At 41.5% G+C, this 72089-nt stretch overlaps 1 long non-coding RNA gene across 4 annotated transcripts; it reads left to right on the top strand.

The window, feature by feature from the left end:
* The first annotated feature begins 35100 nt into the window (after positions 1-35100).
* LOC132378385 (uncharacterized) lies at positions 35101-58292 on the top strand. Of its 4 annotated transcripts, XR_009507020.1 has the most exons (5): positions 35101-35157; positions 36060-36215; positions 43933-45870; positions 46439-46512; positions 57081-58292. It is a non-coding gene; the product is annotated as an uncharacterized LOC132378385 (long non-coding RNA). The 4 variants fall into 4 exon arrangements; XR_009507018.1 differs by lacking the exon at positions 35101-35157 and having other exon boundaries at positions 35679-36215; positions 45728-45870; XR_009507019.1 differs by lacking the exon at positions 35101-35157 and having other exon boundaries at positions 35679-36215.
* Positions 58293-72089: the final 13797 nt, after the last annotated feature.

The following is a 72089-nucleotide window of genomic DNA, read 5'->3' as shown; positions in this document are numbered from 1 at the left end:
CAATTCCAATTCAACAGTTTCTTCCCCTCCATCATCAGATTTCTAACATGAACACGACCTCATCATTCCCTTTATTTTTTGCACCATTTTGTAGCATATAGTCATGTTACATCTTTCACCGTACTGCTGATGAAAAACAATAAATTTTGAGCCAGTGATAATAAATCTAATCTGTGACTGATCTGACTGGTATTACAACGAGATCTAGGTGTTCTTGTACATCAGTCAATTAAAGCAAACATGCAGGTACAGCAGGCAGTGAAGAAAGCTAATGGCATGCTGGCTTTTATAACAAGAGGAATTGAGTATAGGAGTAAAGAGGTCCTTCTGCAGCTGTACAGGGCCCTGGGGAGACCACACCTGGAGTACTGTGTGCAGTTTTGGTCTCCAAATTTGAGGAAGGACATTCTTGCTATTGAGGGAGTGCAGCGTAGGTTCACAAGGTTAATTCCCGGAATGGCGGGACTGTCATATGTTGAAAGATTGGAGCGACTGTGCTTGTATACACTGGAATTTAGAAGGATGAGAGGGGATCTGATTGAAACATATAAGATTATTAAGGGATTGGACACACTGGAGGCAGGAAGCATGTTCCCGCTGATGGGTGAGTCCAGAACTAGAGGCCACAGTTTAAGAATAAGGGGTAGGCCATTTAGAACAGAGATGCGGAAAAACTTTTTCACCCAGAGAGTGGTGGATATGTGGAATGCTCTGCCCCAGAAGGCAGTGGAGGCCAAGTCTCTGGATGCATTCAAGAGAGAGTTAGATAGAGCTCTTATAGATAGCGGGGTCAAGGGATATGGGGAGAGGGCAGGAACGGGGTACAGATTGTGTATGAACAGCCATGATCACAGTGAATGACGGTGCTGGCTAGGAGGGCCGAGTGGCCTACTCCTGCACCTACTGTCTATTGTCTATTATCTTATTTTGGTCACTGCCGTGGAAAGAGGTTGCCAGATCTTGAAATGACGCTTCTTACAATGTACGTATATTTACCTCTAAAAATAAAACACAGAAAGAACTAATTAGTACTTGAACCACAATGCCACAATTCTTTAATCCTTCAGAGATCAAAAGGGAGGAGAAACCCGCTGCTATTTTATACGTGTGGATGAAAACAGCAGAGGGACAAATATTGTGGCAGCCCGTCATTACTTTATAAACTTAAAATTTGTCACCTTGGAAGCTTCAAAAGACATTGAAAGCCTTGAAAACAAAGATGACAAGTGATATGAACAGAGTTCTCCAGCTGTCTACTCAAGGTGCAGAAAGATGCATAACTATTCAAGTGACCAATTTTCAACAGTGTTGCTTTGTTAGATACAGAAAATCTTACACAACTATGTTTGCATTCCTTTTCTACTCCTTGACAACATTACATAGGTTTAACTATAGATTTCAATCACAAGCAGAGGGAGATTTAAAGTGATTTTATAAAGTGACATCAGTAAATCTTGATTAAACTGGGCACCTCATAGGATGTACCATTTATATGAGCAAACTAAGGCTATTGAGGTGATGATAATGCAAATCAGGGCAGAGAAGAGTTGGCAGATTGGCTGTGAGGTTCATTAACTGCAGTGACAAGACAATGTCAGCAGACTTCTGTCTAATAAGCAGGCTGGTGCTGAGAATATTCAGTCCGCTGTGGGACCGACGTAGGGTGAAGTGAGCTGCCACAACACTTCAAAAATATTGGCCCAGATTGTTTTTTTTCTGAAAATTGCTGGCAGCTTGCTTTGAACATCTGATATTCCGCAACACATGCACTGATAAATTTCGGATTCTCATGTACAGGCAAGTCCCAAACCTGCTGCTCAGGTTCTGCCAGCCATTTTCTGGCTTTGTTCTTCCACTAGGCTGCTGTGGAATCCAATGCTCAGCCCCCGACAGCATTTACACTGGGAAATCTGTGAAATAAAAAGGCCACCTAGTGCTGGGGCAAGATCGGTGGGGCCACTGACTTCAATGGGGATTAGAGGGTTGCAGAGCAGAAAAAGAAAAGGAAGTTATATTAGTTTAAAAGGTTGTTTTTTATTATGTTACTTTAATTATTTGAAGGAGTTTTAAATAGCTCCTAGACCATGAGGCCATAAGATATAGGAGACGATTAAGGTCATTTGTTTCATCAAGTCTGCTCCACCATTTCATCATGGCTAGTCCATTTTCCTCTCAGCCCCAAGGTCCTGCCTTCTCCCCATATTCCTCCATGCCCTGATTAATCATGAATCTATCAATCTCTGCCTTAAATATACTTAATGAGTTGGCCTCCTCAGCCGCCTGCAGCACTGAAATCCACAGCTTCACCACTCTCCGCCTAAAAAAATTCCTCTTCATTTCCATTCTAAAAGGAGGCCTCTCTATTCTGTGTCTTCTGGTCTTAGACCACCCCACCACAGGAAACATCCTCTCCACATCCATTCTTTCAAGGCCTTACAACACAATAGGTTTCAATGATATTCCCCTCTCAGTCTTCTGAATTCCAGTGAGAACAAGCCCAGACCCATCAAATGCCCCCCATACGATAAGCCATTCAATCCCAGAGTCAACTTCGTGAACCTCTTTGATCCTCTCCATTGTTGGTCCATAGTTTCTTCGATAAGGGGCCCAAAACTGCTCACAGTACTCCAAGTGAGGCCTCACCAATGACTTAAAAAGCTTCAACATTGCATCTTTGTTTTTATGTTCTAGTCTATATCGAAATGAAAGCTAACATCACATTTGCCTATCTCACCACTGACTTAACCTGCAAATTAACTTTTAGGGAATCCTACACAAGGATTTCCAAGTCCCTTTGCACCTCATAATTTTGAATCTTTTCACCATTTAGAAAATAGTCAACCCTTTTATTTCTTTTACCAAAGTGCATGACCATACACTTCCAGACACTCTATTCCATCTGCCATTTCTTTGCAATTCTCCTAATCTGTCTAAGATCTTCTGTAGCCTCTCTGCTTCCTCAACATTACTTGCACCTCCGCCTATCTTCGTATAATCTGCAAACATGGCTACAAAGCCATCAGTTCTGTCATCCAAATAATTAACGTAACATAAAAAGAAGTGTTCTCAACACAGACCCTTATGGATCACCACTAGTCACTGGCAGCCAACCAGAAATGTTCCCACTCTTTTTACTCTGCCAATCAGCCAATCTATCCGTGCTAGTATACCATGGGCAACCTCATGTGTGGAACCTTGTCAAAGGCTTTCTTAATGTCCAAGTACACAACTTTAACCAATTCTCCTTTGTCTATCCTACTTGCTATTCCTTTAAAGAATTCCAACAGTTTGTCAGGCAAGATTTTCCATTAAGGAAACCATGCTGACTTGGGCCTATTTTATCATGTGCCTCCGAGTACCCTGAAAGTGCATCTTGAACTATCGACTCCAACCTCCTTCCAACCATTGAGGTCAGTCTAATTGGCCTATAATTTCCTTTCATCAGCCTTTTTCTCCCCTGCTTGAAGTGTGGAGTAACATTTGCAATTTCCCAGTACCCTGGAACCATGCCAGAATTGAAAGATCATTACTAATGCTCCCACTATCTCTTCAGCCATCTTTTTCAGAACCTTGGGGTCACTATCTGGTCCAGGTGATTTATCTATCTTCAGACCTTTTAGTTTCCCAAGCACTTTCTCCCTAGTTATGGCAACTTCACTCCCTCCTGCGCCTGACACCCTCGAACTTCCAGCACAGTGCTAGTTTCTTCCACAGTGAAGTCTGATGTAAAATACTTAATCAGTTTGTCTGTCATTTCCTCGTCTCCATCACTACCTCTCCAGCAGCATTTTCCAGTGATCCAATATCTACTCTTGCCTCTCTTTTACGCTTTATACATCTGAAGAAACTTTTGATCTCCTCTTTAATAGTATTGGCCAGCTTACCTCATATTCTGTCTTTTCCTTCTTTATAATCTTTTTAGTTTCCTTCTGTTGGTTTTTAAATCTTCCCAATCCTCTAACTTCCCACTATTTTTTGCTTTATTATCTGCCCTCACCTTGGCTTTTATGTTGGCTTTGAAATCCTTTATTCGTCTTCTTGGACTCCCAGAATGTCCACATCTCACACACAGAACAAAACACTTACCCTGCAGCCAATCTGACTGCACTAACAGACAAGAAATGAAGAATAAAGAAGTTGTCACTACAATTTTAAAAACTATTCTCATTTTAAGCCATTTGATCTTTGATAGATTCCAAAACTTTGACAGATGGGAAATCTGTGGCAGGAATTTGAGGCTGTGGAAGGTTCCAGAGGAATTAATGGATGAGGCCCATGGCATTATATTGACTGTGATTCAATGCACTGTGTAATGATTTAATCCATATGAGCAAGATTAGTTTTTTTAATCAATGCATTTGCGGAATTATGTGAAGTTTTAAAGGAGAACTAAACAGCATCAGTAAAGTGATAAACCAGGAATTCTTATCACTCACCATTGGCCGTAGTCATATTTAGTCAGCGTTATTTTCCATTCAGATTATTCCTGGCTTTATTTTTTTATTTCTCAGTCAAATCTTGGTGCCCTTGTCAAACTATAAAAGCGTTTTGATAGTCCTCTTCAGGATATGACCTAACACATTTTTAGATTTGTTTGATAAAAAAAGACAGAAGCATTTTCTTAAGAAACAGAAGACTGGTTATTTGTTAATCCAGCAGCCCACAGGCTATGTTGCAATCAAACTCAGCACCAATCAAACTGGCAGCAAGCTCCAATCTGTGTGTGGTTTTCTAGATTTAGCTGGATTGATAGTGAAGCTGTTTCTGGTGAGAAGCTATATAAACACAGTCGCCTATTTTAAAAGCTTGATGAAAGCCGAGGAGCCCAAGTACAACATTGTGGGAGGAAATTATCAGTCTACTGTACAGCCAGACGAAAACTCATTTCCTTTAGCGCATGGACATCATTTGCTTGAACCTGCAGAGATAAGTTGATAAATCTAATCAGCATTTTTACAAACTAAATGAAGATAAAACTGAAATACTTTTGATTGGTCCCAAAGCCAAGAGTTAAACTTGTTGACAAGCTGGGGAACTTTTCTCCCCTTGTAAAAAGAGAAGTGACAAGCCTAGGTGCAGTGCTATGCTTGAATCCAATGTCAATTTTTTAAGTCCCAAAGGAAGAAAGTGTCCAAGCAGCATTTCCACACTTAAGGAATATTGCAAAGTTAAGTTGTTTCTGTCACATAATGATGCTGAAAAAACAAATTCACAACATTATCTCAAATATAAAGCAGAGGCGGAGCAAAGTTAAGATGGGACTAAACAGCAACTCCTTTATTTGCATCTTCAGAATCAGCTCTATTTCTATCTTTAATATCTTCATTTTTCCCTTTCAAGATTCTGTGGAAGACCCTGACCTGGAGTTATGCACTGACTTTGTTTCTTTGTGGAAATGGGACCCGTTCACAGGGTTTCTGGACTGGCCGTTGTTCAGCATGCCAAGGGTTCAGCCTGAGGGTCCGGCTTGAATTTGGAAGTCTAAGATCTCGGGGCTCCCGAAACGGGCGGATCGAGGGTTGGTGTCACGGCCGGAGGTCCGTGTATCATTGGGGGAGTTGGAAAGTCTGCTGCTGTGGGCCCGAAGACTCGAGATCCTTGCGATCTTCAGGCACAGAACTTGAATAAAACAATATAACGGACTTTTAACATGGTAAACCAGTGAGCCGTTTGTTATGCCTCCCCGCTCGCTGGGAAAATGGAGACACCACTTTCTCCACAAGTAGGGAGAGATAGAACCTGCAGTACGTCGAATGCTGGGTGAAACGTGAAGCCTTTGGAGTAACTGCAAGTCTGTGTCTTTGCTATTGCTTTGCTCATGCTGAGTGCTCGGTGCTGGTGCCGATGCTTGCTTTTTTTTTGCCGGTGGGGGGAGTGGGGGTTTGTTTCTCACTGCCACTTACACGCGGGAGGGAGGGAGCTGAAGGGTGGAATTTAGGGTTCTTATGTTTAACTGTCATTCATTCTTTGTGGCACTTCGCTGTTTCCATGGATGTTTGTGAAGAAAAGGCTTTACAGGATGTATATTGTATACATTTCTCTGACATTAAGTTGGACCTTTGGACCTTTGAACCTTTTGACCTTTTGAACAGACTAGATTACTTAAATGCACTTTTTACTGGCCTTTCAAAGCAAGTTATTAACAAACTTAAACTAATTCAGAACATCGCTGCTAGACTTTTAACTAAAACCAGGATGAGGGGGCATGTCACCCCCAGCCTAGCTACTCTGCGTTGGCTTCCTGTATCTTTTAGAATTGATTTTAAAGTTCACTTACTTGTTTTAAAAGTGCTTAATTGGGACCGGAGTAAATCACAATCTTTTGCAATTATAATCCCACTCGAGCTCTCGGGTCTTCTTCCATCAGTCTCTTAAATTTAAACAAACTCCTTCGAAAGATAATTGGCAGGTCAGCTTTTTATGAACTATACTTCTAAGCTGTGGAACTCAATACCTTAGGGATTTCAGGGATGCAGTCTCAATTGACGTTTTTAAACAGCAGCTCAGAATTGATTTATTTAACCTTGCTTTTAACTAATAACTTTTTGTCTTTTATTTTTATTTTATTTTCATGCTTGCATTTTATTCCATGGTAAAGCATTTTGAACTACATCGTCCGTATGAAAAGTGCTTTATAAATAAGCTATTATTATTATTAAGTGTCTCCTTTGCAATTTTATTCATATTGAGATCTAGGACAGCTGGCAAAGACAAAGTTTATTGCCCATCACTTATTAACTTACTTCCATTAGATGTTGAGTGCAATGGAGAAAAAGGTGGAGAAGCAGGCATTACAGGTTACCAAGATGCAAGAGGATCACTTAATGGCAACCTTCTGCTCCTCTCAGAATACATGTACAGAAACCTTTAACTTGATGAGGGAATAATTTCTTTGAAGGCCCTCACCTCCCCATGCTGCTTCCTCAGTTAGTATGATCATAGCTGATCTCCTACCTCAATGCCACTTGATTCCCGTAATATACAGAAGTCTATGATCACAGTCTTAAGTATTGGAGTTGGATTTCGAATTGGTTTATTACTGCCATGTGTACCAAGATACATGTGAAATGTTAAACTCATCTTACATACTGCTCATGCAGATCAGATCATTACTGAGTGCATTGAAAAGAAAAGACCGTATAATAGACATAGTGAGAACATTTGCAGGAAGCATCCTGCAATGAGTTGCCATGCTCCAGCGCCATCTTTCATTATTCTTCTATTCTTCCTTGCTTCCCTAAATTGCTCAATATGCGTTACCAATATAGTTGTATCTTAGAAATGAAAATGTCATTATTTTTGAAACACGAGCTACCGCCATCAAATATACAGTAAAAATGGACCAGGACTGATCAATGGACTATTGACTGGAACTTCAATGAAAGTGAGGTGGAAAGAATTACTTTGCAATTTAAAGCATAGGAACGGCCAGATGATAGGTCCATCTCCTCTGTCTCCCAAATAATTTTTCCTGTCCTGTGCTAGTATTTGATTCCGGGCCATAGAGTCAACGATTGAGCTTCTATTGCCTTCTGTTTTAAAGATTCACCACCAACTAGGTGAAGAAATTTCTTTTCATATTAATCCTGAACAGCTGACCCTTCATCAGGAGATTGTAAGTTTTATTTTTAGACAGTCCAGTTTGAGGAAGAGTCCCTCTGCATCTACACTGTCAAACTCTAAAATCATAGTCTATATTACAACATAATAATAACTATAATCAAATTAAAATAATATATAGTTCCAAAGAGGTCACTTCTCATCTTCTGCACAGAAAAGAACATAGACTTAACCAGCTTAATCTCACTTTACAGGGCAGCCTCCCTTATCTTCCTAATCCAGGAGAAAAATCAGATCAAATTTCATGCACTTCACAGAGTCAAACTAAAAAGTCAAATTGGGAATACTCCTACAGAACAGTAGGAAAAGATATAAGCTTCAGTATATTACGGAAACTGATAGATTGGGAGTAAATTCTCCCGCTAATTAGGAAATTTCAAACTAGGAGATATAAGTTAAAAATTATCCTGATGTATACTTCTGAAGAAACACTTCAAAACATGATTCCTATCAAATATTCAAAGAGTGATAACAATTTGGAGCTTGTTTCCACAAACAGAAATCTGTTGTTAATTTTAAAGCAAAAAATGATGAGAGTTTTTATTTAACTAAAAAAATTGATTGCAAAATAGGAAATACACCTAGTTATATGGAATTTGCAGAGTGTAAAAGCATTGAAGAGCAGAAAAGAGGCCAGGAGATAAATAGTCTACTCACTCTAGAATAACGTTTCCACATTCTCAAAGTGCAGTAACATGACTGCATTAACACTGATTAAGGGGCAGTTTTTCAGGGTAAGGAAATGCATCAGAACCATTACACATTTTGATATTAATGGATTGGCATACCGTACAGGTCGAAAAGTCTCAATTACATTTGGACCATGTGTATGACTGCAATAGAGTGTAAGTGGATATTTACCTGCTGGTTAAAGGACATCTGGGAGATAAATTTCAATGTAGAATGTGCATATGTATTTTGATAACAAGATTGTTAAAAGGCATGGTTTTAAATAAACTGAAAATGTTAGGTTGGCTTAACAAAACAGTAAATCAATTATGCAAGGTCTTGAGTTTTCGAGATAGAAACAGAAGAATAAATTATCCAGAAAATTATACCATATCCCATAAAAGAGATTAGTTCATCCCATTATAGAGTATTGAGCCCAGTTCTGATGAGTCTGAGGATGAGAAATTATGGTTGCAAGAATAGATAAGAAGAGTTGGGCTTAATTTGTTTAGAGCAGAAATTGTGCATGGAGAAGTTTTAAACAATTATGGCATGGGCTGAATAAGCAAAAAGAAAATCTATTTTCAGTGGATGAGTGTTTGATAATTGTAGGAGATTGGCATGGAGACTGGTGGGGTATGGTAGGTAGATGCTTTTGAATTGGGAATGGTCAATGCCTTGAAATTTTGTGGCGTGAATGTTAATTGCCATTGATTAACTCATGCCTGAATGTTGACTAGCTCCTACTGTAGGCAGGCATGGACAACTTCATTTCCAGAGGAGTTATGAATGGAAGTAAATATTATGTAAACGCCAGCAAGCGTTTCCGATTCTGACCATATAATGAAATGATTATTGATGAAAGCAGCTGAAGATAAAAGGGGTTGAGGATACTTCAATGAGGAATTCTTGCAGCCAACAATGAATTTATGCCTCACCATTCAAAGAAGAGCCTATATTTTAGCTTAATGGTGTTTTGTTCCATAATCAAAACATTAAACTAATTCAAAGGGAAACACAGAAGTCCAAAATATAATGACATATGAAATTCACTTATTTATACATATAGACTGTAATGAATTTTAAATGAACAGGAATGCTTAGTCAAACAATATATACATATTTTTTACAAGATTACTTAAATATTACTGAAATACTAAATACACAACAATCCTCCCTGATTAGCTATAAACTCCAACTCAATGTAGAATGTATCTCAACTATATATACAGTATAGTATATAATACAACTACTATATATAGCCATCCACAGCACAGTAATTTTTTAAATTGCCCCATTCAGGCCTAAAGATTTAACTACTGTGGAGGCTTTCTTAATCTTGTGGGATAATGGCTTTCCTACTGTGGGGAAGGGGTCACTGTGCTTGGCAGGAGAGAGTTGTGGCTTTAAAATAATCTCAGGCTTTGTGTCCTCTTCTGTGCAGGTTGTAGGAGATGAATTTGAGTCTGCAGGAAGTGGTTCCGTCAGTGGTACCACAGCTGCACATTTCAACTATTTTGGGTGGCCATGTAGACCTGAGCATGTGGGGTCTTCCTTTCAGATCATCTCTACCATGATAAGGAAACGTTCAATTTGTCTTAGGGAGAATACGTCAAGAGGATTGTCTTTTTTCATAAATTTTCACACTACTTCCTTTTCCAAGGATAAGCAGGACAATCCGTCAGCATTTTTTTATGATTAGTAATCCTCTTGAATTGAATCTTGTAATTGTGCCCTCCAACAAAGACAGCCCATCGCTGCTACTGTTAGTGGGTTGAAAATGGACACTAGTGGTTGATGATCAGTAACAAGGGTAAACTCTATCCCACTGATGTACTGGATAAAATATTTTAACACACCACCCCATAATTTTTCTCTGCAGTGGTAAGGGAGTGTAAGCAAAGGCTATGGGGCATTCACTTCCATTCATTCATTACATGTGATATGACTGCACCTGCACCATAAGGCGAGGTGTCACAGATGAGCTTCTCTGGAAGATTTGGATCATAATGTGTCTGACTCACCATTTTATTTACTTTTTTGAAAGCCACTTTACACTGTTTTGTCCATTGTCATTTCTTCCCAATCTGCAGTAATGAGTTCAAGGTGTGGAGCACAGTAGCTAGATTTGGCAGAAAATTGTCATCGTAGTTGACAAATCTTAAAAAGGACTGCAGCTGTAACACATCCTTAGGCCTTAGGTTATATACCACTGCTTGAATTTTCTGAGCACACCCGTGTAGTTCTTGTGTGCCAATAGTGTGACCGCAGTCAGTGATGCCTGGTTTAAAATATTCACACATGTCGTGTCAGGCTCTGAGCCCATAATCTTCTAATCCTTTTAAGACTGCCTTGAGGTTTTGGAGGTGTTCTTTATCATCCTTACCAATAACAATGATGTAATCTAGGTAAACCTGAGTGCCTGGGTAGCCTTACGGCACCAGGTCCATATCTTTCTGCTAGATCGTAGATACAGATATTACCCCAAAAATTAGCCTCCCATAGCAATACAGCCCATTGTGAGTGTTTATGGTGAGAAACATTTTGGACTCTTCTTCCATCTCCATCTGTAGGTAGGCCTCAGCTAAGTTCACCTTGATGAAATGTTTTCCTCCAGAAAGGTTTGCAGATATATCCTCTATCCTGGGCAGAGTGCATTGATCTATTTCTAGTGCTGGATTGATGGTAACCTCAAAATCACCACAGATCCTGAGAGACTCATTCTTCTTGGGTACTGGGACCATTGCCATTGTCCATGGACTCCACTCAACCTTAGAAGGAATTCCCTCAGCCTTGATGTGATGCACCATCAATAACTCATTCTGAGACGTAAAGGCGAGATATCGGCTTTTATTGACTGGAAGAAGGAACAAGCAGTGGTTGACCACCATACTACATCCTGGAGACTGAAAGGCCGGGCTCAGGCCTCAAGCGCCTTTATACCGGGGTCTGTGGGAGGAGCCGCAGGAGCAGCCTGCTACCCTCAATCAGGAAGGCAGGCCAGTAGCATTCTTTTCTCGTACCCTTCAAGGCTCTGAAATTCGGCAATCCGCGGTGGAGAAAGAAGCCCAGGCCATAGTGGAAGCTATTAGGCACTGGAGGCAAAATCTCACCGGCAAAAGGTTCACCTTGCTGACCAACCAGCGCTCAGTCGTGTTCGTGTTCAGCAACCAACAGCGGGGCAAAATCAAAAATGATAACATTTTGCGGTGGAGAATAGAACTCTCCACCTACAACTTTGACATCTTGTACCGGCCTGGCAGACTCACTGATCCCCCTGATGCCCTATCCCGGGGAGCGTGTGCTAGCGCACAGCTTGACCAGCTATACGCCCTTCATGCACATCTTTGCCATCTGGGGGTCACCTGATTTTACCATTTCGTGAAAGCCCGGAACCTGCCGTACCCCTGGAGGACATCAGGACAATGACCAGTGATTGCCAAATCTGCGCTGAGTGCAAATCGCACTTCTACCGTCCTGAAACGGCGCAACTTGTCAAGTCCACCCACCCTTCTGAGCGACTGAGTGTTGACTTTAAGGGCCCCCTTCCCTCCACCGACTGCAATGTCTATTTTCTCAATATTATCGACGAATACTCGCGGTTCCTCTTTGCCATTCCCTGCCCTGACACCACTTCCACGTCCGTCATAAAAGCCCTGCGCCAGCTCTTCACTCTGTTCGGGTATCCCTGCTATATCCACAGTGATAGAGGGTCCTCCTTTATGAGCGACGAGCTGCACCAGTACCTGCTGGCTAGGGGCATTGCTACTAGTAGGACCACAAGCTATAATCCCCGGGGAAATGGACAGGTGAAGAAGGAGAATGCCACAGCGTGGAAGGCCACACTTTTAGCCCTTAAGTCAAAAAGGTTGCTGGTCTCTCGATGGTAGGAGGTCCTTCCTGAGACACTCTACTCTATCCGCTCCCTGTTATGGTATGTCCACCAATGCCACCCCTCACGAGCGTCTATTCTCTTTTCCCAGGAAGTCTGTCACTGGGACCACCCTACCAGTATGGCTGACGTCCCCAGGACCAGTGCTGCTCCAGAAACATGTGAGGAATAATAAATACTCCCTGCTGGTCGAGAGGGTTCACCTTCTACATGCAAACCCCCAGTATGCCTATGTGGTCTTACCTGATGGGTGGGAGGACACAGTCTCCGTCCGCGACCTGGCGCCCGCAGGAGCAGCAGACCACTACCCCGAACACTCCCTGGTAACTATGAACCCTGTACCCGAGGTGCAATCACCACCACCGGCATCTGTGCAATCACAGCCGGTGCTACGTAGATCGCTGTGACAGATTCGACCACCTGATAGACTTAACCTGTCAGAAACTTCGCCACATGGGGACTCTTTTTAAAACAAAGTGGGGGGTGAATGTGGTGAACTACATATACCTGTCTGGACACACCTCCTGCTGAATGCTCCTGTGGCTCCTCCCACAGGCCCCTGTATAAAGGCGATTGAGGCCTGAGCCCGGCCTCTCAGTCTCCAGGATGTAGTATGGTGGTCACTCACTGCTTGTTCCTTCTTCCAGTCAATAAAATTGATGCACCATCAATAACTCACTCTGAGACGTAAAGGCGAGATATCAGCTTTTATTGACTGGAAGAAGGAACAAGCAGAGGCCGGGCTCAGAACTCAATTGCCTTTATACTGGGGTCTGTGGGAGGAGCCGCAGGAGCAGTCAGCAGGGGGCATGTCCAGACAGGTTCACCAAACCATGTGATCTAGCTCAGTGGCTACTTTATCACAGATGGTATAAGGAATCATATGAGGCTTTGCAAAACTTGGGTGTGGCATTTTCATTTAGTACTATATTACCCTTGATATGTTCATGATTTCCAATGCCATCCTTGAACACTCCTGGGGCATCGTCCAGTGCCTTTCTTAATTTGCTTTCATATTGTGTGAAAGTGGCATGTAAATGGTTGCAAATGGTTGGAACTCCAATTGAGTTGTAGTTGTCTCAGCCAATCATGCCCCAAAATGTTGTCCCTTTTTGTTTTTACCACATACAAGCTCAATGTGGCTTGTGGTTCTTGTATTTCACTGTTACGAATGGCATTCCCACAGGAGTTATCTTTTCTGCAGGATAGGTTCTTAGTTAGATATCTGCAGACTTCTGTTGCTCTGCCTACTCAAGTTAAATGGTTACGTGATGTTATGCCATGCTTAAATTTAGAGAAAATCTGTTGTTCAATTTCTGATTCTAATCAAGACTTTCAAACATCGTGGGGACCTTTTCTGAACTATTTTCAAAACATTTGATCTGGCGTTAAATTACAGATGTTGGCTATTAACATAAATCACGATGAGATAAAGTTTTTTTTGTGTCTGTCTTTGTTTACCAAACAACTTCGATCTTGGTAGTGGGTTTAGATTCTTTTTATAATAGAACTATTATAATAAAACTATTACAATTCAATTTAATTCATTTGTTTGATTATGAATATGGGGTACTGTGATTGCAATAGCATCATTTAAATATAGTGCATTTTATACTATTCTTTTTTTTCGATTCATAATATGTATCCTCATGAACTCAATATTTTCCTATGTGAAATTTAATAAAAGTGTTGGATGGAAATGTTGCTCAATCACATTTTGTCGAATGACTTAAATAACTGAGCTAGTGTCCAATTCAATTTTAATTGATTTACCATTCACTTCTGGTGGAAGCCAAATTCCTTGTCTATTGTTTTGCTTTTACATTGTAAATCTTCAGAGTACACAGTCCTGTGTCACACTCAGTAATGCCATATTTTTCATCAACGGCATGCAGATTAGTGCTCTTTTTGGAACTGTAACTTGACTTTTTATTTCTTTCTCTTCTCTATGCCATCTATTTATTTTTGACTGCCCGACATGTTTTTTGTATGTGACCTGCTCTGTTGCATTTTCACCTTTTCGCCTTGCAGAAACTTCTGCATGTTTCAAGTTTTAATCTACACTGGTTTGCTGGATGTGAGCCACTGCCACAAAAGTAACACGATTTGCTCAAACAGGCCTGTTCCTGTTTAGTCATTGCAATTTTTTTCATGCTCACCTTATTCTTGACTGCAACTCAATTACATCTCCATTTGTGGTTTCCTTTGAAACAGTGATTTTAACTGCTCTTCTAAATTCAGTTAGCAGCAGAGTTGAGGGCTTTCTTGGAAGATTACACAAACTAAATGATCCCTCAGTGCATTGTTAAGCCCATTACCAAACTGATAATGCTCAGACAATCTCTTCAATTCAGCCACATATATCAAATCCTAAAGCATTCTGCAATCAACAATGGGTTTTGTTTGAAATTTTCTTGCTTTACTTTCACAACATCAGCAAAGCACATTTCAGATGATTTGGTTGGAACAGTTAAATGTTGAAGCACAGGCTATGCCTTTAATCCCTATGCACTCCGCAAAATTGGTATTTGTTTCTCATTGGCTATTTCTTTTGCTTCAAAATGCTTTTCAATTAGCTCGGTTTGCATGAGCCCGTTATATTTTGTGGAATCAAATACACCAACCTTTCTGAAGTAGCCATACATTTTTGCTCTTTTCTTTATGATTATTATGATCACTCTTTACGGACTTGTGAATTCTTCCATTTTCTGACTGTTTAAAAAACTTGATTATGTCCTCCCTTCCAAAGAATATGTCATATATTGCTTTTTAAAAAAAAATCAACCATCTTGCATGTGCTGGGCTGTGTTTTTTACTTGCCATTCCCCATTGTAATTTTCTTAGTTCAAACATTTTGCTGTGCTTCAACAGGTCGATGGTCATCTTGAGTTTGTTGTAAAAATATCCTGTCACCACTGTTATGTTTTGTAACTTTAGAACATTGAACTAGTTCAAAGAAATACATATGAGTCTGCGAATGCGGGTCTAACTTTGTGTTTATTTAGGCAAGGCACACATGTATCATGCGGTAGCGGGTAGTACGATGATGTATGCAATTCATGTATTTGTACATATCCTGTATTAGCAAATTTGCTGATGACACAAAGCTGGGTGGCAGTGTAAAATGTCAGGAGGATGTTATGAGAATGCAGGGTGACTTGGCCAGGTTGGGTGAGTGGGCAAGTGTATGGCAGATGCAGTTTAATGTGGATAAATGTGAGGTTATCCACTTTGGTGGCAAGAACAAGAAGGCAGATTACTATCTAAATGGAGTCAAGTTAGGAAAAGGGGAAGTACAACGAGATCTAGGTGTTCTTGTACATCAGTCAATGAAAGCAAGCATGCAGGTACAGCAGGCAGTGAAGAAAGCTAATGGCATGCTGGCTTTTATAACTAGAGGAATCGAGTATAGGAGTAAAGAGGTCCTTCTGCAGCTGTACAGGGCCCTGGTGAGACCCCACCTGGAGTATTGTGTGCAGTTTTGGTCTCCAAATTTGAGGAAGGACATTCTTACTATTGAGGGAGTGCAGCGTAGGTTCACAAGGTTAATTCCTGGAATGGTGGGACTGTCATATGTTGAAAGATTGGAGTGACTGGGCTTGTATACACTGGAATTTAGAAGGATGAGAGGGGATCTGATTGAAACATATAAGATTATTAAGGGATTGGACACACTGGAGGCAGGAAGCATGTTCCCGCTGATGGGTGAGTCCAATATTAGAGGCCACAGTTTAAGAATAAGGGGTAGGCCATTTAGAACAGAGATGTGGAAAAACTTTTTCACCCAGAGAGTGGTGGATATGTTGAATGCTCTGCCCCAGAAGGCAGTGGAGGCCAAGTCTCTGGATGCATTCAAGAGACCGTTAGATAGAGCTCTTATAGATAGCGGGGTCAAGGGATATGGGGAGAGGGCAGGAACAGGGTACTGATTGTGTATGATCAGCCATGGTCACAGTGAATGGCGGTGCTGACTAGAAGGGCCGAATGGCCTACTCCTGCCCCTACTGTCTATTGTCTATTGTCACCCATAATTATTTTTTTTAAACAAACAAGAATGCTTAATTAAGCTACATAAATATGTATACAAGTTTCCTCAAAATTACTGAAATATTAAATATACTATGAAAAGGTACTCAAATGCTTCAGTAAGCCCGTTGTCCATCATTGGGCACATTTACAAGACAGCTGCCACAAGTATCAGTGATCAAAGATCCTCACCATCCAGGCCATGATCTCTTTTCACTGCTGCTGTTGAGGTACAATAGCCTCAGCCTCAGGTTCAGATACAGTTATTACCCTTCAACAATAAGGTTCCTGAACTAGTGTGGATAACTTCACTCTCCACAACAGTGAACTGATTCCACTACCAATGGACTCACTTTCAAGGATTCTAGGACTCATATTCTCAATATTATTAATTATTATTATTATTATTATTTTTTTCTTTTTTTGTATTTGCGCAGTCTGTCTGTTACACATTGGTTGTTTTGTCCATCTTTGTGTGTTGTATTTTATTGATTCCATTGTATTTTCATTGTTCTACTGCCAATGCCTGTAAGAAAGTGAATCTCAGGGAGATAAATATGACATTGTAGCGGTGTGCTACACACAGCGCTGGAATAAAGACACGCAGACGGTGAGTTGCAGTTGCGTAAAAGATTTATTCAAACTTCACGGTCTCGCTTTTAATCCTTCCCCTTTCCGCCCGCCCCCGGGCAGGAATGCTGTAGGGGGCGCATATTCATAGTCCCTTCCTGCGCACGGGCTTTCCCCCTTGCTGGTGAAGAAGGCCTGGTGCTCTTTTTGGGGCCGGCCTCTTAGCCTATTCGTGACATTTTGTGAACCGGTTTGAGTGCGCTGGAAAGTGGGTCACCACAACATACACATTCTTTGCTAATAAATTTATTTTCAACCTTGAACTTTAGTATTCAGTCCAGCATAAATCTGTGATGATTGACAAAGGGAAAGAATACAAATGCAAGTTATCAGTAAAATCTCAGAAGTTTGTTCAGCACTGACTCTGGTTAACCTTGGTTTGCTATGAATTATTCTACAAGACATTAACAAGTTACTGTTTTCCCAAAGGATTACTGCACTGGACTGATCTACCAGCTTCAAGGAAATTCACATTATTAGCACATCATGGCACATTTCACCTTGATCAATCAAGCAAAGCAGTGGTATACAGTTAGATTTATACCATTCTTAGATGCCCAAGGTGTATGGTCTAGCACTATACAGCAAACATTTAGTTAATAACTATTCAGCATTATTGAGCAATATTTGTGACAGTTTAATTTGTAATTTGATATAAATGACAGATATTAAAACACCCAATAAAATAATCACAAAGTGAACATATTTCTTAAGTTTAAAGTGCAAAGTAAATTTATTGTCAAGATACCACATACTACCTGAGATTCATGTGCTTGCAACCACTCAGAGGAAAAATAAATACAATAGAATTTTATGACAAACTGTACAGAAACTGACAAAGATTGACAAAAACCAATATGTAAAAGAAGACAAACTTTACAAATAAAAATAACACTGAGAACATGAGTTGTAAAGAGTCCTTGTAAGTGAGGCTGTGGGTTGTAGAATCAGTTCAGAGAAATGGGGAATGAAGTTATCCACGCTGGGTTATGAACCTGATGGTTGTAGGGTAGGAGCTGTTCCTGAACCTGATGCTGTGGGATCTGAGACTTCTGTATCTCCTGCCTGATTGTGGTAGTGAGAAGTGGCCTGGCCTGGTGAGTGGGGGGGTCTTTGATAATGGATGCCACATTCTTGAGGCTGCACGCAGTTGAAGTGTTCTCAATTGTGAAGAAGGCTTTGCCTGTGATGGACTGGGCCTATTTATTCCTGAGCACCTGTATTTCCATACCAGGCAGCAAGGTAACTAGTTAGGATGCTTTAAACTGTGCATTTAGGGAAGTTTGTTGAAGTTCATAATTGATCACTCTTGTCACCATTTTACCTATACTGACCCTTGGACAACATCATCCAAACCCATGACCTCTACCAGCAGGGGAACACCACCAGCTGAAGGTTGCTCTCCAAGCCACAGACAATCCTGACTTGTAATCATGTTGCTGTACCTTCACCACCATTGTATCAGAAACCTGGGTCTCTCCCCCTGTATTGTAGGTGTATCCATAACTCAAATACCTCAGGTATTTACTCAGAGAGTGGTAGCTGTGTGGAACGAGCTTCCAGTAGAAGTGGTAGAGGCAGGTTTGGTATTGTCATTTAAAGTAAAATTGGATAGGTATATGGACAGGAAAGAAATGGAGGGTTATGGGCTGAGTGCGGGTCAGTGGGACTAGGTGAGAGTAAGCGTTCAGCACGGACCAGAAGGGCCAAGATGGCCTGTTTCCATGCTGTAATTGTTATATGGTTATATGGTTCAAGAAGACAGCACTATCTCCTTCTCAAGGGCAATGGGGATGGACAACCAAATGATGATTCAGCCAATGAATCCCATATCCCTTGAATGAATAAATCGCTATACCCAATATTCCTTTACTATCCAGAAGTTTATTGATTGTTACTTCTCTGCAGCACCTGAGTGGGAATGTCAAAGATATACTACTATGTAGGTGAACTTTCTCCTCAACTCGGCTTAACACTTATTGTGAAACTCCTTTTACTGACAGATCTCCATCGCTATATGATCTCTAAAACTAAATGATGGCCCAGTTTTAATAGAAAACGTAACGGGCCGGACATGATTGATAGTAGATGATCAGCCATGATCTCAAAATGGTGGTGCAGGCTCAAAGGGCCAAATGGTCTACTTCTGCACCTATTGTCTATTGTCTATTGATTATTCTTTGGTTTTGCTGGAGCTAAAACTCTGGGGTGCACATCTGCTGAAAACCCTTGCAATCCCGGGAATGAGACTGGGACTGGTCCATAGCCGGAAATTTCACATCAGGTGCAGTGGGGAAAAGAGGTTAATATAAAACCAAGCAGACAACTCTGAAAATGTATCATGGAGCTATTTTACTGGTGGGTTGACTGAACAGACTTTGAGCACATAATCCAAGAAAGGCAGTTATTGAAGGCATTACCGCTTCAATGTTAATTTGCTCTGAGATTTTATGCATTCTTTGGGAATCACACAGAGGATAAAATTGCTAGCATTTCTGGATTCTGATTAACTGCAGGTGCATTAGCCAACATCTTTCCCTCAGGTAATGCCCTAAAAATGTACTGCATCATGTTTTTGCTAAATCTTGCTGATTGCCGTATTTCCCAGCATATAATAACACAGCCTACCTTTCAGTGCTAAATAGTTCCTCCCACACCCTTCCCCCAATATAAGACATAGATTAACTGTGAAGAAAGGCATCCCAATTTTGATAACAATCTCCATCATCTTATTCTAAGAAATGGGTGAAAAATTATTTAATTTTCCCCCTTGTTTTTTTATTTTTCTGCTGCAATGATCAGATTTCAAAAGTTATCAATTCTAATTCACTCCACGATCTTTCAGAATCAGAATACAGTTTAATGCAACTGGCATACTAAGGAAGCTTGAATCAAAAATCAGAGTACTAGTAAAGACAACTGATAAAAGCAATGTGGTGTATAGCATCACCTGTGGAGACTGCAACAAGAACTAGGTCTGCCAGGCACAATATAAACTCTGAACTCATTTATGGGAACACAAACTGGTGATATGGAGACATCATTCATTGTCGCTAATCTCAGTACATGAAGACGGAGAAGGGCACCACTTAAACTGGGGCACTGCGGAGGTTGTGGTGCAAGGAAATAGAAAGCAGACATGAGAATTTCTAGAAGTCTGGCTCTCTTCTTATAACTCTGTAAACAAACATATCGAAATACTGTAGGCGTCATCTACGAACCCCAAAGAAATGTGACGCAATAAAATTCAAAGGTCGACTGAAAGGGTAGCCAATCAGGACCGAGGCAAGCAAACGGAGGCCTATATACATGTGAGCATTCCCAGAGAGAAACACTAACAGCTACATACTGAAGATGTCTCCTTGACTGGTGATGAAACATCTACAAGCTAATTGCCAAACTTGGCAAAGGCCAGATGCCTTAACCTGAGCTACCAATATTCACCACTGTCCTAAACCATTGCCATATATTGCAACATCTGTTGTTTTGGGACACCAGTACAGTGTAATACATAAAAATACTATATATTACAGTAAGGGTTTCGACCCGAAACATCGTTATTACCTCCTCCCATAGATGCTATCTGGCCTGCTGAGTTCTGCCAGCATTTCGTGTTTTTTTATTTGAGGTAGTGTTTATAGATTCTTTGTTCATTCAGAAATCTGATAGTGGAGGGGAAGAAGCTGTCCCTAAAGCAATGAGTGTGTGTCTTCTGGCTTCTGTATCTCCTCTCTGATGGTATTATTGAGAAGAGGTCATGCCCTGGTTAGTGAGAGATCTTAATGATGGAATCTGCCTTTCTGAGGCATCATCTTTTGAAGATGTTATCGATGGTGGGGAGCCTATTGCTCATGAAGCTGAGTTTGCAACCCTTTGCAGCTTTTTCAGATTCTGTGCAGAGGCACCTCCATATGAGGTGGAGATGCAGCCAGTTAAAATGATCTCCACGGTACTACTGTAGAAACTTGCTATCTCTTTTGAAATTGCTGCCAGTTTTGTTTCATTCATTGCATATTTATGATGCCATCATTATGCAAATATTTTGGATCCCATTAGTGTTCAATTTCATTATCCATTCAGTGCCATAAGTCGAGCCATTTGCAACAAAGATTCAAAACTTGTACATCTGTAATTGCATTTTCTTCTGTCCCATATGAGCCTTTCCTCAGGCTCAGTCTTCACTGCAACCATGTTATTTAACTTCATTGATACTTACAGAGTTACCGAATCAGCTGATTTAAACTCAACTTGAGTTGAGGGTGGATTATACTGTGCTATGGAGGCGATTCAGGAGTTTTCAAAATCTCATGACTCACAATTCACAGACTGAAGTCAGCTCAGCACACTGTCGGCAGAGTGCGACAGGAGGCAGAGAACAGTTAGAGCCAAATTTCAGGCCTGAGGAACTATCCTGGAGATGAAGTCAATGACGACGACCTCTTTCTTTCAAAAAGGTCAGTAGGAAAGAAAAAATAAGACCTGGTACAAAACACTTGTCCATTGCACTGCCCTTCAATATGCTTCTGAGACCTGAACTACTTAGACAAGGGATTTCAAAGCAATCAAAATGACTACCAATTGCCCAAAATCATTGGAACGATATGTCAACCAATATGATTCTCTTTTCCCAGGCCTCTGTCCCCAACACTGAGGCCCTAGTTATATTCACTTAGCTACTATTGGGCAGACCACAACGTTCACTTGCCTGACTGATACATAAAGCAACCATTTAATTCCAAGCACATTTGCAGGAAGATATTACCAGACAGACAGAGGAATAGATTCAAGGATGTGCTTACAATTGGCATGGAGGAATATAACAATTAACCCCTGACTCCTTAAATTCATTCACCAATGTCTGGTGGAGGTAGAAATGAATTGTTTGGAGGGTTATTGAGAACCTCACATTTATGTATTAGGAACACACAGAAGCTCTGCATAAGCATAGACGTTCAGCACCACCTCGTGAACTACCCAACGCTGCCTCATCTGTGGTTTCCACATTGATTTCATCAGGCACTTCAGAACTCAAAAAGACTGAGTGGAATTGAATCATCCTTGATTTCAAAGGGTTGCCTCAGGGAAAAATATATATATAAATAATTAATTAATAATTAATTTGAATTATTAGTTTATTGAATATTTTTACAGATGGTATGATCTAGTATTTATATTGGTAAATGCTGGCTTTGCTATTTTATAGATAAATCAATGCCATTTAATTTTAGGAACTATGTGTATTATTAGTATGACTTTTGATACACCGATTGGCTTGGCATTGCATATCATTGATAAAAGTACTTATGTTAGTTGTTCAGTCCTTGTTACTACCTTAGCAACAGGATCAAAGCTACAGACACTACAAAGTAGTTTGAAACTCATTAATATATATGTAACATAGCTCCCTCTGAAAACTCGTAAACAACTCAATTCAAGAAAAAACACAGGAATAATGAATGATGGCCTATCAAAGTCAACTTAACCAATGAAAGAAGAGTGTTTTGATTTTCTCTTCCAATGAAGTACAGATATCTTAATAGCTCCTTTGATATGCATTAATGGTCCCTGCAAATAGAAAAGGTTTTCTGAAATTAGACATTATTATTTTGGTTATGCTGCTATTTAACCTAGGTCTGTAAATATCCACTTTTGAAGTCAGCATCCGTAAGAATGTGTTAACTTATCAATATTAAGGTAAATAGGTGCTCAGGGCCTGATGGGATGGATCATAGGCTATTGAGTCAAATAAGGGAAGTGTTTGGTGAGGCCTTGACATGACATCTTCTTACCTTCTTTACTTTGGGTGAGGTGACAGAAAACCAATGAACAGCTAAAGTTAAAAACACAAAATGCTGGCAAAACTCAGCAGGCCAGACAGCATCTATGGGAGGAGGTAGTGACGACGTTTCGGGCCGAAACCCTTCATCAGGAGTGAAAGTAACATGGGATGGTCAAGGGGGGATAAGAAGTGGGGGGAGGGATAAAATAGAGAGCTGGGAAGTGATAGGTTGGAGGGAAATGGGCTAGGGAGAAGGTGGAGAATTATGGGAAATAAAAGAGAAAGAAAGGTAGGGCTGGAGGGAGATAATAGTGAGGGGGGAAAAAAGAGAGAGAAAGAGAACCATACTAAAATAATAGATAGGGATGAGGTAAGGGGGGGCAGGGGTATCAACAGAAGTCTGTGAGCTGGATGTTCATGCAGGCAGGTAGGAGGCTACCTAGGCGGCTCCATTGACCTGCGTGTGGCCGCATCTTGACGGTAGAGGAGGCCATGGACAGACATATCGGAGTGGGAGTGGTCTGAGGAATTGAAGTGTGTGGCCACAGGGAGATCCCGCCACTGCTGGAGGACTGAGCGCCGGTGTTCAGCAAAACGGTCTCCCAGTCTGCAGCAGGTCTCCCCAATATATAAATAGCCACATCGGGAGGACCGGATACAGTATCTCACCACAGTTGACTTGCAGGTGAAATGGTGCCTCACCTGAAAGGACTGTCTGGGGCCTGGGATGGTGGTGAGGGAAGAAGTGTGGGGGCAGGTGTAGCACTTCTTCCATTTGCAGGGATGAGTGGCTGGAGGGAGGGCGGTGGGGAGGGATGGGGGGGATGAATGGACAAGGGAGTCGCGTAGGGAGCAATCCCTGTGGAAAGCCGAGAGTGGGGGGGAGGGGAAGATGTGCTTGGTGGTGGGATCACGTAGGAGGTGGTGGAAGTTACGGAGGATTATGTATTGGATCTGTAGGCTGGTAGGGTGATAGGTGAGGACCAGGGGGACTCTACCCCTGGTGGGCTGGCGGGGGGATGGGGTGAGGGCAGAGGTGAGTGAAATACGGGAGACACGATGGAGGGCAGAGTTGATAGTGGACGAAGGGAAGTCCCTTTCTTTAAAAAAGGAAGACATCTCCTTTGTCCTAGGATGAAAGGCCTCATCCTGAGAGCAGATGCAGTGGAGGCGGATGAATTAAAAGAAGGGGATAGCATTTTTGCAGGAGACAGGGTGGGAGGAGGAATAGTCTAGGTAGCTGTGGGAGTTAGTAGGTTTGTAGTAGACATCGGTGGATAGGCTGTCTCCAGAGATAGAAACAGAAAAATCTAGAAAGAGGAGGGAGGTGTCGGAAATAGACCAGGTGAATCTGAGGGTGGGTGAAAGTTGGAGGGGAAGTTAATGAAGTCGACGAGCTCAGCATGTATGCAGGAAGCAGCGCCAATGCAGTCATCGATATAATGCAAGAAAAGAGGAGGACAGATACCAGTGTAGGCTTGGAACATAGATTGCTCCACATGGCCAACAAAAAGGCAGGCATAGCTAGGACCCATGCGGGTGCCCATGGCTACACTTTTAGTTTGGAGGAAGTGGGAGTAGCCAAAGGAGAAATTGTTAAGGGTGAGGACTAAAGGAACAGCTAAAGTTGTTCCTTTATTATGCCTAGAGAAAGCAGTGGATACAGCACAGTCCATCCCAGGAAAAGCCCTTCCCACCAATGAGCACATTTACAAAGAGCACTACCACAAGGAAGGAGTAGCCATCAGCCCTCCACTATCCAGGCAATGCTCTCTGCTCACTGCTACTATGAGGAAGGAGGTCCCACGCTATCAGCTTCAGGAACAGTTAGTATTCTTCAATCTTGAGGCTCCTGAACCACTGTGGACAATTTCACTCATCGCAACACTGAACTGATCACTGAACATAACCAATGGACTCACTTCAAGAACTCTGCAATTCACGTTCTCAGTATTATTTATTTACTATTTTTTGTATTTGCATAGTTTCACTTTTTTTGCACATTGGTTGTTTGTCAGTCTTTGTGTATAGTCTTTCTTTGTTCTACTGCAAATGCCTACAAGAAAACACATCACAGGGTAGTATTTGTTGACATATACGGTACATATTTTCAAATTAAATTTATTTTGAACTTTGAATTTTGTTTAAGAAGGGACAAACCATGAAATTGTCAGCCAGTGAGCCCTATGTCAGTGGAGAAGATTGATTATGAAGGGATTTACTCGCATTTAGAAAGTAACGAAAGTGACAGTCAGCCAGGTTTTGTTGAGAAAGTCTGGTCTCACAAATTTAATGGGATTTTCTGAGGATGTGAAGAAGATGATTGATGAGGATAGGGCAGTAGATGATTTCTACAAGGACTTAAGTATTTGATAAGGCTCTTTGAGGCCAGACCAGACCAGAAGATTAAGTTACATGAGATCCACCGTGACTTGGTAAATTGGACTGAAAATTAATTTGGTCATAAAAGACAAAGGGAACTAGTAGAGGTGTAGACTGAGACCGCCAACATTTTGCAAATATCACTGCTGGGTTATCTGATGTTTGCAATATTTGCTAATGATCTGAATGAAAGAGTCAGTGGTATGATGAGTATGTTTGCAGATGACATAAAAATTTGTGCAGTAGCAGATAGCAAGAAGGTTGTCAAAGGATAGGGTAAGATATAAGTCAGCTGAAAGTCTGGGTGGAGAAATAGCTGATGGAGTTTAACCTCAATGAGTACAAGATCATGCATTTTGGGAAGTCAATTGCAAGAGGAAAGTAAATAGCAGGATCCTTTGGAGCAGTGATAAACAGAGGGAACTTGGGAATCATGCCTGTATCACCCTGATAGTACCAATGCAATTGGATAGGGTGATTGCCTTTATCATCTGGGGCATTCATTATCAAAGTATGAAGATCATACTGCTGCTGTTAATGAAACTTATCAGAAATTGAGGAATTGCTGTATGCAGTTGTCCATATGAGAAATACTGTGTGCAGTTCTGCTCCTTACAGTTAAGGAACAATGAGGTGGCTTTGGAGAGAGTGCAGAAGAGATTCACCAGGATATTGCATCAGTTGGAATGTATTAGCTATAATGAGCATTGCAACAAAGTTTAATTGTTTTCTGTGGAGTGTTGGAAGATGAGGTGCAGACCATAAAATTATGACAGGTACAGAGAGGGCAGTTGATCAGATTCCTATTCCAGGGTTAGAATGTCAAAGACCCTGTACAAAATTACTAAAGCACACATGCTTAAGATTAGGGAAGTCAAGTGTAAAGGAGATTTATGAGTCAAATTGTTGATCTATACATAGAGTGGTAGGAGCCTAGAGCATATTGATAGAGGAGGTAGTAAAATCAGATATGATAGCAACATGTGACCAGGCAGAGAATCGAGCGATGTGAACCATATGTAGGCAGATAAGATTAATTTAGATTTGCCTCATGGTTAGTGTAAATATAGAGGGTCAAAAAGCATGTTTCTATGCTGTATTTCCTATTGATACTACTCCTAACTTTTTAAAAGATAATCGCAAGATGGGTCCATCCCTTGCGATGCAAAAAAAAGTCAAATGTATAGTATCTTTGCTGTGTTCCGAAATATTTCCTGAAATGTTTGCACTGCTTGTGGATTGACAGAGTCTTTAACCTAATTTTCCAATTCACTGGTTCTATGCCTTCTTTCTCTCATAATTCCCCTTACTTAAGTTTAAAATATCATTTTTTGGCCCATTTCTTTCTCTTTTGATCCATATACAATTGTATTTCAATCTCTGCTATTAAGGACAATTTCACATTGTAATTTCTTAAACCTTTCTTGATACTCCACAATGTTCTATTCTAACTAACTATCCTGAAAATGCTCTCCTATCTATGATCTCCTCACCTAGACTGTCTTTCCATTCTGACTTTTCCAGTCCGTGCACAGGTATAGATTAAAATTATCCACAGTTGTTTGTGTACTTTAGTGACAAGCAGCTATCATTTCTTCCTTTATTCTCTGCCCTGTCATAAGGTTATGATTAGAAGCAAATTGCATCACTCCTACAAATAAGGCTTTGCCCTTATGGTTTCAAATCTTTCCTGAACTTAGGCTATTACTTTATATTGTCATTATTAACTAAAAAGAGCAATTTCACCTTTTCCCAGACTTTGTTTCCTTCCTATATGTTAAATCAGTTTCAAAATTTGTAATCCTACTGCTATCTCTGTGAAATAGTTATCTGATTATACTTCTATGTGTGCTTTTAGTCCAGTTGTTTTGTTTTCAATCATTATCATTAGGTGTCATGTTGTATGAAATAGGTGATCATGGTGCCACGCCCGCGATTGCACTTTACAAATTTTTCTTCAGAACTGGTTTGCCATTACCCTCTTCTAGGCAGTGTCTTTACAAGATGGATGACCCAGCCATTATCAAAACCCTTTAGAGATTATCTTCTGGTGTCAATGGTCGCATAACTAGGACTTGTGATATGCACTAGCTGCTCATATGACCATCCAACACCAATTCTCTTGGCTTCATGTGGCTTTGATCAGGGGGATAAGCAGGTGCTACACCTTGCCCAGCAATGACCTACAGTCTAGCAGAGGGAAGGAGCACCTTAATCCTCTGGTAGAGATGTATCTCCACCCCCACCACCTGACAATGTGTTTTCAGTACCACATGCATTTTGATACAGACTCTTCAATTTTGTCCTTTTATTATTTTGTAGCTTCAAGCTTCATTTACTCAACCTATGGGTTTCTCTACAGAAAAGCTATGACAATATTATAGCTTTTGGGCAATTTATGTCCATAAATGTTTTAATTGTAGAAAATGTTAACTTGCTCCATTGGTGTCTACTGGATGAAGCTTCTCTTATCTCTGTTGGCTTGAGCCAGGAATGTACCCACAGTCTTGGCAGGACATCTTATATGATATTCTGTCTCCTGTTCCAAAAACCATAGCTTTCAGCTGAATCCTTGTGTCAATCTTACTACAAACTTCTTTTGTAATGAAAAAGTTGGGTTTGAGTTTATTAACTGTAACAAAATTTTATTGTGTTACTTTAGATTGTGTTCTACATGATCCAGTTTAGAGGAATTAAAGAGAGCAAAAGAAAACATAAGCATTAAGTATGAACTGAGATATAATCACAAACATTTCTCTTTGACTTTTTGCAGCCTGGGGAAAAGTACACATGCAGGATAACAAATACTTTTTCAGGTCTTAAATTCCTTTATCTGTTTTAGATGTTTTATTGCAGAAAGAAGATATCAAATTAAAAATGAAAAAAAATAAATTTATAAAAACAGTTCTTGCTATTACAATCTCAGCTTAACTTTGGACCACTCCCTTGTTATGTATGCAAGTTGAAAATAACTACAGCAAAATACACAAAATCAATGCAGCAGTGGCAATTCTAAAAAAAACAATACAAACAATCTTAGAAACCCACCAACCCTGTTCCTTATACACAACATTGCAGATATGAATAAGTACATCTCATCTTAACTAAGAGATATACTCACATTTGGCACACATGTGCTTAACTTCCAAACACATATAGGTTAGACTCTGAAATGAATTCTCCTCATTCACGTTATCTGAACAGAGATGAACACATTCACGTTACTCTGTTACATTCACATTTGGTCATGAAACAATAAAGAAAGACAAACAAACTTTTACAATACATTGCCTTGTAGTTGAATTACTAAAAAGACTAACCTAATAGGCCAATTAGGGAACTTTGCAATTACGCTATTCCAGCGTCAACCAATTTACTTGTGAAAATCTAAAGCATCCACATGTCAAATTTCTGATATTCTAGATTTGCAAACAATTATAAACAAATTTACATGGATGTTATCAAATATTATTCACCTTTTCTCACCAAACCTGGGAAAAGCATTCAAACATTGTCCTTTCTAGAACATGGCGACTCTTTGTTCTACTCCACCCATGCAAAATGACATCACCATTTACTTTTCAAGGCACAGGCAGCTACTTTAGCATTACCAAGGTGAAAACACAAGTGCACTTTAACAAAAAAAAATGATATTTAATGGTCACCTAGATACAGACTCAAGAAGTTTCAGTTGCTTGAAAATACTCGTGGCTAAAATAACTGGCTAAAATGGTTCTAGGGGCTTAGCTAGAACATAAGAAGCTCAAGAACATCTTTACTTTCTCAGCAGGTTGTGTAAACTTGACATGTCATCTGAACCTTCACAAACTTCTAGAGATGCAGAGTAGAGATTATCCTGATTGATTGCATCATGGCCTGGTGTGGAAACAACAATGCCCAGAAATGGAAAAGTCATGAAAAGTAAGTGATGCATACAGCCCAGTCCATCGCAGTCAAAACCCTCCCCCACTATTGAGCACATTTATAGGAGTGCAACCACAAGAAAGCCACATCCACCATGAAGGACTCCTACCACCCCCACTACCTTCTCACTGCTACCATCGGGAAGGAGGTACAGAAGCCTTAGGTCCCATATCACCAGGTTCAAGACAATATATTGTCCTACAGCAAATGGGCTTCTCAACCCTGAGCTGATTCCACAACCTACAGACTCATTTACAATGACTCCACAATTCACGAGCTCAGTATTACTTAGTTAAATTTTTTTGCACAATTTGTCTTCCTTAGCACATAAGTTTTTTGTCATTCTTTGCTTATGAATAGATTTTTGTAAGTTCTATTGTATTTCTTTATTTTCCTATAAATGTTTGCAAGAAAATGAATCTTGAAGTAGTTACAGTACATGTACTTCGATAATAAGCTTACTTTGATTTTGATTTAAAAACTCATCCAACATCTCTTGCATCTATTCTTACATTGTTTACTGTCTCTTCGTTTTTCGTTCATATGTCTTTTCATTTTATTGGGTGCTGATAGCGGCATTTGATGGTCAGCTGGAAATATTCTGTCCTAAGGAGTTGTCCCGTTCCATGGGTCTGGATCTGCAGTGTGGGAGGACTGCTGCATTGTTAGAAGTGCAGTCATTCAGAAGAGATGTTATTGTACACCTTGTCTACTTTGCACATAATCCCAAATGTTCAAACAAAGGCAGGGGAGTTTTCTTGGTCTTTCAGCCAACATTAATACCTGAATCAACATGCTTATGAAGAGAAAAAAACATCCAATTGTTCTTCGTGCTACCCCTAGAAGGTAATGGTGCATAGTCTGGCTGTTTGTACTTTCGGCGAAGAGAAGTAGTCACCCTGAGCCAGTCACTCCCCCTTACGTCCGAGACTGACTGCAAACTTTCGGTGTGCTCACAGATACTTTCTTCACTTTCTTGACTTAGAGGAAACATGCTGGGTGATGAGAACAGCTGGCTTCCGACATAAAGAAAGGAAGTCTAAGCTGTTGTGGAACATATCCAGCTGGCAGTTAATGGTACACTAACAGCAAAAGTTCCTTCTGAAATTGAACCTTTCATTTACTAAGATGAAGAGTTTCATGAAATGGGAACTACACAAAAGTATGCAAGAGGTCTTTCTCCTTAACTGACAAGATCAAAGGAAACTCCAAAATCCGCCATGTTCCCTCGGATATCCTGTTCTGCAGAAGTTTTGAAATATCTACACAATTTTGCTTACTTCTGCTCGCGTCAAATCTAAAAAAAAAGCCAGTTTAAGGAACTCTATTCTGGTCCAAAACTAGAGGGTAATGACATCTGTAATATTATTTCAAAGATTAGCAAGTCTGTTTTCCAGCCTTAACCAAGATTAAAAATGATTTGGTGTCAGCTCGAGGTACGTGAAAATACAGGTGGTGGCTGAGAACATCTGTTACTCTAGCACCTCCCCACAACCAGGTAATGTTTCGCCCAGTGAAGCAACGTTCTGCGTACTCCATCTGCCACTTAACACTCTAGCAAAACTTAGGTGGCCAAGTGACATCTCAACTTCCTCAGCTGGTGAAGAAACACAGCAACATACTCAATAGCGGCTAGTGTAATGCTTTAAAGCGCCAGTGACGCATATTCGATTCCACTTCTCTCTGTGAGGAGTTGCACGTTCTCCCCGCAACCACATGGGTTTCCTCCCAGTACCCTGATTTCCTCCCAGATGCCAAATATGTTAGTAAGTTGTGGGCATGCCATGTTGGCACCAGAAGTCCCCAGCACATATTCGGGCTGTATTGGTTATTGACACAAATGACACATTTCTCTGTGTGTTTTAATGTACATTTGCCAAATAAAGCTGATCTTTAAGTCTCTTTAAATGCCAAGGTAACATTGCACTGACATCCCACCTTTCTACATAATGCTCCAGCATTATGTTGCTACTGAAAAGCAGCTCAGCTCATTTCCAACTCACCTAGAGAAATCCCACCTGCCCAGGTAGCACATCACATATCCTACCTGAGAAACAGCACATCCCACCTGACCACATGGTTCTCCAGTGCATTCTACCCACCCCAGCAGTTCTCCCACAAGACCAAGTTCTAATTCTTAGACTTGTATCAGTAGCTCAATAATACTACTGAGGAGATCCAGAAATGAACTTCAGAATGCATTCAATTAAATTGTTTTTATTACATTCAATGCCAATAATGTCTTGAAGAGAAAATGGAAAGTGAAATGGTTTCTGATTAAACTATTGTAAAACTAGTCAGCTCTATCCTGGGTAGTAGCCTCCACAGTATCAAAGACATCCTCAAGAACGGTGCCTCAGAAAAGTGGCATCCATTATCAAAAACCCTCATCAGCCAAGACATGCCCTCTTCTCATTGTTACCATTAGGAAGGAGGTACAGAAGCCTGAAGGCACACACTCAGGAATAGCTCATTCTCCCTTGTCATCCAATTTCTAAATGGACATTGAAACCATGAACACCACCTCACTTTTTAAAAATATTATTACTGTTTTGGCACTATTTTTAATCTAGCTGTGTAATATATATATATATATATACTTACTGTAATTTATTTGTTTATTTATTTATTTATTTTCTACTTTGTCATGTATTGCATTGTACTGCTGTCGCTAAGTTACCAGATTTCACAACATGTGCTGGTATATTAAATTTGATTCTGATTCTGGTTTAAGTGTTTTTGTTTAACTTTCACATTGATGTTTCTTTCGTCAATGGCAAAATAATGTTTGTACATTCCTAAATTAGAAGTTTCTGCAAGTACATTAGAATGTCTGAAGGAGGAGAAACAAACTGCTGAAGTTTATACATACCGTGGGATTTAATTACTAAGCAAAACACGAAACACAGATTAATGTTGGGCCCCATGTGGGCTCGAAATTGAAGAGAAATAAAAAAGAAGCAATAATAACATCTTACAGAAGGTAGTCACAATGCAGCAATTGCAAGTAGGCAGTAGGAAGGGATACAGTTGCATGGGATACATTTTAAGGAACAAGTGTTCAAAACTTGCAAGAAGTATGGAGAAATGATCCTGGCCAATGGTTTGTCAAATAGTGCAACATGAATACAAATTCTAGTCGTCCAGTTAAAGGTAAACATGGGATCATACAGTTGGATGAAATTACTGCTGACTTTATGAGTACATACTGTTATCTAGGGTATTGTCAAATTATTAATGGGTTCATCAAACCTATTTGCAGATAACTGAAAAAAAAATGGCACGGCACCGTTGCAGTTAGCGCAACGCTTTACAGTACCAGTGACCCACGTTCCATTCCCGCCGCTGCCTGTGAGATTTCGTACGTTTTCCGCATGACTGCGTGGGTTTGCTCCCGCTGCTCCGGTCTCCTCCCCCAGTCCAACGATGTACTGATTGGTGGGTTAATTGGACAGCATAAATTGTCCTGTGATTTGGCTGGGATTAAATCCAGAGACTGCTGGGTGGTATGGCTCAAAGGGCTGGAAGGGCCTATTCTGCATGTAGCTGGTGGCTTGGATCTCACAAGTACTGTATTTTGCACTAATTTATTTCTGTAATTAGTAATAATACAACTACTTTAATAAATAAATAAATACATGGGGCTACATTGAATAAGCGGAGACTTTATTCACTTTCCTGGCATTTTCTGAGTGGGTTTTCTCCAGTGGTGTTCTCTGTTGACATTCCTATTAATCTGACATTAATTATTCAGAGCATGACTCTTTCAGCAGCTTGGCTCATGAGATGACTTGGACAGCCAATTAACCTACTGGGACCAGTAGAATTGTAGCAGTCTGAAGCTCTAAGTGGAAGGATACATGGGAAATAAACTGCTGAGATGACAGCTTTAATAACCTGAAGAGGTATGTAAGTTTCATGATGATGATGAAGGAAATCGGGTCATAAGCCAGTCACAACAGAATTCCAGCTCATTTGTATTTTGCAGGGCAATATGTATCATAGTGGCATGTCTCTTTTGGAGGTAGGACATGTGATTCTTACATTTCAATCCTTTACAGGAGTCAAACCTGCCCAAGAAGAGTAAAAGTTGGTAGAAGTACATGTGGGAGAGAGCCGACAATTAGGATAAAAACACACATCAGTCATTTATTTTACACATTCCTTTCGTGGATTCTGTTAGTCAGAGCATAAGAACAAGTTGGGAATTCCATGCTATTGTGAACCGTCTGATCAGATGAGGCAAATTTTCTTTCATTTTACTGCATTACCTCAGTGGCTGTGGCAAGCCGGTAACAGCAAATGTGTAGTACACAACCAGATCTTCAAATGTAGTTGTTAGCACTGACATAGCTGCTGGTTTCGATCTCACAAGTGTTCTATAATAATGTGACTGTTTTAGATTAAAGATTAAGATGAACTTTACTTTTCACATGTAGGTTGAAACATACAGTGAAATGTATCGATTGTGTCAAATCAAATCAGCAAGGTTTGTCTTCAGGAGTTGCTAAGCTTCCAGCACCACAATAGCATGTCTACAACTCACAAAACATAACCGTGCACTTTGGAAATGTGGGAAGAAATTAGAGCACCCAGAGAATCCATGCAGTCATGGGGAGTATTTACAAACTGCTTACAGAGAGCAGCGGGAATCGAACACCGATCAATAGCGTTACTACTAAAGTGATGAAGGATATTAACTGAGCATGAATTCAGCACAAGCTCCTTTCCTTCGTGAATGTGACAGCTTGAGTCAGAATTATGTAAACCAATTATGTATATTGAATAGATTATTAAAAATGTGCAAAAACAGAAGCACTGTATATTAAAAAAGTGAGGTAGTGTCTAAAGCTTCAAAGTCCATTTAGGAATTGGATGGCAGAGGGGAAAAAGCTGTTCCTGAATCGCTGAATATGTGTCTTCAGGCTTCTGTACCTCCCACCTGATGGCAACAGCAAGAAAAGTGAATGCCCTGGGTGCTGGAGGTCCTTAATAATGGACATTGCCTTTCTGACACACTGCTCCCTAAAGATGTCCTGAGTACTTTGTAGGCTAGTACCCAAGATGGAACTGACTAGATTTACAACCTTCTGCAGCTTCTGGTGCTTCTCGAACCTAGGTGCGACTCGAGTAGTAGCAGTACTCTCAATGGATATGATTAAGTATTCCTGTTCCAGCCTGTTACAGCTTGATTTGAAAGATTTCAAAGTTCGAAGTATGTATGCAGCATACAACACTAAAACTTGTCTTCCCCATTGTCACAAAACAAAGAAAAACATGGAACCAAAGAAAAATATCAAACCCCCTTCCCCTCAGGCAAAAATTCGCACAAACAGCAATAAAAAAATGAACAAAAACACAGAATATAAAACACAAAATGAAAAAGCATTTTTCAGAATTGATCAGGTTTGTTACCTAACTGAGTGCCAATGCATCTACGATCAGAGTTATGGGTTTGAAGTGACTTTAGAAAATTTCTTCAATCTACTGGCGTGATAAATTATGTAATTTATGTAACTGAATTGTTATATCCAGTCATAATTATTCAGCACTCGGGTAATTAGGGCAGCGAAAACTTTTAAAACTTCCTAGATGTTGCAGTTGGTAATTTGGGGAATCACCTGGGAATATTGCCATCATTCGTTTGTATTTTCTGCAGTTTGTGAACAACATTTTACCACCTCCTGGAAGTGGTTATCTCACCTTCTGCTTTTCTGCACTTTCAGGGACTTAACTTCTGAATTTCATGCATCAATATTTAACAAGGCTACATGACGTAAGTGGCTCATTAATGCATTGAGATCACCATAGTTACGCTGCAAGCATATTTTGACTGTGGGCTGCATTTTCCTTCTTCATCCTGTCTGATATCCACTGGAGAAAGCAGCAGAGGACCGAAACTTCGGGCAGTTAGGCCTTTTGCTCCCACTGGACAATCCATAACTTTGACCCAACCAGAAAACCTTGTCTGTGTATGCAATTGAGACCCAAGTACTAACTGGATTCTTCTGCGATCCACACAGGTGAAGGTAGAAAAGAGCTGACTTGGAGGTTTCTGACAAAAGGACTTATAGAGTAGACTCTATACAAGGAAGGCCATCAATCTTCCGTTTTAGCTTAGGTCTCCGCCTTTGCAAGGATCTCCTGGGCACGTGAAGTGACTATTGCAACTGGCATATCTTTGGAGAAATCGCTCCATCCTATTCATTGAATTTGCTCTGTGTCCATCCAAGGGGTATGTTTTAAATCACAACAAGCAATTCAATATGACCCAGCTAAACAAAGAAAGACATACAGTTTTGGGCATGTTCTGTAATATTACCTTCCAGTCCCAGTGCGCTTTATCAATGGCTTTCAAAAGATATGATTTATAGCCTCATGCAATACAGTTCACAAGAACTTAATGTTTACACAAGTTACAGATAGTTAAACAATTCATTCCTGCTGTGCCAAAATGCAAATATAAAAAAATTCCAATAGTTGAATCAGATCCAACTCTTAACAATGTTGTTTTCATTTAGCAAATTTCACAAGATGTGAACTTTTAAAACAGCAACAATTAAAGGCAGCTGCTACCATTTTGCATCTTTGCTTCTTCTTACCACAAATTCTTGAGCTCTGTTTGTTGAAGCAAAGTTTAATCATCTGCGTGGAAATCAGGCTGTGAAGGTGACATGAATAATTACCATTCTACTTCAGCTTTTTAAGTAAGAGTATTTCCCCCTTATGCAATAAGCCACAATGTTGATTGTTAAAAGCACCTGTTCGCAATAATTATTTTAGTTAGACAGTCCATGCTAAGATCTTGATCCAAATCCTGTATCTGTGGCCTGCAGAAAGGGTCGGTATTGGTTATTTTTCATTTTTGCTAAAGTAGATGAATCTGTAATGTTAACTTGAACACTCAGCCTTAGTTTAATGTAATGGAGCCACAGTATGTTCGCCTTCATTTTGGCAGCTTTCAATTCTCTGAAACCAACCACCTCATTTTTATCATATGTAATCATATGTACCTCTGTTGGGCCCTCTTCTTCTTTCTGGAACTAAGACCCAAGCAATTCCCCTCCACTAACTCATCCACTTGTGGAACTTCTTAACTTCAACAGCTTCTGTTTAGATTCCTTCCACATATTACAGATCAAAGGTGAAGCCAAAAAGACTCGCATTTGTCTGAGCTACATCTGCCGCTGGAATAGTCCATGTTCAACACCATCTCTGGCAACCCACCCACTTCGGCATTCATTCTTGCTCCTCAGGCTTAGGCGATATCAGGCTTGGGCGAGTAAGTATCTGGTAAGTTTCTTCTTTTTCTTTATTCTTCATTCCTCATCTGTTAGTACATAGTTAGTGCAGAGAGAATGGCTCCAGGGGCTGTGTTTTTTTGTGTTGGATGTGGGAATTCTGGGAGACCTCCAGCTGTCCGGATAACCACACCTGCATCATGTGCTCTGAGCTGTAGCTCTTCCAAGAACGTGTTAAGGAACTGGAGCTGCATCTTGATGACCTTCCGCTCGTACGGGAGACTGAGGAAATGATAGATAGGAGCTACAGGGAGGTAGTCATCCCCTAGGTTGCCAGAAGCAGGAAACTAGGTGAATGTCAGGAGAAGGAAGGGAAACAGGCAATGAGTGCAGAGTACCCCAGTGACCATCCTCCTCACTATCCCATTTTGTACATGGTTGAGGGGAATGACTTACCAGGGGAAACCACACTGTCTGGCGCTAAGGCTCAGGAGAGAACAGAGGTGAAGAGAACTGCATCAGTGACAGACTTCATAGTTTGAGAAATAGGGAAAGAGAGACGAGGTTCTGTGGACAGGCTAGAGACACCCAGAGAGTTTGTTGCCTCCCAGGTGCCAGGGTCAGGGATGTCTCGGATTGGCATTCTAAAGGGTGAACACCAGAAGTCTTGGTACATATTGGCACTAACAACATAGGCAGGAAAGGCGAGAAGGTCTTGAAGAGAGATTTGAGGGAGTGAGGAAGAAAGCTGAAAAACAGGACTGCCAGGGTAATTCTGGATTACTGCCTGTACCACACACCAGAGAGGGTAAGAATAGGAGGGGGGAGGGGGAAGATCTTACATAAATTTCTTGCTTCTGTATTTGCTTAGGAGACAGACACAAAGTCTGTAGAAGTGAGGTAAAGTGACATAAACTTCATGGACCCCGTACAGATTACAGAGGAGGTGTTTGCTGTCCTGAGGCAAATTAGGGTGGATACATCCCCATGGCCTGACAGAGTGTTCCCTCACACCCTGCCTTTGGATAAAACACGGAATGATTCAGGAAAGTCAGCATGATTTTGTATATGGTAGGTCATGTCTAAGTAATCTTAAAGAGTTTTTTGAGCAAGTTACCAGGAAAGTTGATAAAGGCAAGGCAGTGGATGTTGTCTAATAGGACTTTATTAAGGCATTTGACAAGACCCTGCATGGGAGTTTGGTCAGGAAGGTTCAGTCACTTGGCATTCAAGATGAGTTAGTAAATTGGATTAGACACTGGTTTTGTGGGAGAAGCCAGAGAGTGGTAGTAGATGGTTGCTGTGACTACTGGAGTGCCACACGGGTTAGTGCTGAGTCTGTTGTGGTTTGTCATCTATATTAACAATCTGGATGGTAATATGGTTAACTGAATCAGCAAATTTGCAGATGACACCAAGAATGGGGGTGTAGTGGACAGCAAAGAATGTCATTACAACTTGCAGCAGGATCTGGAATTGCTGAAAAATGGCAGATGAAAGTTAATACAGAAAAGTGTGAAGTGCACTTTGGGAGGACCAATGAGGGTAGTACTAACACAGTAAGCAGTAGGGCATGGATGAGTTCTGTAAAACACAGGGATATGGGAATATAGGTCCATAATCCATTAAAAGTGGTGTCACAGGTATATAAGGTCATAAAGAAAGCTTTTGCACACTGGCCTTCATAAACCTAAGGCTTTGTCCAGACTACATCGGATAAATCCGTAACCAAAGATTTTTCTCTTTGTTTTTACCCTCCATCCACTATAAAACGGCGTTTTTGTCCCCCGAAACTGGAGCTTTTCAGAAACGCTTTCAGGGTGGGTATTTTTGAAAACACTGCTTGGGCAAATCAATGTGAACAGGGTACCCAGAGAAATCTGAAAACACTATCAGGCGGCAGTGTACTATTTCATTGTTTTCTTGAATGCAACCTAACAATTTCAGAACAGACGGCAACGAGACTGAAGCCAGAAGAGTTAGAAATGTACTCACCAAATACTTTGACCCATAACTTACTGAATAAATAAGTATACTCACTTTGCCCTGTTTTCTGTCCTTGCTCGTATGAAGGTGGTTTACCTATTTATGCAAGTACTTCTCTGACAATAGATGTCTAACGGCCTGCTGTAACATTGTATGGAAATACAAGATAACACTGATGCACATTTAACAAGGTGCTTTATTAATGCAACAGAGTTAGTCAGTTTTTCAATTACGTTGTCAGCTGGGTCAATCTGTCCGTGAACTCCCTGTCAGTTGCCTCCGTACGCTCCAGTATTTGCTTTTTGTTTCCTTCTGTTCTCCTAAGTGAAAGCCAACAGCTGTCCGTTGTTTTAAGTTTTTCTAATCTGTAACTACACAAACGCGAACTCTTACGGCAAGATTCGACATCAAACATGTCACTTGTTTTCGGTAGATGGGGTCTTGCACATGCCCAGTAGGAGGAGATTTGCCGAAATCTCCATTTCAGTGTGGATAGCGATATTTTCAAAAATGCATAGTGTGGATGCCTATCGTTTTTACACAAAATGGCGTTATCAAAATTATCCGGTCTAGTGTGGATGTAGCCTGAGTATTGAGTACAGAAGATGGGATATTATGCACAAGATGATGGTAAGGCTTAATTTGGAGCTCTGCGTGCAGCTTTGGGTACTCAGCTTTGGGTATTGGGTACCTACCTACAGGAAAGATGTAAATAAGTTTGAAAGAGTACAGAGAAAATTTACAAGGATGCTGCAGAGAATGGAAGACCTGAGTTATAAGGAAAGATCGAATAGGTTAGGACTTTATTTCTTGGAACATAGAAGACTGAGGGGAGATTGAATAGAAGTACACACAGAATTACCAGGGGTATAGATAAGGTGAATGCAAGCAGGCTTTTTCCTCTAAGGTTTCCTCTGACACTACAACTAGAAGTTATCAGTTAGGGGTGAAAGGTGAAAAGTTTAATGGGAAGATGAGGGGAAACTTCATCACTCAGGGGGTCATGAGAGAGTGGAATGAGCTGTCAGCAAAAATAGTACATTCAAGCTCGATTTCAATGTTTGAGAGAAGTTTGGGTAGGTATATAGGGGTATGGAGCTCTATGGTCCCGGTGCCAGTTCAATGGGAGTAAGCAGTTTAAATGGCTTGGCATTGACTGGATGGGCTGAAGGCCCTGTTTCAGTGCTGTACTGTTCTACGACTCTATGATGAAATGGCGGAGCAGACCTGATGGGCCAGATGGCCTAATTCTCCTCATATACCTTTTGGTCTTATGGTCTTATTGTCTAAATCTTTTTGTTGCAAAGACTCTTGCAGAAATCAATTTCTTCACCTGGGTCAATAAGTTCTACCCTGCACTCAAAATTAATGGATCCATTTATGGCTCTTCTCTGCATTTTCCGCACCTGTTTCCATGTCCATTGACATTTTCTATAAACCCACCATATCCAAAATTACCCTGGCTACCCTGCCATCACCCTTCCTCCTGCAAGGATGCTATCCCTTTCTCCATCTCTACAGCTGCTGTACATGTGATGAAGCTTTCTGCTCCAGGACTTCCAAAATGTCTTCCTTTAATCAGCAACATGGATCCCTATCTATGTACTGTAAGTGATTTCCAAAACAGGTGCAATTCCTACAAACAGAAAAGATATACCAACAACACAGATAAGTAACCATTTGTCAGAGAAGCCAAAGTCAGAGGAATGGTTTTTAATTCACCCCATGTTTCCCCTATGTTTCTAGATATTCTTTACCCCATTCTTAATTAGGCTGAACTTTTCTCTATATTTATAAACCTTTTCTCCTCCATTTGGGTGACTTCACATGCATATAATATTTTTGCATATACTCTTTTTACACAAAAGATCTGTAAGTCTTTTGGAGCTAAATTCCTTGAGGATATAAAGCTCCCAACTTTAAACAAATGAGTTATTGATAAGTTAAGTGTTTCCATCTGGTCTGCAAGTTTCTTTGAACTTAGTCAGCAACAGGCCAAATTAAATAACCCATTGTCCTTTACTGCACTCTTGAGCAGCAAAAATTAAACCAGATGCCATGAACTACATCATACTTAACACAGACAGAGAAGCTGCTATATACAGAGCTTGTTTGCAAAGCTGTGTTTTTAACTTCAAACTGATTGCTGCTTGACATTTATATTTTAAGACCTAAAGACTGACTCCCGTTTGCAACCAGAAACTAAACAAAGAAGTATTGGGTGGAAGATTACTTGCTTCTGCTTGATCTAACAAATGGTAGCTGCTGTGCTTAGAAAGTGAACTGAGCAAACTTGCGACCCAGAAAGTGAATGTCCATCAAACCAACTGAGGTCCTCCTGCTCCTCCTTTTGCCTGGTCCTTTGCATTCAATGTTTGTAATGTGGGCTCATCTACATCAGTGAGACCAAAAGTGGGCCAAGCGACAGATTTTCAGAGGATCTGCACTCTCTGAAAATTTAATCTTGAACTTGTTTACACATTATTTGTGAAAATTTCCTACTAATAGCAAGATTAAGCAATAAGATTCCAGATTATCAACTCGGCAAGATCGCACTGGCGAACTAGAGGTATGTGCTTCCAAAACTTCTAAATATACTTCTGAACTACTCCCACTGCAATCTGCAGCCTGTAATTACCTTTTAAGTAATATACTTTTGAACAAACTTAATAAACTAGTGATTTCACAATCTTCTGAAGGATTTGGTAGACTTAACTCTCACGAATGTGGGTACAGCACCTTTAAGCAGATGGAGGCACATTAACACGATGGAGAGAGAGGGAAGCACGGAGGACTCCAAGCTAGACTGAAATGCAAGGGAATGAAACTTCCTCTACCTGTATCTTGTTAGCAAATGTACAGTTGCTGGAGACCAAGACTGAGGACCTAAGGGCAGGTTTGCTGTATTGGAGGGAAATGAGAAATTGCTGGGTTCTGTTTTTCATGGAGACATGGCTTACTCTAGACATGCTGGATGACCCAAGGACATCTTGATACACAGGAGAGGCCAGACTGCTGATTCAGAGATGGGAAAAGGTAGGGGTCTGTGTTTCATGATAAACTCTTTGTGGCACACAAGCACGGTGGGCTTTTTCCCCTGACCTGGAACATCTAATGATTAAGTTCTAGCTCTTCTACGTACCGAGACAGTTCTTCTCTGTGATCCTGACTGAAGTTTACATACTGTCAAAGGCAGATGTTAAACAGGCACTCAAAGTAGTGAATGCTTTCATCAGCAAACAATAAACAGCTTACCCTGTTGTCTTTGAAATCATTGTTGGTAAATTTAATCATGCTTGTTTGAACAAGTTTGTGTCCAATTATCATTTGCATAAAACCTGCAGTATCAGGGGTTCCAACACATTCTACCATTGCTTTACTACGATTAGGAGTACTTATCATTCCATCCCTAGACTTTGGGGAGATCTAACCACTTGGCTGTCCTTATCCAATCTGCATACAGGCAGAGGCTAAAGAGCAAGGCTGCAGAGATAAGGACAACAAAGAGTTGGTCACGAGAGGCAGAGGAGTGTCTACAGGACTGCTCCGAGTTAGTACACTGGGCTGTTTTCAAGGATGCCTCGGAACAGTCATAGACAAGTGTATCCCCACAAAATCATTCAGTCTTCCCCAACCAGATGCCCTGGATGAACCATGAGATTTGCAATCTGCTGAAGGCCGGATTGGAGGCATTCAAGTCTGGTGACTAAGTAAGATACAAGGGGTACAGGTACAATCTCCAGAAAGACATCTCATGTGCAAAGTGGCAATTCTGGACCAAATTTGAATCACTGAAGGATGCTTGACAACTGTGGAATGGCTTGAATGCTATTAACTCTGACAATATGAAACCAAGTGACTTAGGTGACACAAGACTTCTCTCCCAGATGATCTAAATGCCTTCTATGCTCACTTTGACCGTCAAAACAGGAAAGAACCTTCACAAGCTCGCACAGCCGCTGATGACCCTGTGATCTCAGTTTCTGAGGCTAATGTGAGAGCATCCTTCAGGAGGGTGAACTCATGGAAAGTATCTGGCCTAGGTGGGGTACCTAGATGAGTACGAAAGTCTTGTGCTGATCAACTGACTGGAGTGCTCACTTAAACCTCTCACTTTGCCAATCTTTGGTACCAACTGTTTCAAGCAGGTTTCAATTATATCAGTGCCTAATAAGAATGTGCTAACCTGCCTGAGTGCTATCGCCCAGTTGCACTTACATCCACTGTAATGAAGTACTTTGAGTGGTTGGTGATGAAACATATCAACAATCCCTGAGAAGTGATTTGGATCCAGTCCAATTTGCCCACCATCACAACTTGTCCACAGCAGATGCCGTTTCACTGTCTCTTCATTCATCCCTGGAACATTTGGACAGTGAAGATTCATACATCAGGATTCTCTTCTTCAGCTACAGCTCAGCATACAATACTATCATACCCTCAAAAGTAACCAGTAAGTTTCAAGACCTTGGCTACACTAGATCATTGTGCAACTCAATTCTGGATTTCCTCACTTGCAGACCTCAGTCAGTTCAGATTGGCAAAAACATCTCCTCCATAATCTCCATCAGATGCACAGATGCATCGCAAGGCTGTGTGCTTATCGCCCTGTTCAACTCGCTTTATACTTATGACTGTGAAGCTAAGCAAATATGCCATATTTAAGTTTGCTGACGACACCACTGTTGGTCGAATCAAAGATGGTGATGAATCAAAATATTGGAGGGAGACTGAAAATCTGGCTGAGTGGTGCCACAGCAACAATTTCTCACTCAATGTCAGTAAGACCAAAGGTCTACTTATTTATTTCAGTGGGAGGGAACCCAAGGTCCATGAGCCAGTGTTCATTGGGGAATCAGAGGTGGAGACGGTAAGCAACATTAAATTTCTCAGTGTCATCATTTCAGGCAGTCTGGCCTGGGCTCAGCACATAAGTGCTATTATGAAGGAAGCATGGCAATGTCTCTGCTTCCTTAAAATTTGTGAAGATTCAGCAGGGTATCTTTAGCTGTGACAAACTTCTATAGATGTATAGTGGAGAGGGTATTGATTGGTTACATCATGGCTGTGTATGGAAACACTGATGCCCTTGAACAGAAAATCCTACAGAAAGTAATGGATATGTCCCTATCCATCACATGGAAAGCCCACCCCACCATTGAGCACATCTACAAGATGCACTTTCACAGGAAAGCAGCATCCATTATCAAGCACCACCACCATCTAGGGCATGCCCTCTTCTCGCTTCTGCTATCAGGGAAAAGGTACAGGTGCTTCAGGAGAAACAGCACCAGGTTCATGAGCCAATGTTTCCCCTCAACCAACAGGCTCTTGAACCAGTTGCAGTACCTTCCCTCAATTTCACTCACCTCATCGTGGTACTGTTCCAATAACCTATTGACTCATTCACCTCATATTCTCAAAATTTATTGCTTATTTATTTATTATCATTTACTTTTTCTTTCTTTTTGTATTTGCAAAGTTTGTTGTCTCTTGTATATTGGTTGTTTGCCCTGCTGAGTGTGGTCTTTCATTGATTCAGTTGTGTTTCTTGGATCTACTGTGCAAGTCTGCAAGAAAATGAATCTCAGGGTTGTATGTACTTTGATAATAAATTTACTTTGAACTTTGAACTCAATAACAATATTCAATATTGACCGATTGGTGTCTGCAAAACTACATTTGAGTTCTGAAATAATAATCTACTTCAATCTTCCTTCTATATGTAGGAAAATTTCTGTTGTTGCTTCTGCCTTATTAATATTAAAATGCATGCATTTCAGTCTAAATGCGTTGACCTCCAGTAGAATTGCTTCTTTTCTCAAAGTAAAGGAATGGGCTGCCAATTAAAGTAAGTTTTCAGCTTCTTGCTTTTATTTTAATTAAATTAATTAATTTACAAACGTGTGTATTTAGAGATGCAGTGCAGAACAGTCCTTATGGCCTAATGAGATGCACCGCCCAGCAAACCAGCTATTTAACTCTAGCCTAATCACTGGGCAATTTTCATTGACAAATTACCTTACTAAGCATTATGTCTTTGGACTGTGGGAGGGAATCCGAGCACCCAGAGGAAACCCAGGCAATCATGGGAGAATGTACAAACTCTTTTTTACGGATGACACAGGAATTGAACTCAGATCTCCGGAATGCCCCAGGGTGCAATAGCATTACACTAACTACAGGCTACACTACACTACACTACACTAACTATGTAGGTATGAGAGCAGGTAACTTCATCAACCCCTCCTCCATCCACACACCTTCCCCTTCATCTGGACTCACCTATCGCTGGACGGCTTGTACACCTTCCTCACCTCCCCAAAAATCTTCTTATTCTGGCTTCTGTCCCTTACCTTTCCAGTTTAGATGATGGGTCTCAGCCTAAAATCTTTATTCCCTGTCATAAATATTGCCTAACTTCCCGAGCTCTTCCAGGATAGTGTGTTGCACGAGGTTTACAGCATCTGCAGAATCTCATACTTATAATTAAAGTAAGTCCCTTTATTCCTTTTTGTGCTATTGATTGAAATCCTGAATTTATATTTATTGTCTGGATGCACATAGATGGACAAGATCACCATCCATTTGAAGGATGGACTAAATGCTCACACTTAGCCTAAGAATATTTAGTGTATTGACTGTCTTACATTAAAAACAAGACCAATGTTCTTGATTATTGGGCACATTCTCTGCTATGTATGACGATTACCCTCTGCTACAAGATCTCGGATCATTTAAACTGACAGCTAGAAAATAGAACAGTACAGGTCCTTCGATGCACAATGTTGTGCCAAGCCTTTAAACTACTCTAAGATCAATCTAATCCTTCCCTCCCCCAACACCGTCCGCTCTTCTTTCATCCACATGCTTATCTAAAAGTCTCTTAAACATCCCTAATATATCTGCCTCTATTACCAGCTCACCAGTGTGTTCCACACACCCAGCACTCTGTGTGAAAAATCCTACATCAGACACCTCCCCCCCCCCATAGCTTCTCTCAACACCTTAAAGTTATGCCCCCTCTTATTAGCCATTTCTGACCTGGTGTCCAACCTATCTCTGTCTCTTACCCCATCTACATTTGAAATGTCATTGTCAACAGTGAACTATAGATAAAAATAACTTGGTTTTGTTTATACCCAAATGCACTTGATCACCCATGGTACCTTGTTAGAAACATTTCAGATACACAATAGCGCGAATGATTATGTTTAATTATCATCAAAGCAAGCAACTACGACAGCTGGCCAGTGTCTGTTTGCCTGATGCATTGAGTATGTTTTTGCCCTTTAGGGACACACACTCGAGTACAGAGACTTTATGTGAATGGTGATGATCAGTTAATTAGGGAACAGCTGAAGTACGGTATATAACTGAAGCTGTTAAAATATTGCAACATCTACTCAGCCTCTGAAGCTCTATTTCCAGAGGACCACAGAGTAGAGGTGGAGCGGCAATATTAAAGAGCAACTGACCTTAATCCTTGATTGCAAGGTTGTTGTTCCTCTCCGTGCTTTTGGTGCATCATGTGGCAGTCTTGCTTTTTCTTTTACATTTGTCTCTCTTTTTTACTAGCTCAACCCAGCATGGATGGAAAGCATGCGAGGAGCTGGCCAGGTTCAAAGCCGGCACCACTCACCTCGAAGTCTGGCGCGGATGCCATTACACCACTGGCCAGCTAATGATTGCAGGGAGGCACCTGAATGTTTAGCGTGCAGGTAAGAAACCAACTCTGAGTAAACAGAATACATGCTCTCATTTAATGAAACTTCAGCCTACAAGCACTGCTGTGAAAAATACATGATGCCAGACTTGAAAATGTCAAGCCAAGCTTAATGGAACAGGATAGTTAAAGGAGTTCTAATTAAAGTGCTCAAAAATTAGGTCTATTCTCAAATTCTATGAAACCCTGTCATAACCAGCACGATTACAGGCATCTGCAGCTTCCAAAGCCAGTGAATTTCATATTCTCTCAGTGACTTGTGTTGCTTTTAATTGAGTGAGTTTAAGTTTCAAAATTATGTCCTTTGTTCAAAGTACCTCACTTAGAGGGAAGAATCATTGAATGAAAAATCCTGTTGCAAGGAGCTATATTTTCAAGTAGTGTATAGAAGAATGTTATCTCAAAGCTGATCGCTAAATGTGGTAAGGTGCATTGTGTGTGTGAGGTTGGCACAATTCTGTAATTTGCAGTGCAACTCCAATCTGTGGCTCTCCGCATACCAAGTGTACTATGATTGACAGATGGTATGGATTTGGATTGTGATAGTGATTCTTTTTTGGAAGGTGAAGACAGTTACTTGAAGTGCCAATTCCTGAAAAGCTATCCAAGAACCTGGCAGGAAGGAATCTTTCAAAAGGTATCAGTCTTCATTAATTTCCAGTTTCCTTTCACCCTCAGGATGGGGGAGAGACCCAAAAGGTCCACAGCCCTAATCACTTTGATGTTTTGTGTCCTGTCCAGTTGGTCAATCACTCAGTAGAGAAAGAAAGAAAAACACTAGAGAACTTAACTGGACTTCTGCAACCCTGCAGTTTCCCAGATCCCCTTTCCCTTCCAGCACATCTGCATTGTGACCCCTCCCCCATCAAACCAAAGAGGACGTTCTCCCTACTTGCAAGCCCCACCCAAATGACAAATTGCAACAATGGACAACTTAGCATTTCTGTGCAACACATAAAATGCTGGAGGATCTCAGCCGTTCAGGCAGCACCTATGGAGGGGAATAAATAGTCAACAGTTCAGGGTGAGACCCTTCTTCAAACGTCTGTTCATTATTTTTATCTTATTATTCATTATATTTTGCCTGTGCTGGCCAATTACACCAATGTGACCAATTAACCTACCAACCTGCCTGTATGCCTTTGGACTGTGTGAGGAAAATGGAGCCCCCTGAGGAAACTCAAGCAGTCGCAAGGAGAATGCACAAACAGCAGCGGGAATTGAACAGATCAATTTCTTTGCTGCACAGTATTTTGCCCTCTTCTCCTCCACTTTATTTGGAGATGTCAGCTCCTTGACCTATAGAGTTCAACCATTCAATAACAGTGGATGCATATTCAAAATTAATGCAAGAAAGTTTCTGGTATTCCCTGGACACATTTATAAACTAGGTTTTAAAGAGTTAATGATTAATACAGTTAAGATGATCGAGAAACTCTTTCTCAGATTCTGGATATACTTCTGTTATTTTTGTGTTAGACGAAAACATAAAACTAATCAAAAGAAAAATATGGGGAGACAGGGATAATCATGTACTCTTTGATATTACTTTTAAGTGAGGCAAGTACAAGTAACATGGTGTAATGACGTATGTTTCTCATGTACTTTTACATAATGAATAATGTAAATGAAAAATGCTTGATCAAATAATATATTTACAATGTTACTGAAATATTAAATACATAACACTCCTCCCTGATTAACTATAAACCCCAATCAATATAGATGCATCTCAATTTATATACTACATAATACAACTGCTATATATACATCCACAGCATAGTAGATTTTAAATTGTCTCATTGAGGCCTAAGGATTCAATTACTGTGGAGGATTTCATGTGGGACAATGTCTTGCCCAATAGGGGGTGTGGAGCTGGTCACTCTGCTTGGCTGTACAACAATCTCAGGTTCTGGGGACTCTCCATGGTGGTTGTAGGAGTTGCATCTGGCACTGCAGAGAAAGACGCCGGGTAAACCTTTCCACCATTTGTAGCTGCGGAATATGGTGCAGATGTGATATATCTTATTCCGTTCATTTTTAAGAATGACCAAAACTGTTGTGCTGCAAACTGTGGTCTGCTGTCATTGACTGGATGTGCTGGAACACCATTCTTTGAGAAGAGGCTGTGTGCGAGTCTGCAGTGGAGACTATGGGGAACATTTCTGGCCTCTGTTGCAGCATCCACTACTACCAAGAAATTTGTGCCCATGAATGGTCTGGCAAAATTCACATGCATCCTCTGTCAGTGATGGAGAAGCCACAGCTCTTAACATCTTCTGGATGTGTTGACATCCTGAACAGTACATGGAAACCTGCTTGATCTGCTGTTCTATCCCAGACCACCAGACAAAGCTTCGAGCTAATGCTTTCATTTTAAGCACACCTAGATGACCTGCTTGTAGCTCCTCCAACACTTTACCTTTCAGCGTGGAGAGTACAACTACTCTCAATCCCCATGTAGGACAACCACCATCAAGGGCAAGTTCATCCTGGCGCAGGTACAAATGGGGGAACTTGAATTCCTGCTGCACACTCCAGCCATTTTGGGAGACCAGAGATAGTGTGTGGTCTTTTGTGGTCTCCCTTTGGATCATCTCTGCCATAATAGTGTGACCTTTGATATGCATTAGGGAGAATATGCGATTAGAAGTGTCCTCTTTTACAATTTTTTTAGGTATTTCCATTTCCAATGGTAACTGGGACAATCCAACAGCATTTCAATGATTAGTCGTCTGCTTAATGATCAGTAATGAGGGTAAACTCTCTCCCATGCAAGTATTGGTTGAAAGATTTTACACATCAAACTAGAGTCAGGGTCCCTCTGTCAATCTATGCATAGTCTTTCTCTGCAGGAGTAAGAGAAGGTGATGAGGTGTTCACTTCTACCACTCAGAACATGTGATGTGATTGCACCTATACTATAAGTTGAGACGTCATGGCCAAGATTCACTGGACAATATGCATCATAAAGTGTGATACAGTGTTTGATGTCACCATTTTCTTTATCTTTTGGAATGCCACCATTTGTCCGTTGCCATTTCCTCCCAACCTCTGTTAATGAGTTCAAGGGGTGGAGCACAGTAGCAAGATTTAGCAGCTACTGTACCTGTTATATTAATATACAAACAATAAAACCATCCTTTGGCCTTGGGGTATCCACCACTTCTTGAATTTTCTCAGGATACCTGTGCAATCTTTGTGTATCAATGGTGTGACCATAGTAAGCGCTGCTTGGGTTAAAGAATTCAAATTTGTTGTGTCATGCTCTGAGCCCATAATCCTCCAATCCTTTTAAAACTGTCTTAAGACTTTAGAGATATTCCTTGTCATTGCTACTGGTAACAATGATGTCATCCAGGTAATACTGAGTGCCTGAGCAGCCTTGCAGCACCTGGTCTAAAGCTTTCTGCTGGAATGCAGGTGCAGATGCTACTCCAAGAATAAGCCTATTATAGCAATAGTGCTCTTTGTGAGTGTTTGTGGTGAGAAACACTTTGGACTCTTTCCCATCGCCATCTGTAGGTAAGCCTCAGGCAATTCCACTTTGCTGAAGTGGTAAGTTTGCAATGACATCCTCTACCCCGGACAGAGGGTATTGATCTGCTTTCAGAACTGGGTTGATGGTGAATTCAAATCCTGACCGGCCCATTGTTCTTGGCTTCTGGGACCATTGGCTTTGCTCATGGGCTCCACTCAATCTTGGAAAGAGTCCTTTCAGCACCTACGCACTCTAGCTGCCTGGCTGCTTTATTATAGATGGTAAAAGGAAGTGGGCGGGCTTCGGAAAACATGGGTGTGACATTTTCATTTAGCACTATTTTATCCCAAACATGTTTGAGTTTACTAATGGCATCCATGAACATGGCAGTGGCATTACCCGTACCTTTTTGAATTTGTTTTCAGTTGACTCTTTCAGGGGATGTGACACACAAATGGTGGGTGAATCTCCAATTAAGTTGTTATTGTCTCAGTTAATGACAGTCCCACAATGCTTACCTTCCTGTTTTTACTGGAAACAAGTCCAAAACACTTGTTGGCTGTTGTATTTCACTGTTACATATGTCATTCCCACAGGAATTAAGTTTTACGTTGGATATCTGCAGGCTTCAGTTTAGTATATTTGAAAAGCTGTTCAAACTCATTTTGTGGAATGACTGAAACAGCCAAGCTGGTATCCATTTCCTTTTAATTAATTTACCATCCTCTTCTGGTGTAAATCAGATTGCTAGTCTATTGTTAGTTTTCACATTGTGAATCTTAAGGCTGCTGAGTTCTGTGTAACTCTAATCATTATCAGAGTTTTCATTAACAGCATGCAGATTAGTGCTCTTTTAAAGTCTGCAATATGACCATTATCACTTCCCTGTGCAGTCCATAAATTTTTTTCTGGCTGACCTGCTCTTTATATGTGTCCTTCCTTGAAGCATTTTCTGCAAGTTTTTCTCTTAAGCTTGCATTGGTATGGTGTCTGTGAGCCCCTGCCACAATGGTAAAACAAATCGTTCGGCCAAACCATCTTCTACTTGGAGTTTACAATTTTGTTTCACACATGAAACCTAAAGTGTTTCAAAACTCCATCGATTTACCCAGGCTTCGTCAGCTTCCAGCCCCACTCCAAGTCCACTCCTTTCTGGTGACTTCTCTCTCCATCTCTCGCCGAACAGAGGACCCAGATTGTCAGGTACACAGCACGAAAACACACTCCTCTCATTGGACGGCTCACATTCCAAAGCACCCATTAACTCTAACCATAACCCAAACACTGCTGCTACAGAAAGACCATTACATCAGCAGGGAAACCTTTCCCCGGGTGTTACACTCTCCCCCCGCCAAATTTAGACATGTGCTCATGACATTGAGATAATTTACCAGCAATTCATGCAACCCAGGTGTAAAAGGCAGTGATATAGCTCCCCAAGGCGATTGATACCACATCTGTTCCCCCGGTGCTACATAGGCCAGCCTATCCAGTGGTCTCCTGAACCTTTGAGAACTCTGTACCCCCTCATCTACTTCTTCAGGTTCTGACACTACTCACGATACTTCTGGTCTTCCTGGCGAGGCCTCCCCATGTCTATCACTTGTGTCCTCTGTCCATTGGCTGAGCCCCGCTTCATCCCTTACAGGGTCCCCGGCTGTCCACAGATAGACCCCCCTCCCCCCGATTTCACCTGACTCTGTGTGAACCTCTTCCTCAATCAGTGGGGAGTTAGCAAAAGGCAGCATATGCCACAACCCCATTTCCTCACCCTGTAGCCTATTCAGGGGCAGGGGCTAGTCTAATCTCTCCTGCTGTTGGTCCTTCAGTCACCCCATGTCGCTGCAGAATCCTCTTTCTAGGTGTAGGCTACAGGTCAGGCTCTGGGTCAACCTGCACCTCTGATGAAGGTGGTTCTGATGGAGAATCTCGACAGGCCCATTCCTACCCTCTGGTTTGCATCTTACTCTCCACCCAGCAGTCAGCCAATTTATGCTTCCCAGGCTTCCTTCTGAGGACTCGGTCTCCTGGCATGAGTTGGGAGAACCTAACCTTATGATCATACCTTCTCTTATTTCCTTGATTCTGCTTGGCAGCTGTGACCTCAGCTAATTCATAAGCTTTTCTCAGCTCCCTTTTCATATCAGACACATACTTCAGATAAGTCTTCGATGGTAGGTCTTCCTAGTCAGTCCCAAAACAAAGGTCGATGGGCAACCTCGTCTCATGTCCAAACATCAGATAATATGGCGAGTACCCGATAGCTTCATTGTGGGTAACTTCCCCAAGGGAGGGTAACCACACAGAAGATGATTTAAAGGGTGACTCATTCTCGCATAGCCCTTCACGAATCTCCAGTAGTACCCACAGAACCCAAGGAACAAGCGCACAGTGCCCACAGTCTGGGGCCTTGGCCATGTGGTCACCACCTCTATCTTAGACAGATCCACAGCTACTCCATCCCATGAGACTATGTGCCCAACATAGCTGACAGACATCTTGTGGGACTGGCACTTGTCCAGGGAAAGTTTTAACTCTTCAGTTTTCAAGCAGCCCAGCACCTTCAGGAGCCTCACTTCATGTTCCTCCAAGGTGGAGGAACACTATGAGGTCATCCAGATACACAAATACCTCAACAAGTTCAACACATACAAACAAGCTGGATGAACTCAGCAAGTTGGACAGCATCTGTTGAAATGAGCAGTCAATGTTTCGGGCCGAGACCCTTCGTCTGGACTGAAGAAAGATGGGGCAGGGGCCCTATAAAGAAGGTGAGGGGAGGAGGAAGGTGCAGGTGAAAAAACAATCAGAGGAAAGATCAAGTGGTGGGGGAGGGGGAGCAGGGAGGGGATAGGCAGGAGAGGTGAAGAAGGAATGTAAAAGGAAAGCACTATGGGTAGTAGAAGAAGGCAGAATCATGAGAGAGGTGATAGGCAGCTAGAAGAGGAGGCAGAGTGAAAGTGGGGTGGAGGAAGAGAGAAGGAGGGGATACTGGAAATTGGAGAATTCGATGTTCATATCAAGAGGCTGGAGACTACCCAGAGTGTATATGAGGTGTTGAAACCATCTGATTCTGCCTTCTTCTACTACCCATAGTGCTTTTCCCTTACATTCCTTCTTCACCTCTCCTGCCTATCCCCTCCCTGCTCCCCCTCCCCCACCCCTTGATCTTTCCTCTGAGTGGTTTTTCACCTGCACCTCCCCCCTCCCCTCACCTTCTTTATAGGGCCCCTGCCCCCTCCTTCTTCAGTCCTGACGAAGGATCTTGGCCCGAAACGTCGACTGCTCATTTCAACAGATGCTGCCCGACCTGCTGAGTTCATCCAGCTTGTTTGTACGTGTTGATTTGACCACAGCATCTGCAGTGTACTTTGTGTTTCCTCAACGTTCATATCCCTCACCGGTTCATATCCGCCACCATTTTCTCCATGACCTGCTGGAAGTTTGCAGGTTTTCCTGACATGCCCTGTGGCATCCTCTCAAACTGTAAGAATCCAGAGGACATACAAATGCCATTTTCTCTTTGTCAGCCTCACTCATGGCGATCTGGTAATATCCACTCTGCACATCCAGCACATAAACCACTTCGACCACTCAGACAGCCCAGCGTGCCTTCGATCCTTGGGACTGTACGCTGATCAGTGACGCTATACCTGTTCAGAGTCCTATAGTCCACACACATCTGTACCTTCCCATTCTTCTTCCTGGCCATTGTACAGGGGACGCACAAGGGCTCCTGAACTCCTAGATTCCTTTAATTTACTCAAATGCTGCCGAAAGTCTTCTATTTCTGCAGGGGCCAGTCGCCGCGAACTCGCTCTGAACGAGGTGTCCTCAGTCACTCTGATAGTGTGATGAGTGCTCTTGGAACAACCCACATCAAACTCATCACTGGGAAAAGAGGCATCCTCCGCTTGAAGGTGACCTCCCTCTTTGCAGTGTTCCTGACATTCACTGCCATGCTGTACGCCTGTACAACCGAGGGCTTCTGCAGCTCGGGCCTCACCAGTACCTCAGCAGGTAATCCCAACTCCTCCTCATGGTCTTCCGGAGCGCCCTCTAAGAGGGCCTCGCCCACAGGCATTCTGGGAAATTTGGAAGTTTCCATCGCTCTCGCTACTTCCCCAGGCTGTAACATGTTTGGCTTTGATTGGGTGAACCGCACAGTCCCTAGTCTAAACTTGTTATCCAGTACAATGCAGCGTTGAACTTCCTCAAAAGCAGCTCGAAATGGACAATGTCCTCAGAAAGCTCTCTCCAGCTTTCTCCTTGCAGACTCCCATGAGCCTCTGTACAAGAGGTGTGTTGATCCCCACCAGAATTGAAACACCGTCCTTCTCAACAGGGTCCAGACAAACCAGCACTAATGCCTCCAGGACCTCAGACACTCCCACACTGGCCTCTGAAAACTCCAGCTTCACTGACAAATAGCCATCATATGGTTAATCACCCACACTATGACCCCAGAACTCTGATGCACTGAGTGGCAGCAATGGTAAATGTGTTAGATACCTGCAGCAAAGTGACCTGTGACCCAGTGTTGAGTATGGCTCTAGCATAAATACCCTCTATCCATAGCAATACACTGGAGCTCGTCCCCACTAAGTCTTTAGGAATAGGGTTTTTCACTTTTGAGGGTTCCTTGGTATATTGCTGGGGATATGTTCCCCCTGAGACACCAAGCCATTTCCTGACTGGGTCTCCTCTAAGTTTCCCGATGTCTCTCTCTGTTTAGGTACCCGGGGGCTTGCTCTCCGAGAGATTTCCTATTGTTTACACTCCTGCCTGAAGTGTCCCTCTTCCCCACAGTTATAATAGACAATGCCGGTCTCGCGGGACCCTGTGTAGTCCATCCCCACCTCTCTATCAGTTCCATTGTATGGGGGCGTGGGGGTACACCCGCTGTTAACGACTGGGACATCCCAGTTCTCAACTCTGCCATGATCTCCTCTACCACTCCCTGGATTGGGCTGTCCGTGGTCACTGCAACACAAGGGGCTACTACCAAGGACTGTACCCTGCTGAAGGTGCCCTCCTGCAACTCCGACGCACTCTCCTCCTCCCATAATTCTCTGATCAGCTCAACAAACGAGGTGGGGGGGGGAGTGCAACTTATGAGATGGTCAAGGACTCCAGGCGATCAGGTCCTGGGACTGGGTGCCTTTTGGTACTTGATCCACTCTTAACTGACCCAACTCAGCCACCTGAATGGCCCCTCTGAACCACAAGCAATTCAGCTGCCTCTCTAGCCGAAAGATGTAGGCAGAAATCTTCTCCTCCTTCTCCCGACGCATGTTCCGAAACACCGTCATGAGCTCCATTGGGCTCTCTGTCATGTCAAACGCATTTTCCAGTGCTCGCATGTTGGCTGCAGCAGTGGCACGGGGTTCTGTGACCTCATGGCTCTCACCATGTCAGCAGCCCAGCCACTCAAACTCTCAACCAATCTCTGTCTCTTTACATCATCAGAGCACTGCCAATCATCTAACAACTGAGAGGTCTGCTCCGCCCAGGTCTTATACTCCTCTTCCCCCTCAGAAGTAGGCTTCATTCTAGAGAATATTCTTAGCCTCTGATAACTAGGAGCCTCTGCCTGTGCACTAGGCTGTTTATTCACCAGAGAGGTAAGGGCTGATACCAACTCAGAAGTCTCATTCTTCACTGGGGGACGGGGACTCATTAGACATTCCAAATCTGACCACTCCTTCCCTTCAGTCCTCAGAAGCGAGACAACCATGCCTTTTACATCTCTGCCTCCCAGCTATGGGAGACATGACTTGATTTGGCCTGCTCCGCTACACTCTCCACCCCCAGAAAGTATGGACAGCCCATGGCTCCTCCTCTCCTGGGGCATCGATAGTACCTGGCAGTTCCACTGCCATTACGTCATTGCTAGTCTGAACTAAGACAAAGTCTGTGCCCTCCATTCTATCAAACCTCTGCCCCACAAATGTAACTTTGCCGACAGCTTTGACAGTACTTAGAAGTCAAATCAGGAGTATGAATATCTACCCCACTCAACATGCATGCATTCGTTACCAGTCATCTCGTGGATGCACGCCGCTGCTCAACAGACACACAACCCACTGGGTCAAGGCTCAGGGCAATCACACAGCATCCAACGAAATCCCCCCACACAATGAAGACGCAAGCCAAGGCATAGCTGATTCAAAGGATGGGTCATACTGGTGTGTTGCAAAGCCGAAATGCAACGTGTTCAAGAGATTGTCGCAGATGGTGTTGGTATCACTGTCACCACTGGGGTGAACAATTTGGAGAAGAGTCGATGTGGAAGAGTTTTGATGCCCATCCACCCATCCTGGGTGCAAGGCTGGTTTTCTCCAAGCGCCGAGCAGATTTGGCAAGATCGAGAAGAGCTTTGGGCTGTGCAGCCTGGGTGTGTTGCTGTGCTGGGGTCCAGCGAGGCAGTGAGGCAGCACCTTAGCACTTGGACAATTTAAACAGATCGACCAGAAAACCCAAGTGTCACGACTGGAGGCGAGGGTCAGTCTGACTTCGCTCACTCTCCTTCAATGTTCATTTCTCTCCCTGCGGCACCAGTGGCTGCCGTCTCTGGGAGCTTTGTAGTGCTTTTGTCCTGCTGATATGATGGACTGAGATTGAGCCTTGGGCCTAGTTCGGCCTAAGGACTCAGTCTGGCTCAGAATGCTGTTATTTGCTTCTATTGTATGCATGATATGTGATCTGTTTCCCTCTTTCTTTGCGCTGTTCTGTGGTCTTTCTTTTTTAAAATTGGTTTCTTGCTTTGTGGCTGCCTATAAGCAAATGAATCTCTAGGTGTATAATTTATACATTCTTTGATAATAGATGTACTTGGATTCTTCAATCATAAACAAAAAAATACTGAGTAAGCAACTCTTTTGAAAAAATTTGCTGTCTAGTGTCATTTGGGATTTTTAAAAAACTTAATTAGTAATCCAGCAATTAAAGTAAATGTTATATCAATGTGGTAAACTATGTATACCTGTCTGGACACACCCCTCTGCTGTCTGCTCCTGTGGCTCCTCCCACAGATCCCTGGATAAAGGCGATTGGGGCAATGCTCCTCCCTCAGTCTTCGACATGGTCGTGCTCCCTTTCTCGCTGTTAATAAAAGCCTCCAGTCTCTACTTATTCAATTCCAGTCTCCTAGAGTTATTGATGGTACATCAATCAGAGCAATGTATTTATTTAAAAAATTGTTTGATAATTTTTCGTGAGTTAAGCAATGGCTGCCTTTATAATTAAATGTGGATGCTTTGCACAATGTAGCCCAGAGGTCTTAGAATAGATTTGATTATGTCTTCATAAATGATGATTTTGGAAAGATAAGTCATTATAATTAAATGCTGCCACAAGGCTATTAACATTTGATGTTGCAGGAGAACATTAAGAGATAAAAACTGGAGGTTTATTGGTCTCTAAATTGCCCTGAGTGTAGGGGATGGTAGATTCCAGGAGGAGTTGGAGGGAATGTGGGAGAATATGAGATAAATGTTTTGGGATAGAATCAGAGTTAAAATGGGTATTGGATGGGCAACCTAGATTCAGTGGACCAAAACTTATGTTTCTGTCCCTTCTCTTATGTTTGCAAAGAAAAAGCATTTCAGGATGTATATTGTATACATTTCTCTCACATTAAATTGGACCTTTGAACCTTTGAACTTTTAAATTCATGTGCAAGATGATGGATCTTAAGCATTGACCTGTTTCTTTTTCTGTAGATGCTGCCTGAAAATTCATCAAATTACAAGACATATAAAGAGTATGCTGAGCAAACAAATACAAATAGACTGTACAGGGAAGCGATAATGATAACAAGTCATATGGCAGATTTAGACAGAGCACCAATTTCGGATTTCCAGCATCTGAAGCTTTTGGACTCCAAAGAGAACAACTGGTCAAAATGTACTTCCTCAGAAGCAGACATTAATTTCTATAAAATGGTTAACGTTACTCAATCTAAAATGTTACTTGCTAAAAGTAACCTAATTTGCATTTCTGAATGTCAAAATGCTTTTATATCCTGAAATCTGATGCCTTCCAAAGGGAAGCAGGAGTGTGACAGTCACTGTTGGCACAAAGGCCTGTACTGACTGATAAAATAATTTACATTTCGATAATTCAATGTTAGCTGATTCCACAAACTCTCTCGGGTAAACTGACCCTTGCAGAAAAATAATTTTCTGTGGACAAGTTTCAAATATGCCAATACCAAGAGTCCTACCATCTGATACAGATGACCAAAAAAGCCTTTCAAATGCATTCTTGTCTAGACTGCCCTTAAGACAATCGTTTTTTCGTAAAGTAGCAAAGACAATAAAATATAGTTAAAAAATAGGAAACAATGAAAAATATACACTTAAGTTCTGTTGTGCTAGATAGCTGTAGGGCCACATTGACTGTCTTATAGTCTCACTGACTTACACTTGACTGATAGGCACCCTGAAGCGAGACAGAGACATTAACAGCTACTGACCTATTTATTTGCTCAGCTGTACTGAACTGCTTGCCATGGGAGGCTAAGAAAGTGAAGACAAATATAATCATCATGAAACATTTATCACCGGCTAAATTATTTTTGCTGTTAAGTTACTAAGTTGCATTGCATAGAAATTAGATATTTATATGCTTCAATGGAACATTAAGTCATGCACTACTATTAAAGCTATGTTATTAAATAATTTTATTAATTCCTCGGCAAACCAACAATAATGATTTCATTGGATCAGCCCTCATTGTTTGGACAGCACATTTTGTAGTCATTTTTATGAAGATATTAGCTGACATCCATATCAGCCTCCAGCAGAGAGGGTTTAAGTATAGTCTCCAAGATGAAATATACTGGGGTCTCAAGAGGACAGATTTGCTTTGTGTCATTACTTGGTCACTAACAGAACTTCAAATTTTAAAAGGGAGCACTCATGTAGAACACTTTGTCCACAGCACCTAATGCAGGTTAACTCTTGGTATATATACATAACTAATATGACGTAACAATACATGGCACATGTATGCATTTACTCTCCTTGTGCAGTTGATCAAACTCTGGCATCCTGTCCAATACTGATATGTTTACGTCTTAGGAAAATAATCAAATATCTTTCTCACAATATCAACTGAAGTGTGCTAAAGCTGAAATACCTGATCAATTATGGAAGGGTTAGGATCACCTGGCCTAGTTGCACATTTTAACTTGATGCTTGCTCTGTTTTAGTTATTTCTTCATACATTTTTTACTATGACAATGTCAAACTTACAGTTTCTACCTGGTCAAGTATCAGAGACAAAAAGGAGAGCCAGGATCACTGCTGCTGGATAGAAAATGAATTGAGGTTTTGATCTGTTGTCGGCAATAGCGAAATAATTAAATAAAGTAACTGGGCCCATGACTCATGCACACGTACAACTTTACTTGTGCAAAAGGAAAACTGTATGGCCCTTTGAACCACACCATTCTGAAATCTGAACAAAAAATTCTATTTGCATACAGAATTGGTTTATTAATTACGGATATTGACCATTTGGTAAATTATGTATGTTTGAATTCCTTACTTGCAAGAACAATCACTGTTGTGTCTGTGCAACTCCATATCAATTAAGTAAAAGTATGCATGTGGGAGATGGCTTTAAGTGATGTATTCACATTGCTGTGAGAGAGAGAGAGAGAGCAGAATATGCATGTGTAGACAACAGATCATATATAGTGCTAAGGGGAGTCATTGCTCTAAAAGAAATAGATCCATATATTACACTTCCTCCCCCTTTAAATTCATGCAACAAAAAAACTGTATATGTACAAAACATTCAATTTTCTTTTCATAAACCATCTTCCAAATGCTTTCACAAAAATGGCTCATAACTAACCACCATACTGTACTAAAGATTCAGTCTTTTGGGCAGAGCTCTTTTTCCTTCTGGATGGTGCCTCTAGATCTTTGGAGTGGCACCATGTTTGGTAGGTGTCCTGTCTAAGACAATGTTCTCAGTTGCCGGAGTCAAGTTGCTGCTAGTGACATCATCATTGAGAGGATAGTTTGGTGACTGTAGTGTGTCCGCCTTGTTGGATGCAGTCGACTCAGGTGTTTTCTATGGTTGAGCTGGTGTGTGTCCACAACAATCAGAAACATAGAGTCCATGAAAGTCCAATCACAGTCAATATGTAGTCTTTGCCATGGTGATGGTGGCTTCTCTCACAGGGTTAATGGAGCCTGTGGTCATGCACTTTGAATTTGTTGGCATTCCAAGCAACTTTCGGCCAAGTCTTTAATCTGTTTAATCTATTCCTGGCTACCACATGTAGCTCTGTGTAAATCTCTTCATCTTGACTGTACCCCAGTGCTGTTCATGCAGATCCTCCAAAACTCTGGTATACAGGGAATGATAACGTGAGATCCACACATTGGTGTACTTTGACATACTGACAGTTAGTCTCATCTCACTGAGAACTTTGGAAACATGGAGTTACCATCAGCTGGCCATCCTTGCATGGTGATTTCATCGACTTTTGACAATGTCGGATCATTCCTTGCTTCCCTTTGTATTTCAGAATTTGATAATGGCAGCTGATCCACCAATGCAGCGCGGAACATTTCTGCTCTGTTGGGTCACAGTATGAAAACCTTTCTTCTTCAGTTGCCAGAAGTGGAAGATGTGACAAACCATCAGCATTGCTGTGTCGTTTGTTACCCTTGAATTAAGATAAAGAGTGGGCTCCTAGGAATAGCACCCAATGTTGTAACCGGGTAGCAGTCATCACTGGGATTCCCTTCCTGGGATTGAAAATGGACACAAGAATCTGGTGATCTTTCACTAGCATAAACATTTGGTTGTAGTGGTTGTAGCGGACCTTCTTTATTCCCCATATTAGACAATGGGCCTCTCAGTTGATCTGTGCGTAGTTGCATTCTGTGCATGTCAGTGATATTGAAGCAATACAATCAGACATCTAGATCCACACTTCATAGTGTGTGACAAAATGGCTCCAATGCCATAAAGGATGCATTGCACACCAGTCTGTTGGGCAGAGATGGATTATAATGAGTAAGAAGTTCATCTGATGTTATTGGTCTCTTTGTTTCCTTGATTGTTCTTTCACATCTTTCTGACCGTTCCCACTTTGCTCCTGTCTGTAACAGTGCATTCAATAGGTGCAGCTCTGTAGCAATGTTTGGGAGAAACTGGCGGTAGTAGTTTACAAGGCCCAATTATGACCTCTATTGTGACACATTTTCTGGTTTGGGTGCCTGTAGCACTGCTTCAGTCTTCTCTTATAACTTATGTAAGCCATACTTGTCAATGACATGTCCACAATAAGAGATTTCATTCTTGAAAAACTCATATTTCTCTCTCCTTGCACACAGACCATACTCACACAGCCTGGTAAGCACTTCACCAAGATTCTGGAGGTGCCCTTCATTATTCTTGCCAGTCACAATGATGTTATCAAGATAACATGTGTTCCTGGGATATCTTGGAGCACTGTGTCCATTACACTGTGCCAAATTGCTGGAGCTACTGCAATGCCAAAGATGAGATGATTATATGAGAGCAGTCCCTTGCGAGTGTTGATTTTGTGGAGCTTCCTGCTTGACTCCCCAATCTCTATTTGCAGATAGGCTTCTGACAAGTCAATTTTCAAAAGCCTTACTCCACCCTTCAAAGATGCAAAAATGTCTTCTATTCATGGCAGGAGATACTGAGTAGTACATTGCACAGGATTGTTGCTCACTTAGAAATCCCCACATCAGCAAATGGCTCCAACCTTCCCTTTCTTGATCATCAGGATAATGGTGTGGTGCAACCACTCGACTCAACTTTGGAGAGAACTCCAGATACCTCCAAGCTCTGCAGTTCAGCATCCACATTAGGAAGTAGTGCATAAGCCCTGGAGGCACCTTTTGGAATCTTGGTGTTGCTGTTTCATTCATTTCAATTCTGTTCCTTCATGCCTTTGAGTTAACCAATACCTTTCATAAACACCTTCTCATTAGCGTTAAGCAGCTGTTCCAATCTTGGGCTAATGCTACCATCTGGGGTGCAATTGCCTGCTGATGTCACATTGAAAGCTTTGACTGAGTGGCTGTCTAGTTGTATTTTTCTCAATCATTCACATCTGAAAAGTTTTGGCCCTACACTTTTCAATACATAAAGCTCTAACTGCTGTGTTTGGCCTCCATGCATCACATTCACTTTCAATTTGCCCTTGGGAGGAAGATTTTTGCCTGTGTAGGTCTTTATCATCTCAAAGGTCTTTTCTAATGGCAGCTTAGAAAACCATCTGTTGAAGGCAGCTCTGAAATTATAGACAAAGCTCACCCTGTATCCAGCTCCATTTTCAGTTTTACAGCAGGTACACTTATTGTGATCCATATGATTTTGTGCTTTGCTTTTGTAATATCATGCAGTCTAGCAATGACAGTTCTCCTTTGTCAGACTCTGTGCTGTCTGATTCTGTTTCACATTCAGTCATTGTATGAATTTTTTTTTCGTTTTGTGTTTAAGACTTTTCACTTGGTTATACTGTTTGTCTTTCTTGCACATTCTATGTGATCTCGTCTATGACACTTTTTGAAGACCTTTTCTTTGAATCAACAGTTATTTGCATCATGGGAAGATTTGCCACATAGATAACATTTTTGGCTTTTGTACCATTCAGAGACATTTTCTAGCCTCTTTTTCTGTAGTTTTGCTACATCCCTTGCTGCAGTCCGTAATGATATTGCAATGATCAATGTCCATTTAAAGTTTAGGTCTGTTTTAGACAGTAGCCTCTTCTGAGTGCTTTGACTATGCATGCCACAAACAAACCTATCCCTTAATGCATCAGAAAGTTCATGTCTAAAGTCATGGCACTGGGAAAGTTTGCGTAGTTCTGCAGTGTATTCAGAAATGCTTGTACCCTTTGACTGGTTTCTTTTGTAAAATCTAAATCTCTCAGCTATTACCAGTAGTTTAAGGCTCAAGTGATTTGCAAAATTGTAAATATTTCATCAAACGTTTTGCTTGCTGGCTTTGCGGGGGTTATTAAGATACGCAAGAGACTGTACGCTCTTGCACTTATTAAGCTAAGAAGCGTAAGGGATTTCTTTTGCTCCTGCACATTGTCTGTGTTACAAAACAGTTCAGCTCTCTAGAGATATGACTTTCATTAGCTCTATTGAATTCATCAACTTTCTTGACTAAAGCCATTGTCACATTATTTTCACTTTAAGTTTGCTAGTAATGGATCTTTCACTGTGTACTATACAGTTACTCATGCGTCATTTTGTTATAATCCGTGATGACTTTCCCCATACTGTTTAAGTCTTTCCTCTGACAGTCTTGTCCTGTAATTGTCCCATAACTCTCAATGTAGTTGGAGATATTCTCTGACATTCAGGTTCGTACTGATTGCCAATGTTTTGTGTCTGTGCAACTACATATCAATTAAATAGACGCACAAGTGCGGGAGATGGCTTTAACTGGTGTATTCACATTGCAGCAAGAGCAAGAGTGAGTGAGAGAGGGAGAAGGAGCGGGAGAGGGAGCTTAATGTGTATGTGTAGCCAACAGATCAATACACTTGCATGGACAACAGTCCATACATAGTGCTAAGAGGAGTCATTGCTCTAAAGAAGTAGATCTGAACATTACAATCAGCATTCACAACACAGGCATTAAAAGCCAATAGAAACTACAAGCTGACAATGGATGATACTTTGAAATTAGTAAAGCAATTGTCCCTTAGTTGCTGTTTGTGGATCGTTTATCTCGTCTCCAGATTCCTGGTGTGCAACAGGAAGCTATACTCTTCAAAGACTGGGCTGGTTATACTCTACTTGCAGTCTATTCTTATCTGGACATTATTTTAATCCTTGCCTTACACAACTTCCACAAATCCTTTACTTCAGATGAGCAAATCTGTACTGTCCACTACAGGAAATAATGAATTTCATAATTGACATCTGTAGTCACAAAGACATACTGTAGTTCCTGAGATAAAGGAAGTGGTCCACAAAATTCTGGTTTTCTCCTTTATTGTTGGTGTCAAGTCAAGTCAAGTTAAGTCAAGTCAAGTCACTTTTATTGTCATTTCGACCATAACTGCTGGTACAGTACATAGTAAAAATGAGACAACGTTTTTCAGGACCATGATGTTACATGTCACAGTACAAAAACTAGACTGAACTAGGTAAAAAAAAACACAGAGAAAAAAAAAACATACAACAACAACACTAGACTACAGACCCACTCAGGACTGCATAAAGTGCTCGAAAGAGTGCAGGCATTTACAATAAATAATAAACAGGTGGGTGTGCTGTTTGTTTATTTTTTTATTTAGAGGTATAACACAGCAACAGGCCAATTACACCCATGTGTCCAATTAACCTATTACATCTTTGGAATGTGGGAGGAAATCATGGAGAGAGCATACAAACTTCTCAGAGACAGGGGTGGAACGTGACCTGGGTCTCTGGCGCTGTAATAGAGCAAGGCTGACTATCATTTGCAATGCACAGTTTGGTGGAAGGCTCTTGCTTTGCAGAGGCTGGCACTGAGAACTCTGATGCCATGTTTCAAATTCAACTTCAAGTTCATTGTTGTTCAACCATACACATCGTTGTACTGGGACCAAGGTGCAAATCACAAGACACAACACATATAGTTATGACTTAGCACTTAAAGCCACAAAGTGATACTATCTCAGGTCCCTGAGTGGCTTGGCAGGTTGACAGGTTGGCATTGTTACGAAATTCCCATAACTGGATCACTTACCAGCAAAGATAGAGAGGTCCGTTGAAGTCTGATGGTACTATTTTTAAAAGTCTTTATTTATAAAGGGGCACAAAAATAAGATTAATACAGACATTCAGATAATATACGTTGTCAATACTCAATCTAAAAACGTGGGTATAATAATAATCATCAATTAAGCAATAGCTCTATTGTTTGTCTAGGGGATATTGTATTGTCCAATGGAAAGATAAAAGTCACTGTCCTTTCAAGCTGCAGCTCTGGGTTTAAGAGAGAGACGGCTTAAAACTTGCCTGGGTCTTTTATAAGGCCAATCCGTTGAGTCGGGGGAGTTGGTTCCCCGTTGTTGGTTCCAAGTCGTTTTCCGTGGTACCAGCCCCCAGCCCCCAGGCAAGGGAACCGAACGCACGTGGCTTCCTTCAAATGGCTTCCCGCTATTACGGGATCGCTAGCGTTTCTTCTGGTGCGTCTGAGGGGCTGTCCCTACAGCCCCCCCCCCTTTTATCTTAACTCGCCGGGTTGTAGATGTCAATCAGGTTGGGGTGATGCAATCTCTCTCTCAACCAGCCCATTTTGCCCGAGGGCTTGCACGTAGCATAGTCCCCAATCCACAAACGTTGTCTCCAGGAGACAATGGCTATGTCTGTCTCTCTCATTTCCTGGGTCCTCTGACCCAACCCAATAATGCTCTTGTGATTCTCACAAAGGAGGGGGCTACCCCGCACCCTTCGGCCCCTCAGAGCTGTGGTACATTCATGACAGCATAAAGTGTGCGGTGCATGCTTATGTAAGGCAGTACAATGATATTGGATTTAAAGTAAAATAAGCAGCCATTTAAACATGTGAAACAGCAGCAATAAAAGATGAAACGTGACCAGTGCAGTATAAGAGTTGGTCAGTGAGTTAGGGCAGGGGCAGCCAACATGGGCTTCTCGTTGAAGAGTTAAGAACAGCAGGATTATGGGTGTGCACCTTATGGATGATCTCACCTGGTCTCTCAACACCGCCTCTTAAGTCAAGGGAGCAAAGCAGCATCTCTTCTACCAGCGGAGGCTGAGGCAAGTGAGGCACCCTCCCCCACTCCATTTTACTGGACCACTGTTGAGGGGGTCCTGACCAGCTGCATCACCATTTGGTATGGGAAATGCAATGCATCCGATCGCAAGACCCTGCCACGAATAACGAGGACTGCTGGAAACATAATCTCCCCTTATCTCCCCCTCCCCTCCCTACCCATTCAGGAGATATATCAGAACCACTACATCATCAAAGAACCCTACTGGGAGCACATGAAAAGAAAGTCAGGGCAACCACGAGAGGTGAATCACTGCACAAGCTACCCATCCTGTCAGATGTTTCTGTTCCATCTAGCGCAGAGACAGCAGATCCCACCCTGAATTCAGGAGATTCTTCATATCCAGTTACATTTTCTTTTGACATTATTTCATCAGTGGGGCCTACATTTAACCATTAGATCTCAGCTTAATCAGCAAGCTTTTTTGCACATCTCTCACCCCAACTGAGTTTCTTTTTTCTACGAATGAGGCAACATCTACAGATGGTTATCTGTAATATGTTCCTTATGACCAAAATTCTTCAAATTCTCCATTCTGGTAATTATACAGATCTCATCTTTGGATACCACAGTAAAATTACTTGATTATTAAAACATTACTAATATTGGGTTTGACCTGAAAAGCCTTAATGAAAGTTTGATATTGAAGCCTTGTTATATTAGACAAAATTTTTAAAAAAAATCAAAGGGAATGGGTTCACAAAGATAATTTTGCAGTTTTGCCTCTCTACACACTTTTGATTTCCATTGTAAATCAAGGATGGATTTTGGCGTATAGTATTTATTCACACAACAGTTAATCCTTCAACTTCAATATTGGGTCAAAGAGATTATAATTGCTTCAAGAAGCACTGTCTGTCATGATTTAACAATCAAAAGCAGCAATTGCTACATTTTCTGGATATCTTTCTGTTATTTTATATGATGTGTTAATCACCTACTGAAAATCTGAGAAACAAATAATTCAATTCTTACTCAGAGTGCCCCTTAGAATTATCGTTCAAAGTGATATTTTCCTATTCAAAATGGCGCCAGATTATTTCAATCCAATGCATCACAGCTTCAAAGCATTTGTTACTGATTAATGGTATGTGACTCCCTTTGAAATAAATTGAGCAACATTGGGGAATGAGTAATCTACAAGTAATCAGACGCTGTGCATACAAATTCTGGGATGCACAGTCATTAACATGATATTGCAACTAAAAATGCACTAATTGTACTTTTAAGTAGACTACTGCCTCAGCAGAGGATTCAGTTTTGTGACACACATACTGTTTGAAACTAGCTCATAGCAGCCCTCACCATCTCTAACTTATCCATAGGTGACAAGGTCACCATCCTTCCCTCAACCCTCTTTCCCACCTTGCCTCTTGTCCTCACAAGGACCTCCAAGTCCTCTGTTTCCATAGCACACTACAGCTCCACCCCCCCAAAAAGTCTGTTGTGTTTCTGCTTTCTTCACAGAGACATGTCTCTTCAGTGCCACGTATCTCAACTTTCTCCATGGTCCCTCATGTTCTGTAATTTTGCTCTTCCTCCTCACCAGAATCATCCTTTCATCTCTCTCCTTGTAGCTCTGGGCACTTAGAGATGGAAGATAAATGGTAGTTTCAATAATGATGCCCACACCTGTGAGCAATTTTAACAGAAGCAAAAAAAAGTCCAATGTTTTCCTCATAGATATATCAATCCTCCAATCAAAATTAGACTAGTCAAAATCCGATAACAACTGTCTTGCTATAGGGAAATGATGGATGGGCAATAGTCAGCCCCTTTTTCTATATTGCAAACTAAATGGTCCATTAATAAAAGAATGCTTTTTGAACATGAATCTCAAATACTGTATGTGTATTTGAACATTGTGTGGTTAATTTGAACATTGTGTTCAAATTTTGTTTGGTTTTCTGTTTTAGCAGTGCAGAACCTGTCTGCAGAAAGTTTCCCTTCTCAGACTAATATTTGGAACTCAAATAGTCATCAGCGGTGGACAGAAGAGCATCTCTGATCACACAGCACGTTGAACTTCAAAGTGGATGGGGTACAGCAGCAGAAGACTACTCCTGTACCTGATAAAGGGGCCATTAAGTGCTTGCAACTTGGGGAGCTCAGCAGGTCAGGCAGCATCTATGGAAAAGAGTACAGTTGAAGTTTTGGGCCAAGACCCTTCAGCAGGGACCTGGCTGAAGGGTCACAGCCCAAAACGTGGACTGTACTCTTTTCCATAGCTGTTGCTTGGCCCGCTGAGATCCCCCAGTATTTGGCATGTGTTGCTTGGATTTCCAGCATCTGCAGATTTTCTCTTGTTTGCCTCTCAAATTTCTCAAATCTGCCTTGAATGTGATACGATCTCCACAAATGGATTCCTTCTGCACCTCACTGACGATCAACACTAGCACACTTCAGGGGTGTGTGCTTAGCCCACTGCTCTACTCTCTCTAGACCCATGACTGTGTGGCTAGGCATAGTCCAAATGCATCAACAAATTTGCTGATGATACAACCATTGTTATATGGTGATGGTGAGGGTGTACAGGATGGAGATATACCAGCTAGTTGAGTGGTGTCACAGCAACAATCTTGCACTCAACATCAGTGAGAACAAACAGTTGATTGTGGACTTCAGGAAGGGTGAGATGAAGGAACACACAGTAGTCCTCATAGATGGATCAGATGTGGAGACAGTGAACAATTTCAAGTTCTTTGGTGATAATATATCTGAGGATCTGACCTGGTCCCAACATATCGATGCAGCTAGGAAGACAGCTGCTATATTCCATTAGGCATTTGAGGAGATCTGGTCTGTCATCAAAAACACTCACAAATTTCTACAGATGTACCTTGGACAGCATTCTAACTGGCTGCATCACTATATGGAATGGAGCTGGGAGCTACTACACAGGATCGAAGTAGTCTGCAGAGAGTTGTAAAATTAGTCCGCTCCATCAGAGGCACTAGCCTCTGTAGTATCCAAGCCATCTTCAAGGAATGATGCCTGAAAAAGGCACCATCCATCATTAAGTACTCCCACCATCCAGGATGTGCCCTCTTCTCATTGTTATCATCAGGTTGAAGGTACAGAAGCCCGAAAGCATACAGTCAGTGAATCAGGAACAGCTTCTTTCCCTCTGCCATCTGGTTTCTGAATGGATATTGAACCCAAGAACACGACCTCACTATTTTTTTATTTATGTCTTTCCACTATTTATTTAATTTAACTATTCTGTATCTATATTCTGCAATTCACAGTGTGTTTTCTATATTATCCTGTCTTGCATTGTACTGTTGCTTCAAAGCTAACAAATCTTAAGATATATGACAGTGATATTAAGCTTGACTCTGATTCCAATTCTGATTTATAGAGATGCAACTTCCTGAGAAGAAATTGACATTTTAAGCGGGTCACCACTTAGCAGACTGCGTCAATCGCTAGTAAGATATGGTGCATGCAAGCATTTATTCCATTTCCTGGGCATTTGCAAAGGGAAACCAAATGGGAACTCTAGGTCAATGTGCTGAAAATTGCATGCCAGAAAAAATAAATCAGCATGCTTGAATGGTATTCAACATGAAAGAAATGTAAAGCAATATGCAAATAGTATACAATGTTTGCATTCCTAAGGTAATAATACCTGAAACAAATCACAGATGTTGAAAGGCATTATTTAATCAATGGGTAGGTTGCATTTTGTAATAGTTACAGCTCCATGAACTCTGAGTGCTACACCTATTGATTATGCATTGATTATGAAGTGTTTTTTTGGGGAGGGATACCTAGTTCAAGTTCATTGTCATCTTGCAGTACATATATACAACTAAATGAAACAGCGTTTCTCCAGACCATAGTGTACCCGCATAACATATATCACACACAGTACATAATCCAAAACATAAGTTAAGAAAATATAATTCAAAATGCATGTAGTGAAGTATAGCACAGTTAAATAATAAACAGTATAGTAAACATCTCACTGTCCTAGTGACCAGACCTCGGTGGTGGCAGGGTATTCATTAGTCTCACAGTCTGAAGGAAGAAGCTATTAACCAATCTGACAGTCCAGTCCTTTTTTTTGTAATTTATTTTTTTGTTGAAGTTCATCATCAAACAAACATTTCCATAAGATGTATTTCAGATATTGTTCATATATATCATATAGTCATATGTGCCACAAATCTCCACATAATATTTATCTGAGGTATACACTTACACAAATCAATGAGTATGAAGTGTTTGCAGCAAATCATCAGTCCAGAAACTAGTTTTCAGCCAATGCGATTTACTCTATGTGATACCAAATACTGGATGAGAGCACTGGATGCAGGAAGGGCTATGAGGCAGACAATATCCCATCTGTGGCACTGACAACCTGCTCTCCAGAACAGTTGTGTTTCCAGCCTTGCTGTTCCAGTGCAGTAATAACATTGGCAACTATCTAACAATGTGGAGCATTGACTAGCTATATCCTGCCTACAAAAAAGTTGCATAAACCAATCCAAGTAATTATCATCAACTCGGGCTACTCTCAGTCATCAACAAAGGGATGGGAGTTGTCATTGAGTGATACCTATTTACCAGTAGCAGGTTTCAGTTTGGGTCAGAACCACTCAGCTAAAGACCTCATTATGGCTGAAGTGAAGTAAAGAGCTGAATTCAGACTGTTGGGTGATGTTCCGTATATATCTCTACAACACTTGATTGATTTTGGATGAAGTCAATCGGTATCAAGGGAATATACTCCAAGTGTCTGGAGTTGCACCATGCATAAAGGAAGAAAGGCTGAATATCAACCATCCTAGCCCCAACACATCTGTGCAGGACTTACGCAGAATAGTGTCTTGAGCCAAACCATCTTCAGCGGCCTCTAATAGATGGTCAGAACTAAAGAAGCTGATTGATGCACAGTGCTCATTCCACTTGTAGCTCCTCGGAAATCTGTCAATGTAGTAAAATGTCAAGCACTGTAGTTTTCCACTGGGCTCCTCCAAAACCTGTACACTCTACCAGCAAGGAGGAAAGGACGTCAGGTGCATGGGAAAAGCATCACATGCAAATTCCTTTCAAAGTCACTTAATATCCTTAGTGCAAGTCTACCAACCTCCGTTCACTGCCTCTGGGTCTAAATCCTGGAATTCCTGACTCAACACCGTCTTAGGTGTATTTTTACCAAGCAACTAATGTGGTTCAGGAACATTGCTCAGCACCATATTCTGGACATTTAGGGATGGACAACAATTACTGGCCTTTATAAGGGCACATAGGTCCTGAAAAGGATCACCCTTATTTGCCATATGCACCTACACGTATCAGCAAACAGCTGTGGTGTGTTGGTGTTACATGTAACACAAACCACACCATTCTACAATTATACAGAATTATATAAAAATAAAGTCAAAAGTCTAGCCCTGAACAACATGTGCATAAATATCAGTGTCAAATAACCTCTAGGCTGCACACCTCCTATGGTCCCTAAGTGTGATGGTAGTGATTACTGACGCCTTAACAAGGCCACCACCCTGATTGTTATCCGATCCCACGCTTTTGGCATGTTTAGTAAGAAAGTTAATTTCTTCCAAATTTAGGGGCTACTATCAAGTACCTATGTGGTTGGACAGCATTTCCAAAACAGCTGTGATAACCGTGTGTGGCCTTTCTGAGGTTCTGCGCCTGCTGTTTGGTCTGTAAAATGCAGTGCAGACTTCTTAGAGTTAGTTTTTTGTATTGCCTGGATGACATACTTGTCGCCAGTGCATCCGAATCTGAACACATCTCTCATCTCTGCACACTTTTTGAGCACTTAAGCCAACGCGGGTTGATTATTAACCCTGCTGAATGCCAGGTTGTCAACCATTGCATCTCTGCAGAAGGTGCAAAACCCCTCCCACCAAAGTGAGCCACTACTATGGATCTCACAAGGTCCTGCACTAATAAAAAACACGGGAGCTTTTAGGCATGGTGACTTTCTATCACCGCCTCATTCTGCGAGCTGCTGAACTTATGTTCCCCCTTTGTAGCGCGCTTAAAAGAAATACTCCCGATCAAGAGTTTGACAGGTCAGCAGACATGACGAGGGCACTTGATGATACCAAAAAAAGCTCTTACTAATGTGGCCCTACTGTTGCACCCACTCCCCAACACACCGATACCCATTACTGCTGATGCCTCCAACTATGCTGTAGGTGCTGTGCACAGACAGTTGGTCGGGCGTGTGAGACAGCCGCTTGCCTTCTTCAGCCGGCAGCTCCGTCCCCCCCGGAAGGCAAGTACAGCACGTTTGTCCGTGAGCTTCCTGGTTTCGCTCCAGCTGTCCACCATTTTCATTTTTTTCTAGAGGGTCACCATTTCACAGCGTTTGTTGACTATAAACCCCTCGTACTCATGATGGCCAAAATATCAGACCTTTGACCTGCACGGGAGCAACGCCACCTGACCTACATATCTGTGTTCACAACAGATATATGACATATCAAGGGGTAAATTATTGTCATGGCTGATTGCCTCTCACGGTCAGCCGCTGAGGCCGGACATATAGGGGTTGACGATGTTGGCATGGCAACAAACCAAGTTACTGAGCCAGAGGTCCAGGCTAACTGAATAGGAGTCATGGACCTGTGGTTGGCAGTCATTAAGTTCAGGGAAACTGGGATTTCTCTCCTCTATGATGTCTCAACCAGTCACCCTTGCCCCATCGTGCCCACAAACTGGAGGCAGACTGTTCTCAACTCTGTACATAGTCTCTTGCATCTGGCAAAGAAGGCCTTACTGAAACTGATTGCACTAAAGTTTGTTCAGCATGGTCTCAGAAAGGACGTGTGTGGCTGGACTGCAGTCTATGTAGACTGCCAGCGGGCAAAAATTGACCATTATGTTCAGGCGCCATTGACACTTTTTGAGGTCCCTGAGTGATGGTTTGACCATGTCAACT

This window comes from Hypanus sabinus, chromosome 20, assembly GCF_030144855.1.
Source record: "Hypanus sabinus isolate sHypSab1 chromosome 20, sHypSab1.hap1, whole genome shotgun sequence".
Classification (NCBI taxonomy): Eukaryota; Metazoa; Chordata; class Chondrichthyes; order Myliobatiformes; family Dasyatidae; genus Hypanus; species Hypanus sabinus.
The sequence above is the reverse complement of the archived record's forward strand: the minus strand, read 5'-3'. Positions and strand labels throughout refer to the sequence as shown.